The sequence below is a fragment of the Acinonyx jubatus genome, chromosome C2, assembly GCF_027475565.1.
Source record: "Acinonyx jubatus isolate Ajub_Pintada_27869175 chromosome C2, VMU_Ajub_asm_v1.0, whole genome shotgun sequence".
Lineage (NCBI taxonomy): Eukaryota > Metazoa > Chordata > Mammalia > Carnivora > Felidae > Acinonyx > Acinonyx jubatus.
The window spans coordinates 114,747,580-114,818,052 of NC_069384.1; the positions used below are offsets into that span (position 1 = coordinate 114,747,580).

The window sequence follows — 70,473 nt, forward strand, 5'->3', positions numbered from 1 at the left end:
AAGGGTTCTTTGGGCTTTGGCCTTTTGGGGAGGAACGCAGGAACCCACGCTGGGTTTGAGCTTTCTGCTCAGAGTGTGCCCGACACAGGTCTTCATCATTAGCATGGAGTCCGTGGAATCGCCCTCCCCATAACACGTTTAAACACAAAAGGACCCAAATCGCGAAGGGTTTCCCGAGAGGTGGCTCTTGTGGCAGGGTTTCAGTGGATCAAGGGATTTTGCACCCGGGACTAAACGTCGGACGCTCTGGCCTCCGGGGACCTCAGACAAGAGAACCCCTTGCTCCAGCCCGTTCCGCCAAGTCCCTGGGTGTGGGAGTGAGGGGCTTCTGCCAGGCTTCTGTGGATCCAGGTCCGTGAGGCTCTTCTCAAACCATCTTTGTATTATCGAACTCTGAGACCTAAAGGCTGGCAAAGAGAAAAGGCCTCGTCCTGGCAGGAACGTTTCCAAAACCCCTCTCGGCTGCACCCTTCAGCGGAAGACTTGGCGACTGGTGACTGTCAGATGGAATGATGCTACGGCCCCCCATCAGAACTGGTAGGGTGAAGCTGGCCCTCAGTAAGACTGCAGTGGCACAAGGCCTCTCCTGTTGGCAGTGGAGGAAGCAAGAGGGATGGGTGTCATGGAATGGGTCCACCCGTTCAGTTAAAAGTAAGATCCTGAAGATTAGAACCTGTGGCAGCCATTGTCTGATGCCATGGGACCTAGGATTTTGACCAACACACTCAAAGACAGGACTCTACAGGCGGCTGAGAATAGAATGATCCAAGGGCCTTCCACCACCCCTCCCCTTTGTTTAAAAGCGTTGGTCACTCCACCAGACAGGTTATTCACTCGCTCTGTAACTGTCAGCACATTGGCCACAAAATGTCATGCACCGTGCAGAACCCCAAGAATGTCACCAGCGCCTGAACTCCGGATGTCTCTCAGCAAACCCTACACTTGCCAGGTCTCTCAGCCAGGGCAGTTCCTCCACCAGTCATCACATAAGCACGTTTGAGGTTAACAGAACTACATCAGCTCCTAGACAAGCGAGCTGACGAGCATTATTTGGGAAGGGTCAAATGAAAACCTTAGAGCGAGCTGCTGCTAACCCCCTAAATGGGTAACTAGGGCTAGGGCACAGAAAGAGGAAGAGGGACCAGGAGAGAAAGGAAAGGGGGAGAGAGACAGACAGGGGGACATTCAGGCCTATATCTGGGCAAAGAAGTGGGCACTAGGAAACCCCTACTGCCTGCTCCCCCCTCCCACCATCTCAGGCTTGGGTTCTCTCTATGGGCAGAGGGGAGAGTGCCCCGTCTAGGAGCTAAGGGATGAGAAGAGCCAGGATGCCAGCTTCCGGTTTGGGCGGGGACGGGAGGTGGAGGAATCCTCAGCGGACTTGGCTCTCGTCTGGGACTCTCGCACCTCGCAGGCCCTCGGGGTAAGGGAGACTGCCTGGCCGGCTCAGCTTTCGGTTCTAAGTTCTGCGAGCTTAGGCTCGAGCCTACTCTGTCTGCCTGGCTTTGTGAACTCACTTAAACCAGCGCGGCTTGAAAACAAACACGTGCAGCTTCCTCGCCGCACTATTTTGGCAGCCCGGCCGGCGGCTTTCACAGGCCTGAGCCTCTGAGAGGTTCCCTCCGCAGCCCGCGTGGGCAAAGGCGCCTGCTGCATATTCATCAGCACGTGGAACCGCGGGCCGCGGGCCGCGCATGCGCACTGCGTTCCCAGACGCAGCCCCAGCCCGCGGCAGCGACTTGGAAAGCGCCCCGCTGGCCTGCAGGGTGGCGCAAAGGGCCCCTCAAAAGCTGACCGCCTGGCCTTTGGTGGTGGTGCTGTGGGGAAGTCTTGCTGTTCCGCACCCTCCACCCCCGACGCACACGTCCACCCCCAACCCCTGTGTTTATATATTTTCAGGAAATTCTCTAGGACAAAAATCTCCCTTGACACAGACTCACCCACGCCATTCTCTTGGTTTTACCTTCCTCCACAACTCAGTTTGCTTTGCGAGAAGCTAGGGTTTTTCCGAGTGGACAGATGATTTTTAAAAAGGAATCAAGATGTGAGCTTCTCTCACTGTCTTTACGTCCTTATGTTTTCTGTAGCTTAATGAAAATTGTTACACAAAGGATAGATTTGCTAAGATATCTCGCCTTCAAACGTCTGGAGGCTTTTTTTTTTTTTTTTAAAGATACGATTCCCATATGTTTATATCCACGCTTAAGAGTAGGCTGTAGGTGCTGTAGGTGAAAATATCACCGTGTAAGTTTCACAACCAGTGAATTTCCCTGCATTTACTAGAGATGCCCTGCAACCATTAGAAGCAGCCAAAATATTGTGGACAGTTGACAGTTTTAAGTCTCTAGCATCTTCGCTGCCAAACAATGTTATTTCCATACTGGATAGCTAACTCTTATTTCTCATTCTTGAGAAACCCACCTCCAATTTAACATCAGTTGGAAACTTTATACTGTTCTAGCTCCTCCTCTAAAGTGGAAATAAACGTTAGGAACTAATGCCAGAATTCAGCTTGCATGGTATAAATAGTCCCTGGTTTGGCCTGGTCTTGTTGCCTCTTGCTCAGGCAGAGACTCTGGAGCAACCAGTCTTGCATAGATTAATGGAGAATATTGCCCATTCTCTGTGTATATTACACCATTATATTTGCAATAAACTTTGAAGAAAAGGCTCAAATGTGACATGTCATAGGAAGTTGTTAACATTTTTTATTATTTCTATCCCCAAACTAGTAATTGTCACTTGAAAAATATATATATATAGGTATCCTTATAAAGTATTACTTTCTATATCCAACCAGTTTGGATGGATACATATTACTGATGGTGAATGAGGTGGTAAAAGCTGAAAGAGTACCATAGATAATGTCAACCTTTAGTGGCTTAACTGGCATAGATGGGATATATCTTTTCATTGCCCCTCTATTTTCAAAAATTCTAAAACCAGAGAGTGCTGTCAACTGTGACCATCTTTATGAAAGCAAGACTTTTTTTTTTTTTTTTTTTTTTTTTTTAGCCAATAATAACACAAGGTTCTAAGAACTACACTTGGTGCTAGGAGGAAGTGAGAACTCTATACCTAGAGAGGAGATAAATTTCTAATTAGTATTTCACATTAAAAAAAAAAGAAATGTGAATTGGGAATCTCTGAAATCTGATGGTTTCATATCTAGTTCACAAATAATCAAAAGCCCAAGCTCAGGGCTTTCCTTTTGAGTTTGCCAGACCATATATAGTTACTCCCCAACCCATCTTAAACTGATGCTGTTCTTTAGGGACCAGGGCCTTCTCCAAGCTTCTTCCTGGAAAGCAGTATGTTTAGGTACTAACTACACCAGCACTGATTCACAAGGGATCCAGCACACTGGTTACATCTTGGCCTCAAAAATGGGCTGTCTGGAAGGCTTCAGAGCTGGGGAGTACAGTTCTGTTGCCAGCCCTTAAAAGTTCTGAGAAAACTTCACAATCAACAAATAGAAACATCTAAATGCCAGGCCCATCACCAAAGAAGGTTAGTGCTATTTTCATTGTCAGCTACAGAAAAAAAAAAAAAAAAGAAAGAAAAAGAAAAAAAATGATAAGCATATGGGCCAATTGAAAGGTTACATCTTTCTTTTGGAGGTGGTTTGCTTCTTAAAGGTTAACTTGAATGCTTGACTTTAAAAAATCAAAATCATCAGCTGCAAATGCTTAAAGCAGTTGGGGGTAGCTTTTGAAGAAGAAAACAAAGGATCTGAAATGGTTGAAAATTACTTATCCCCCATATAAATGGTGCTTGTATATTTATATGCTTATTCTGTAAATGTACACACACACAAACCACAACTCATTTCTCTTCATTTCTCAAATATGATTGCTTGTACTTAGGCATTTTTTTGTTGACACAATATAACTTTTTAATAACTTGTCAGCTGTTCCAATCATTTGGTAGTATCCAGATTACAATGCAGTTGAAATATGAATCAGGATGGCTTTCTACCTAAACCAAAATCTACAGCTACACACAGAAACCAGCCATTTGCAGCATCCTGTGCTCCTGCTAAATAGGGTCTAACAATATATCTCGCTGTTCACATTCATGTATTTCAAAACCTAATAGCCCATGAAGAAAAGTATGAAGAATACATCTCAAGAAGCAGACATTAAAGGTACCAGCAAAATAATAGGCTACATTTAAGTTTGAAGCATTTTTTTTAAGCGACCTACATCATTAATGACTTTTTCTTTGTGGTGGGTGTTGGAGAAAAGAAAGCATAAGGGGCTTTGGCATAAATATTGGCTTCTGCTGTGAAAGTTCCTTTCCTGTGAGTGTTATTCACAGACACACACAGTATTCCTCAAATGTTTTTTTAGAGTAAATATTGACCCCTAAAATTTATATTTAAAATATCCTACTTAAATCATGTATCATAGTATAATTATTATACAATAATATTAAATAACCAGGAACATAACAAATAATGACACATTTATATTTCCAAATTTGAAGTCAACTGCTTTTATGAATGGTCAAAAGAAAAAATGCACTCATTTACTATCTTCTCAAATATACTAAAAAAGTTAAAAAGTATTGTTATGATTGTGATTGTGATCATTGTCATAAATACTCATGTCAGGCTCCCAGACATTCTGATTCCTAATGGGAAGAGAAAGGATTATTAATTGAGGTGTTTATCTGACTTTCCTAGAGAGATGGAGCTATCTTTATTCTTCTTTCCATGTTTAAAAAAATTATTGGGACTAATGTCTGGTGTCACTTCAAGTACTACACTGTTAATCAATCTGGAACCTCCAAAGCCAATTGGGGCCAGCTTTTGGTCTCACAAATCTTAGGGGTTAGAAGCAATGCTTATGTAGGTGTTCAACTTCCTTAAATATCGCCAAACCTTGCAAGGTGGCGCTCTTTTCATGGAAGGTTGATATTTACTCTTAGAATCACAATAGTATTTTTTAAAAAGTTAAACACCACCATCTCCAGTTTTCCATGTGCTAAATAAAGTGCAGCAATCCCTTCCACCAATAAAACTTTGTCGGCTAAAAGTGACAAATACAAATGGCAATAAATGAAAAGCCACGTCAACAAAGAATTTTTAAAGAGAATTTAACATTTTGATTTTGTAATTGGTCAATGGCATACTCTGAAAAATTAATGTCACTTTAAAAGAGATGTGAGTATCTGAAGGGGTTCTTACACTTTTGTAGGGTTTCCCCCTCTTACTTTGCTTCACTGAGTCAATATGGCCTGTGATTCCCTGAAACACAGAGTATATTAAAAAAGCAGGTCCAGGTTCGTCCTTGCCCACAGTGAGGTCAGTTTCTGCCTCCTGCTCTGACACATCCACACCCTTGCAGCTACAGCCAAGGCCCTGATTTGTGATCTCTCCTACGTTGTCTGCTTAATGGGGCGATCATGCAAGCTACAACCAGAGACAAAGAAGCTCGCGTTCCTACCAGCGCAGCTAACTTGGAAGGAGCAGCATAGCTTGCAAATCTATCAAACTAAACTGCAAGAAAGACAATCTGATTTAGAGAAAAGGCGTTCTGCTACAGTCATTAAGCACAAGTAATTTAGATTTTTTATATTGTCTCCTCATTTACAAATTTACTGTATCAACGCCAGCCAATGGAACGAATTTCTTAAGTAAATGAGAAATAAATAAAAGAGATAGAAAGATAATCAAATTACATAAAATAATTCTCTTCCCTAGATGTATTTTTGAAAGAACTAATAACAGTGGCAAAATTATAGGAATAATAACATATCATAGGAAGTAATTAATTTAAATTAGCATCACGTTTGAAGAAATATAAGTAAGACGCTTTATGGACGTTTACTTTTGTACAAAGAAGGAAGGTCTGTAAAAGCATGCATCAACATCCTGAAAATTAGTTATAGCCGTAAATGGTTTAATTGAAGACAGCAATTTAAAATATGATATTGTAAATCTGCAAGTCGGTTTCAGCCCGGGGAATTTAATTTGGGGGGCAGCGGAACCCTCTGCTTCAAGTTCATTTGCAACACTGCAGAGTGAGCCCCTGAGCTTCTGACAATTCACCTACATTAATATTGATGTCGCCTGTGCAATCCATTTCTGTTATTTTTATGGTTGTTATTCTACGTCTGCAAAGGTCATTTAAATTATACAGCGGCCGAAAATTTGTTTCATAAATTTTGATATAAATACTAATTACACCCTCTCGGAGAGCCAGCAGGGTAGCGTTCATTTATCACGTTTATACGACCTGCGATGACAGAAAAGAAAGGCGAGGGAGACTGGAAAGCTTTTCTCAAGACCCACTAAAGCTGGCCGAAGAGGCAGCAGGTTGCTGGGGGTGAAGAAGAAATTCCTACCACAATCACTGAGATTTAAGAATCTTTAATAATGTACGAAAGGTTACCAAACAGTTCTGGAAACTAAAGTGTACATACGAGTTTTTCTAGCCATAAATATTGAATAGCTGTAACATGAATAAACCGGCCCTTTACATGCGGATAAATATGGAAACTAGGAATTATATACATTATGTGGTTGTATCTTTTGCCAAAAGCAACGGACAGTTATAGTTTATATCTTTTTTAATATCACTTTACATAAACAAATGGAACAGTTTGACACGCAGATCCAGGCTCGTACTATACGAATTCTTGACAGGACGTGAAACAACATTTTACTGCACTAAAGTACTTAGACTTTGGGACGAAATGTTTGCACTTTATACAAAAAAAAAAAAAAAAAGCACATTAATACCAATAATATTCTGTTAGGTCGACGTGGAGACTGAAATCGTACAAAGTAATTCACATTTTGGTACACATTTACTAGAACATTCTTGCCATTCAGTACAAACAGTTGGCTTTCGGCCGCCCACCCTCCCTCCCCTCCCCCACCCACCCAGCCCCTCCCCCCTCCCCCAATGCAAAGACCACAACGCCACGAACCCACCCGCCCGCTCCAACCGAGATATAACTATTTACAGAATCCAACAGTACATTTTTTAAGCTAGTAATTCTGTATTTACAAGAATGCAAAGAAAAACAAAAACAAAAAAACAAACAAAAAACAAAAACGGAAGCCCATAGAGCCTGTTCGATTCCGACGAGAAACTGGCCCTCGGTCGGGGTTGGCGGCCCTTGGTCAGGCGGCCGCCTTCTCCTCGACCACCCTCCCGCCCCTCGGCTACCAAACCTTTGCCAAAAAAAAAAAAAAAAGGAAAAGAAAAAAAAAGGAAAAGAAAAAGAAAAAGAAAGATAAATCAAAGAAAAAGAAAGAAAGAAAAGGAAAAAGAAATAAAAGGTTTGGGGTATTCTTTCTCTTACTCGGTCCTGGGTCTTTTGGCAGGTTAAAAAAAAATAGGACTGCGGGGTCTGGGGCGAGGGGGTGGGGGGGCTGTGTTGATTCGCAGGGTTCATTCAGTAATATTTTGTGTACGTGTGTGTTCAGTCTCTTAAATAGGGTTTTGCTCGGTGTTTTGTTTCTGAGTTTAAACGTACCATTCATTAAAATTGGAGGAGAGCGCGCTGTGGCCGGCTGTGTGGTGGACTGCGGAGGAGGAGGGCGACAGGGAGCTGGTGGTCGGGTTGTCTGTGGAGGGAGACACGATGGTGGGCGGCGTGGAGGACTCGTAGCCAGAGCTGGCGGCGGGCGAAGGCTGCGAGCCCTGCGAGGAGGATTCGTGGACCTGCGGGAATAAAGTCGCGTTTTTACGGAGATACCGAGCGCGCGCGGCGGCCGCCCAGCAGGGGTGAAGGCCGCGGGCCGCCCTCCCCACGCCGCGGTGAATCCCGTGCAGCTCGCGGGAGGCCTGGCGGGCCGGAGGGAGGCTTGCCCGCCTCCGCCCTGCGAAGGCAGCGCTCCAGAGAGGCACAGCGCCCCCGGGACTCACAAAAGAAAAATAGAACTGGGAAGAGAGAGGCTGGACTGGAGGCCAGAGCCCGCGATGGTGCCTCCCGCAGCCGCTGGATTTTGCTTGCTCAGAGTTAGGTAAGCAAACGCTCAGGCCTGCGCGCAAGAGTCCAACTCTTCTGCCGACGCCGGCGGCTCCAATGGCGGCAGCTTCGGCAGAGCCAGCCCGCCGGTACAGCCCTAGCTCCCTACCTGGGCCAAACTGCCGCGGCTTCTGCTCCAGTGCACACTGCTTTTTACTTTTCTCATTCGGCGGTGAACTTAGAACGCCCTGGGGTGCCCCCATCCCCCCTTTCGAGCCCCTGCCCTCTCCGCCCGGCCCCACTCAGCAAAGTGGGACCGGTTCCTGTCTGCCTGCGCCCCCGCTCCTCCCGCCGGCGACCCTGACTCGCCGCCCAACCCTGGCCCAAGAGCAGGACAGGCCCCGGCTCGAAGGCGGGCAGCGAGAGCGCGGCGATTACCTTCATGTGTTTGCGCAGCGAGCTGGGGTGCGTGTAGGACTTGTCGCACATCTTGCAAAGATAGGGCTTGTCGCTCGTGTGCACGTGCATGTGCTTCTTGCGGTCGCTGCTATTGGCAAAGCGTCGGTCGCAGCCTTCGAACTCGCATTTGAAGGGCTTCTCCCCTGGTGCGAAAGGCAAGAAAGAAGTCTGATTAGAACAAATCCTGCAACTGTTTTTAAAAATATAAACCATGGAAGAAATAAAAACCAAAACAAAGCAGCCCAGTGTTAATACTTTGCAAGTTCAAAAACCTGGGTCTTCAATAAAGTCTTATATCTTAAGCGGAATTATTGGTATCTGAACCATTTTAACTCCTAATCCAATCAGATCCGGATTTAATTTTTTAGTATTATTATAAGTAGTGGTAGTTTTTCTAGATCCGAGAGCAGCAGCAGGTCTGACTGCTGGTTTTTCTGCCTGAGGCTATACAGACGATTTCCGGCGGCTTCTACCTAGCTCTTGGTTTCTAATTTTCAGGTCGCGAGCTGCTTCTCCTGCTGTTTTGCTCTTCTCTCCACCCCCTACCCCCTCCCCGATGCTCCGCACCCCCCTGGTCGCCTCCTCCACCCCACCCCACCCCCTACACACACTCACATTTTATAAGGTAATCGGGGCCGAGAGCTCGGCGCCGCAAATTCTTCCCTCACTCCGGCGTTAAACCCCAAGTTCCAAACGCGTTTCACAGAAATCACCCCGGCAAACCAGAATGGGAAGGCAGACAGGATTCCCGGCCTTGTTGGCGCTAGAGGCCTGGAATGGCCTGGGACTCAGACCACAGCCTTGAGCTCGCCGCGAACTTTTCTTTTAACTGTTCCCGACCGGTCTCTTTATTTTTAAAGGCCAATGCAGAATATTCGGTGTTTTGAAAACTACCTCATAGAATCTAATTGACAAAAAAAGACTTCGCCTTCCGCCGACTATCCCAACTCTTCAAGCCTACTCAAAATCAAGTCACTGCTAAAATTGGGCTCTTTATGCAGAAGTCTCCAAAAGCCTCCTCAGGCCCAACTTACTTGCTTTCAATCCTCCGCCCCCCCTTTCGGTTTTTGTTTCTTTCTCTGCGCCTTCGTCCTATCTCTCCCAATTTTCTCATTTCCTTCCTTTGACAAAGTCCTCACTAAGGTGCGTGGAGAGAGATGTTGGCTGGAAGCAAACGTTTAGATTTGTCTGCAGCTGGAGCGGCTGGCGCCTCCGCCGCCGAGAGCCTGCCACCTCTCTCGGCTTCGCGCGCACCAAGGTCTCCGCAAAGCTGGGCTTGTCTCTCTGCTCTCCCAGGCTTTTTAGTCCTCATTTTAAAATCTATATTCCTAGATACATCTTGTCCGATCCTTTCTATACCTCTTCATAATTTCAAGCCTCAAACTGAAAACAACAACAACAACAACAACAAAACCAGCACACACTTTTCACTGCCTGCCTACTGGAAAATGATGCCCAGACCCAATCGCGGCCGGGTTTGTGCGCCCCGGCCGCTGACTTTTGGATTTCAGGTCCCAGACCCGGGATGAGGGGTGAGGATTCAAGAACAGCGTTTTCGTACCTGTGTGCGTCCTTTTGTGGATCTTTAAGTTCTCAGAACGCGCGAAGACCTTGCCACAGCCAGGAAAGGGGCAGGGGAAGGGCTTCTCGCCCGTGTGCACGCGGATGTGGTTGACCAGTTTGTATTTGGCTTTGAAGGGCTTGCCCTCGCGCGGACACTCCTCCCAAAAGCAGATGTGGTTACTCTGCTCAGGTCCGCCGACGTGCTCCACGGTGACGTGCGTGACCAGCTCGTGCATGGTGCTGAAAGTTTTGTTGCACGACTTTTTCGGGTTGGCCAGCTGCTCTGGCTCGATCCACTTGCAGATGAGCTCCTGCTTGATGGGTTGGCGCATGTAACGGAAGAAGGCGCCGGCGCCGTGATGCGCGGCCATGTTCACGTTCATGGGCCCATAGCCGTGCAACTGCGGTGCTGCATAATGCTCCGAACGCGGGCTGGTCACCTGGCCGTACTGCTCGGGCCGTGGGTACATGTCCCCGGAGAAGCCAAGCCTCATCTGCCCGTTGACCACGTTGGGCGACGCGTGGCCCGCCGCCTGCTCGTGAAGGCCAGGGAAGAGGAGGTGGCCCGCGGCGTCCGTGTGGCCGTGTGGGCCACCGAAGCCTCCAGCTGAAGCAGCGAACAGACTGTGCTGAGCGCTGGCTGCCGCTGCCGCGTCGCCAAAGCCCCGGTTGCGGAACAGAAAGTCCCGCGTGGAGTTGAAGGCTGCGCTCGAATAGGAGCCGACGTGGCCCGGGTGGTGGTGATGGCCCAGGGCCGCGGCGGCCGCGTAGCCGGGCGCTTGAGACGTGAAGGCCGTCTGGCCGGCGGAGGCCAGCTCGTGCGAGCTGGGGTTGAGCTTGAAGGCGCCCATGCCGTCGGCGAACGGGTTGATGCCCAGGCCCACGTCGCGCTCGGCCACGTCGCCCGCCGAGTGGTGGCGGGACGCGCCAAAGGTGGTCACGCCGATCGCGGGGTACTGGGGGCCGGCGTCCAGGAGCATCGTGGCTGCTCGGGGCGAGCCCCGGCCTCCCCCGCCCCCCCCACCCTCGCCCGCCGAGGAGGGAAAATCAGGAGGAGGAGGAGGAGGAGGAGGAGGAGGAGGAGGAGGAGGAGGAGGAGGAGGAACGGGAGGCGGAGGAAGAGGAAGAAGAAGAAGAGGAGGGAGGAGGAGTCGACCCACCTCGCGAAGTCCTAGCCCGCAGGCAGCGGCGCGACGCGCCGGGACGCCCGCCTGACCAAGCTCGGGGAAGCCGGACGGCTCCGGGCCGCAAGCAAGGCGGGCTCCGGCTCCCGCCAAACAGACCTTGCCGGCCCGGCTCGCACTTTCTCGCCGCTCAGTCTCTGCCGAGAGGACCTTGCGTCAAGGCTGCCCAGGGAAAGGCATGGAGCATCTCAGCCCCCCAAAAAAAACTTCCTCCCGGATTTGTAGCATAGAGGAATGTGAGCGCCGGAGCCGCGACTGCTCGCCCTTTCTCCGCCTCGCGCCGTATGCCCCTCCTTACTTCTCCACTAGCCCCTCGCCCTTTCTTTTCTCTCTCTCTCTCTCTCTCTCCTTTCTCTCAGGCTCGCCTTCTCGCTCCTTCACTCTCCTTTTTCCCCCTCTGCTTTTTGCGAAAAAAAAAGGGGGGGGGGAGAAAAAAGAAAGAAAGAAAAAACCAAAGAAAAGGCGCAAATCATGCACAATATTGTCTTTTGCGGTTTATCTTCCTGGGGAGAAACTTTCACCTCCTCAGCCGGGCGGTGAGCGCGAGACTGATAGCAGCAATCATTCCTGCAGATAAATGAATTGAAAGGACGACACCGTCCCCCCCTTGATGAATGGGAGCAGGGGGAGGTGTCACGTGCTGCTGACGCGGGCGCCCATTGGTGTGCCCACACTCCCCCCTCCTGCAGCCGCCGCGCCAACGGAGGGCGCGCCGAGGCGCCGCGCGCCGTTCATTGGCCCGCCCGCCTCATCAATCCCAGGTATTGTAAAGCGCTTGACATCCCCTTTTGACAAACAGGGCTGCCAGGAGTAGCAACTTTTTTTTTTTTTTAGCCAAATTTTTCCCTCTTCTCATGGAAGAATTGTTTTGCCACGATTCCTTTTCCTTCTCGCAGTGATATACATTCCTTCTCTCTTCTGATGCTTCTCTGTCTCCCATTCCCTCTCCCTCTTCCACTCCCTCTCACTCTTATTTCTATCTCTATCATCTCTCTCTCTCTTTTTCTCTATCTAGTCCTTCTTCAGACCTGCTCTTAGCTGAGCGATTAGCTACTCCGGGCGTCTCCGAGAGTAGGAGGTGGGGATGGGGCTGGTAAACACAGCTAAGGCACTTCCAGAATGTCCCGATTCAGCAACTTTCTTTTCTTTCTTCTCCCCTCTACCCCCACCCCTTCAAGGGCAGCAAAGGAGGCTTTTGTTATTTGCTCCTTTTGAAGTTTGCTTCCCTCTTGCCTCGTCCCCCTCCTGTTCATAATTTAAGATCTCGGTAGCACACGGGCACTCCACTATGAATTTACAAGAAATGTGATTTCTGAGGGTAATCGGCTGCCTCGATTTTCTCACTTTTATCAAATAAACCAGGCTTCCTGCGCTTCCCTCCCCCCCCCCAATAAGCACAGGTGGATGAGCTCTCTTAACTTTCCAGATTGTTAAGGTGACATATTTTTGTGTGTGGCAAATTGGAAACATTGTTGCCGAGTTGGTTTTTTTTTCCCTTCTCCTGGGTTATTCTTCTTTTTTCTTCCTTTTCCTTAGTCTCCCTGGTTTGCCCCCGCTAACCCCCTCCCTCTGCACTCCTGTTCCCAACCGAGGCCCCTTTCATTCAGGTAAAACTGTAAATTTCCCAATGCGCCATTGTTCTTCAATACTGCCCAAAGCTCCCTAGAAATCCCCGAATACTTTTTTGGTATTTAAATCCCCGATAGATAGGACCAATGTAAATTTTGTGACATTCAAACCTTTTCTGGTTCACAAATCAGTCACCCTTGTCACAGTTATTGAAATTCCGCAACTCGCCACACCAGGACGGTGGAAAAAGCGGGCGCGGTCTTTGTTGCCGACCAGGCTTTTGATCGCCAGAGAAAATTTACTTACCTTCAGATGAGTGAGCAGAAAAAGAAATAACACTCCCTTTGATTTAGTTAGGAAAATGCAGACATTTGGATTCAGTGCAAACATACAACACTCGCTTGTTTTCGCGATGCGGCCCTCGATTAACCTGTCTTTGCCCAGCGCAAAGTCTATTCAACAACTGCGCGTAGTTGCTTTTTGTCCCGTCCACAAAGAGCCATTGACTATATATTAAAATGATTGTTGAAAGGTAGAGGAGTATGGCACTTAAAAGCAGGAAAAAAAAATCCCTGTGACTCAATCAATTAAGGCGAGCAACATTTATGCATTTCAAAAAATGCACGCAGATGCGGGGGGTTGGGGGATGAAGGTTGCATTTCTGGAAGCTCTGTTTAAAACCCAACAGCCCCGGCCGGCCGGCCGAGGGTTTAGCTGTAGCGTCTGCATATTCATTAGGTCTAATTATTTTCTAGTAAGGAAAACACAAAAAGCCAAGAGTCGGAATCCTTCAATTTGCCCTTTGTTTCTAACTTCATTTGGCTTCTTTGCAGCTGAATCAGAGCCCTAAACTCTTCTCAGACAAAGAAACCTCAACTCATCCTTTCACTGGCGGCCCCGTTAGGAAACTCACCAGTGCCCCGGCGAGAGGAAAAAATGAAAATGAATATTTTTTTGCCCAGTCGCCCGCGCGGGCCGCACCGGTGGGAGGAAGGCAGGGTCAGCGGCAGCCTCTCCTCGCCTTTCTAATTTTCTGGTCTTTTCATCGACTAGATTGTCGCTTGGTGTTGGCAAGATGAGTTGCCCTTTCCCTGGGCTCTCCCGGCTCAAAACTCCGCTTGTGTATCTGGGATGGTTTCCCGGTGTCTGAAGGGACCTGGCCAGCATTTGCGCTTATTGTGCTGGGAAATAGAAATTTGAGAAAGGAAAAAAAAAAATCATGTTCTGTCCCCAGCAACAAGTCAGTATAGCAGCCCAGTATTCCCCACCAACTTTGAGTGGAACCAGGTTGGGGAATGGAGGGAAAAGGGCTATGGCTTGAGGGGTGGTTTTTCAAAAACAAAACAAAACAATTAGACAGTTTGTTCAAAAGATGTATCAGAACTACTCAAGGGGAAGTTGGATCTTGCCTTCATTTCAGTTGTAAAAACCTTATTTGCAAGGAGAAGTTTTCTCTAGAGGCTGTAATAGTGTTCTCACTAGGGAGAACAAATATTGAACCCACCTCGCCTGCCGTTCAAAAAAAAAAAAAAAAAAAAACAAGGGAGGGGACCTGAGGGGGAATGGTAGCCGTTGGGAGGGGGAGAGGGAAAATAATTCTTCAAAAAAGAAAAGTCAGTCCTCTCTCTCCAGTCCGTGGAAAATCCAAGGGGGACGTTGACAAGAGGGTATTTTTAGGAAACGCTTCCAAATATACAGGGTAAGAGTGAATGTGAGGAAAAAAAAAAAAGTTGTGGGTTGTAGAAGTTATCAAGTGGGATTTGCGGCGCTCTCTGCAGGAAACGCAAGCGGCTCCAGTTCAAAGCCACATGCACCAACGTGACATATAAGCCATTAAAATATCATCCTGACGGCTCATTTCTGCTTCATCATACATTCCCTAACTGCTTCCCGAAAGCTGGAAAAGGAGAAATGAAGGATGACCGCCTCGCTGGAACCACAAAAGAGAGGCTTGGAGGGGTTTGTGGTTCCCCCTCGGCCACCCCAAAGTGATGTGCAGAAATGAGGCGATCCCGGCAACAGGTGGAGCGGGGTAAGTGTGTGAGTCCAGGGGGCAGATAGACGGGACCTGTACAGCCAGCTGCCGGGTAGCAAGCGCCCTTCGCGGGGCCACTGGCACCCAAACCCCACTGGGGAAAGAGGCCCAGCTAGACTTTCTCCCCATCCCCTCCCTCATTAGCCCCCCAACCGTGGGCATAGGCCCCACCCCATTGACATTGAGGGGAGGAGGGGGCCCTTCCGCCAAGGGCAGCATTGGGGATGAGTCCATCTTTTCTTCCCGGGGGGGGGGGGGGGCAAGGAGGACGAATGGGGTTCCCACTGGCACCGGGACCAAGACCAGCTTCTTACCCACCCGCCTTTTCTCCCCTCCTTGTAAACTGCCTGGGTGCCCCACCATAGGCACAAGGAGGGGAGTCGTGGCGGAGAGCTTTCTTTTCACCAAGTGAGCGGGACCCTCTCCAGGAGGAGGACCCCCCCCCCCCCCCCCCAGGCAGCTTCTCGCCCGTCCCTGCGAGGATGGCAGGGAGGGACCCGGCTTCCCCTTTCCAGGGTCAAAGGAGCTAAGTCAGCCTTGCTGGCAGCAAGATGATGGAACTTCTCCGCCCCAACCGGAGGGGAGATGCTGGCTGGGTCAGCCGCGGGGCCCGGATCCTCGCCCTCGCGTATCCTCGTCCTGCTTCAGGAAGTTGACCGCTGGGATCCGCTCTCTGCGCGTAGCGGGCCACGGGTTCGGGACTTGGCTTTCTTTCTCCCAGATTCGAACGAGGGCTACAACTAGTTCTCTGGGGAGCAGGCCGCAGCCGCCTAGAATTCTGATCAGTATCTTAGACATTTAGGGACACAGGAAATTTGGGGCAACTAAGGCGGGAACTGAGTCGAGATGTGAAAGAAAGCTAGGACTGCCTCAAAGGCTCGACCGGAAAGTTTTGGGTTGATGAATGAGGTTGGCGGTCCATGGGGACAGCTGGAAGCCAGCGAGGTCTTAGGAATGGAGAAGGGGTATTGAAGGGCTGTACCTTGGCCGGCACTGTCTGCAGGAGGCTCCCTATGGATTCCAAGGCCATATTTCTACCCACTTTCGAACAGCATTGGCCTCAGAGCGACCCAAGGCGAGGCACCAACTTCCTTTCCTCTATCTAGCTGCCGGCAGGTGGGGGTCGGGGGTGTTCAAAGAGACAGTTAAATGTCCCGGCTTGTCCTGCTGAAAACCCACTAATGCATACTCTTCTTTGAGCTCACGGAGGTCACCCAGCCTTCAGCCCGCAGCCGGGAAACCCCGGGACTCTTTCCTCAAGGGAGGAGAAAAAGGCGAGAAGGCCGTCACACAGTCCAGCCTTGTCTCTGTGCTAAAGGGCCTGATGGAGGGGAGTCGGGGAGATGTCGGTGCAGCTGGCAATAGCAGACTGCGGGTAGAAGCCAGGAGCTTTTTTTGGTTTTGGCTTCAGAGCTCCCTGGCAGGCTGAAGGGCCCCTGTTCTGCACCGTCCCAGCTGAGCCGTGGCCGAGAGGCCGGCATGCCTTTGCCTGAGTGCCTGCGGGTTAATCAGTGCAGAGCAGCGTTCATGGCTCCCGGACTAAAATCTCTGGCTTGGAGAGTAGGCTGTAGGTGACCTCTGACCTTGGGCAGGCTTGAGCAGTCCGGGGCGACCCTACAACGTTCAGCCTCGGTGTTCCCCCAAAGAAAAACAGTGTCTTTTGCGTGTACCCACCGGCCCACCTGCTTGGCTCTCCCCCAAACCAATTAATTACGGCAGCTGGCTGGCACCCTTTCCTCTTCTCAAAGTGTGAGGAGGAAGGTAAGTTCTGATGTCTCCAGGTTGTGCTCCTGACTCCTGATTAAGTAGCCATGGGAGTGTGCGGAGACAAACCAGGAGCAGTAATTTGAGGAGAACTTAGCCAAGCATTTTCTGAGCTTTTATATCCCTGGCTTAGTGGGGAACTCATGTCTAGGGGCCCAGGGATTGTCCCCATATTCTTTCACCCCTCCTTCAGTGAGATAACTGGCTTGCTAAGTGGGACCAGAGTTTGAACCAAAGGAGGAGATATTTACCCTGGTTCTCTACACCAGCCTGGTGATGGAGCTGCTACAGAGCAGCATAAGCTCTCAGCTGCCAGGCTGCCAGCCCAAAGCCCAGCCCCTGCAGCATTTGTTTGCATGCCTGTGGGTTTGTAATGCACAAAAGACTGCCAGGATCTAGGGGTAGAAGCGACCCAGGCCTCTTAAGCAGGGAGGGACTTGGGCAGCATTGTGGGTGGATGGGGCTCTCTAGGGTAACACACCCATTTTCCTCTGAAGCAAAAAGGTAAATTCTACTAATCCCAACCAACCAGGATGTTTCCAGTGCCAGATATCCTGCCATGAGGAAATTTAGAGCGAGGATGCCTCGCGTGCCAAACTTCTGTAGGATGCAACGTTGGCCCCCTCTCCCCCCCCCCCCCCCCGGTTCTTTCCTGATTTGTGCAGGGAAGAGCTTATTACTTTTGGGGATAGAAGCCTTTTGTTTAGAAAAAAAATTCAAAATAAATAAAACCCTCTGGGAAAAGGTGAGTCTACCCCCCCCCACACACACACCCCCCTCAGGCTTGGACCTAGAAAAGATAGAGGAAAGGGCAAAAACACACAAGCTAGTTCAAGCCCAGGTTGAGGGTTGAGGGAGAGAGAAAGAGATCTTTGAGCATAGAGAATTGGAAAGCCTTTGAGATAGCAGAGCCCCATTTGGATTTGGCCTGTGGTTCAACAAGTTAAACAATCGCTTGTTCTGTGGGCTGGAGTGTCAAGACAGGCAGACGTCCTCATTGACAGAGGGCGTGCTGTGTTTGTCCAGCCTGAGACCTTTTCAATGACTGTTTGTCTTTCTAGGCCAAATTGAGGGTTGGGGCTGGGTGGATCGTCTCTCTTTGGCTGTTCCACTGTCGTTAGTGTTGCCTGACAGATGCAAAGGTCCCCAGGATGGGTTTCAGACTTTAAGATGGCCAAAGGTTTGGTAGCATTATCCACAAAATGAATTTGATAAGGGATGCAAGTATTGCGGGAGGGGGGAGGGGTTGCAGTTCTGACATTCTTAACTAAGAACTGGAGCCAACCAGGACCAGATGATAGAAATGATACTTTTTTCCCCCCTATTGTGGTGGATTTTATACTAACTTTAAAAAATCAACCAATGATGATTTCCAAATGGGTTTGAGGGTGGAAGCCATGTAAGGATAAGGGATCCCACACCACTATGGGCAAGATCTACAAATCCACAAAGAAATTTCTCTCTTCTCAATTTCAATATGTGTACCTCAATTTTTAACCTGTCAACCTCCCAGAGGACACCTAGCCCTCCTCATTACATTTTACTAAACTCAGTAAACTTAAAGAAAGAAATGGGAACTTCTCATACATTAAATTCAAATTCAAGAAGTTAGAGGTATTTGAACACTGGCTGGTGCTTAAATCCTATTTACAATGGAAATCAACAGATGAGTTTCACAAAAAAATGTCTAGGAGGAAAATGGTTTTTAATATTTTGTATCATGAAGGATATATTGTTTTGCAACGGTAGTTCCCAGCAGAGTGCTTTCTCTCACTTTAAAATTTGAAAATGGTTTAAGAAAGACTGAAAGACTCTTCAGACCACACTGTTTTTCACTCATATATTAAGGCCACACAATCTTGCCATACAAACATGTATGAAATTGTTTAACCAGTGACCATCTCTCTTTTCTTCTCAAACAGGCTCAAAGTCAGAAAATGAGATACAAGACTTCCTTGGTGATGAGGAAAAGATTACGGCTTTACCGAAACTCCCTGAAAGAGTCTAGTAAGTTAAAATCCTCTTTCGAATATTGGTTTGCTGAAGTTATTCTTTTATAGTGGGAAGTTTTGTTTGGTCTTCTGGTGATGTTGAGTTGTGAGCTTGGAGATATTTCTTGAGTTCCAATGAAACTGAGAACAACACCTTGGCGTTTGATGCATTTGCACACAAATCAGTGACACAACATCCCACCAGCAGCCAGCTAATCCCCCTCAATGCCTACTCATCTGGACATTCTAGAATTAATATTTGACGACTCTCTCATTGAAACAACCACCCCTGACCTTCTGCAGTTCCACTGTCACATTATTCTATGACATATTCATCTTGAATTCATTTCCAGACGATTTGATTGGAATGAGGTTTGACATGTATTGGCTTCCATGAAAGGAGCAGACTTTGATCTTGGTGATGGGGTTTACATGATATGCATCATCTTTACCAGGGACACCAGCCTTCTGCAATGTGGCGGCAACTACGTTCCCACAATGTGGTGTCTGAACAGGGAGTGACTGACAGCCACTCTGTCAGGAATACCTTCATTGTGAAGAATTTAATTTAATATTCCATTTAGAATAAGCATATGATTTAGGGTTGGGTGTTTTCCCTTCCAGGCGCTTCTAGTTTTCCTCATTTCAACTATACCACCAACTGATGATGCTTGCTTGCCTCCAAGGTATTCCCTTGGTGGAAGGAAAATCAACCTTCTTAACAAAAGTTAAATGGACAACTCAGGAAATGCCTTTCTTCTATTATTTTGGGATAATTCGATGGTAGAATTCTCAAGAGAGATGTGCTTATTATGTAAATTCACTTGTTTTAATCCCTCAGTGCTGTTCTGGAAGGTCTTTGACCATGTTTCTTAATCTTTTGTCAAAAGATGTTTAGCAGAACCCTTGCTTGGAAATTAAATTTTATCCAAGTATATTTTCTTTCATACTCAGTTCCATTAATGATGATTAAAGCCCAAACTTCCATAGTAGAGGAGGGAAATCTCTTCCTTTATCTCCAAAATCCTAGATCTCATCTCCTTTGTACAATTTGGGCTGGGACATACAGTAGGCTCCTGGGGCTTAAGTTATTATTTTTTTTTCATAAGACTAGAGACAACCTCTCACTGCAGGAATCTAAAGTCTGTCTGTGAATAGCCTATAAAGAGATATGTTTCTTGTTTGGGGTGGTAACCTGGCTAGAAACAGGGAAGAAAGGATTGAACAAGTGACTGCAGATCTAGATGCAAATATTCAGACAAGAAGGCTTGTTCTCGTCTAGGCTCTGTGTGGTGGCCCTCAGCTCCTGAGACCCTGCTCTGGGCATAACCTGCAAAAGATAATCATCAGTTAGCATTGCTTAAAAGATCAAAGTGGAAAAATAGGCTAGCTATTGATCTGAAACCTCCCCCATTTCTTTCTTTTCCAAAGGAGAGAGGTCAGACATTCCCCTATTTGAACCAGTGATGTGAGGAGCTCTGGCAGATGGCAGGGCCACCAAATGTCATATTTCTATACAGCAGGGCTAAAAAATCACTTTAGTGTATGCTGTTGCTTTGGCCAGGCTGAGGTGAACAAAGGTTCTTAGGGCAGGATTCTGGGCACTGGATGGATGTTTGGCATCTGGTGGTGGAGCTTGCTCCACACAGACCCCTACAAAAGCCTCCAGTGCTTCTTTGAATTCTGCTGAAGATCTCTGGGCTGCAGAATGTGGTGGTTTTTCTCCTGCAAATCAAGTAGGAAAGTGAACTCAACAGGGCTGTAACTCCCAGCATGGTTAGAAATAGAATGCTCCAGCCAAGCATTTGGTATTGGGAGTCAGTGTGGTGAGATAACTTTCTGAAAGAAAAATTGTGAGCACCACTGAGGAACACCACTCCTCAGCCTGCCCTGTCAAGTCAATGAAGTCAGGACTCTTTGATACTTGGCACTGGAAGACTCAAAGAAACCACCCTGAAAACTAAAATATACTTCCCTGCCATCGGCGTTCCACCTGTCATCTGTGGTTACCTGGATACTGCTTTGGGTCTTATTTTGGAGATATGCCTTAAAGACCCTCATGTAATCACCTAGAGTTCCCTGTCTATATTAGTGGCTAAATGGATTTTTTTCCCCTCCCTGTCTCTGTCCCTGGGAAAATGTCCCTCTAGGAGAATTCCTTGTCCCATTTCTGTGTTTAGCGAACGTGTGAACCATGTGGCTCTAACGAACTTGCAAGGATCAGACAGCCTTACTGACCTGCAGGTCAAGTAATCCCTGGCTACTCAAGAAGCATCTACCCGGGATGGGTCCATATGTTTTCAGTACTTCAAGAGAATGCTGCATCTGGGAAGGAGCTCCATGGGGCCAGGTTACTATCGGTGAATTTGGCTGAATCAGACATATCTGCCCTTTCGCTGTTGGCACAAAAAGCCACGCACATGTTCAAAGTTTTTCAAGGGTAAAGTTAGTAAGAGTATATAGCGTACTAACAGTCTACAAGTATAAAACCTCTGCTTCTTATCCCTAGAGTCTACAGAGTCAGGGCTTAGAACTTAGGGGGTCCACAAACTTGAAAGGGAAAAATTGCATCTTTATTTTCACCACTTTCTAATGGAAAGTTACATGTTTCTTCTACTATATGTGTTAACAAAAACAAGACTATTAGAGTCCACTGGCTTCACAAAGCTTCCAAAAGGGTCCATAGACTAAAACAATTTTAATACCCCTGTTCTCTGCTGTTATTCAAAGCTTATGATGTAGGTGAGGTCACAGTTATATATTGAGGGATCCATTTTTGTGCAAATCAGAGATTTAATGGGAGCAAAAGTGGATGATGAGTTTGACAAACATCCTGAACAGTAGGTTGTAGATCATGTAGGTTCAGGTGGAAAAGAAGATATTTTTATTGCTGGACCACTGCAGAAGTATCCCTGCACTTAGGCCTGAAAGCTACAGGAGGAGTTGACTAAGCTCTATGTTCAGAGTTGGTTAGGAGAAACAGCTAGGCAAGGGGTCCCAGGGAGGAACACATTCATTTTGGGTTTGGGTTTTTTTGTGTGGGGGGGCTTTTTGTTTGTTTGTTTGTTTGTTTGTCTTCAGAAGCCCTTCATGGGTTTGGCCCACACTTGCCTAGACAACTGCACATTCAACAGACACCTGAGCAGTGAGGAGCCTTGAAACCACTAAGACTAGGCCTCGCCATCACAAGGGGGAAGGGAAAACAGAGTGAGAGACAGGAGAGGAGGCTTCTGTGGCAGAAGGGTAAATCCCAGAAAGAGAGAGTATGGGAGGAGGTAAAAGCCAGGAAGGAGACAAATCCTCAAAGTCTAGGCTCAACACTATGTACACATCCTTGGTTTCCAGAGCAGAAGGGATTCGACTGTCAAAAGCTCTCCTTCAACGTTTCTTTTCCTTTTCTTTTTCCTTTCCCTTTCCTTTCCTTTCCTTTCCTTTCCCTCTCTTCTCTTTTCTCTCTCCTCTTCTTTTTTTCTTTTTCCTTTCTTTCTTTCATTTCCTTTCTTTCTCTCTCTCTCTTTCTTTCTTTCTTTCTTTCTTTCTTTCTTTCTTTCTTTCTCTCTTTCTTTCTTTCTTTTTAATGCTAACGCAGCATCTATTGGTCGCATTGCTTAAGCTCTTCCCGCCGGCCAGAGGAGCAAAAGACCTGGACTTGTCAAAGCCGAGGGAAATTGTGTAAGTTAATCCCTCGCTAAAATGCGGCCCGAGCGGGGAACAATGTATTAAATGAAGAACGTCTCAAAGAATCTGCCAACCATTATAAGTAAGTTAATTATTTTTTTAAAAAATTTAAAAGAAACCCTTTTTACTGACCAGGAAATGTATAAGAATAGTTCTCCGTGCTGGGGGTGGGTGGGGCAGCTCAATCAACTCCAAGTCAGAGTTCCTTGCAATCTGTCCAAACTTCTCACCTCGGCTAGGGATATGGGATCTTTTACTCAATCCTTACAACTTCTCTTAAAAATCCAAGCTTTCCTCTGCTTTGGAGGCCCTTTCTATGGCCGCTAGGGAGGCCCAAGTACCTAAGTTGGCATTTTTGGCTTCAGAGAGCAGGGCAGGCGTTAGGGCGAGCAGCCCTTTAAATCGCCAAGCTGTGCAGCCAGCCCTAGCCGGTCGGTGGCGCAGACAAAGGACACTCCCCCCTGTTCAGGCGGTACTAGGCTAGGCCGAAACTGAAAGGTTTATTTCCTCCTGCCGACCCCCACCCCAAGACTGTGGAGCCTCAGCCTGGGAGGGCGTCCGGCAAAAGGAGGCCGTGGGCCCGCAGTCCCTTTCACAGCCTGGGCTGGGAAACTTGGTGTCCACTCTTCTCAGAGCCCTAAGGGCTAGCTAGCATAGACGCAGAGACTCCGGCCACTGGCAACAAGTGGAGGGAGCTGAAAGTGGAAGTGATCGCGGTCCCGTTTCCCAGAGGCTCTGTTTGGCGTCAGGGTACAGAGCTCAAGACTGCAAATTGACACGGGGAGACCCGGGGATGAGGACCTGTTTCTCCTTGCAGCGTGCCCCTCGCCTCTGTTTCTTTGGCCAGCCGGCCCGCGGGGAGAAGGGGTTTGTGGCGGAGAGGATTCTTAGCCCCTCTCGGGAGAGTGGCGTGGGTTCGAGGCCAGTCTCTCCCAGGTCATTCTGGGTCTGGTCAGGGCCGGACTCTTGGGTTTAGGGGTCTCCGAGCGCCACTTGAAAGGAAGGGCTGGCAAGGCTAGGTGGGAAGGATAGAGTGGGGAGAAGGGAAAGGGTCGGGGAGTCCAAGGAAATGAGAGAAAGAGACATGAGGGACACGAGAAATTTCGGCAAAAGCGAGAAAAAAAAAATAATAAAGCTCAAGGGCTGCTAGCCTGAGAGTTTCCTCCGCTCCCGGACGCGTAGTCTGCAGTCCCTGGGTACAGCAGCCCCCTCCCCCCCTCCCCCCCTCCCCCCGCCTCTGGCTCCGGGGACAAACCCACCAAGCAGGCCGCCATCCCCTCGCGCCCGGTGCTGCCCCGTCCGCAGGGCTGGACTGCCCGTCTAATAACCCGAGTACTTTACGTAAGGCGCAACACCCCCACCCCAAAGTCGTGGTGAAAGAAGGCATAACCCAACCCCTCTCACTTCCTGGAGCAGTGAGGCAGAGCAGATCTACTCAGCTTTCCAGAGAGGAGGGGGAGGGGGCTCAAGAGGAGAGAAAAGAATCCGTGCCCGGGTCAGAGCGCATGAGCAGTAGAAGCAAGATATGTTGGGGGTAGGGTGGGGTGGGGTGGAGAGGCGCTGGAGCAGGAGAGTGTGTGTGTGTGTGTGTGTGTGTGTGTGTGTATCTGCGTGTGGCGGGACCTGTCATTGCTGACGTCGGGCCCGGCTGCGGGCCAATAGGCGACCTAGGCGATTGTTCCTCTCCGCGGGCCCCGGCCATGGCCCCGAATCTCTATTCACTTCCTCACGCGCCCCGCTGCTACCTCTGTAGTGTACGGGATTTCAAGTAGGCATTAAAGACTGAGGGAGGGGGGAACACACCCCGAAACTTGAGGGGGAAAAAAAAAAACTTTGCATAAGTTTTTTGTGGTTGTTCTTTGCCCTCCCTGCTGTCAGGTGACTGGCCTGAGCGACCTGAGCTAGGGAGCTCTGGGGAGCCCCGGCCAGGATCCAGCAGGCCACCCTCTTTCATCAGAGCTGGGCACTGAAATTAAAAAAATGGCTGGGGCGCTTCCGCACCACCACCACCTAAAACATCACCGCTTCCCTCACTGCCATTTCCCCGCAGGGCTCCGAGACCCCTGAGTGCTCCAGGGGATTGGCTGCCAGAGCGCTCTGGGGGCGCAGGTCGGGCCCCTCTGGAGCACAGCCCGGGGTCCCCGAGCAACCCACAGACTCAGCACTGCGCACCCCACTGCCCTTTCCACCTGCCCTGCAGTCTCTCTCCCTCTCCCGCTCATGGAGCGGCAGGGGGCTCTACCGAACTGCTGCCCAGCCGGTCCGCAGTGGAGGTGCTTGGCCTCTCGCTGTCCACTCCGTTCGCTGCTGCCTCTGTCTGGCTCGCGGTCCCGGCGCTGACGGCAGAGGCCGTGGTGTGGCTGGGCTGGGCCTGCCCCCCGGGGCCCGGTGGAATGCTCGGCCCACGCCGCCCGTTCTCACGCGCGCTATTTGTCTCCACAACAGGTAGCAGCTCCGGACACCATGGCCCCCAGCTTGCTGCCGCCTCCAGCCCCTCGGTGTTCCCGGGCCTTCAAGAGCAGCCACCGCAGGCCTCCCCCAGCGGCACTTTGAACGGACTCCTGCGTCTGGGGCTCCCTGGAGACATGTACGCGCGGCCCGAACCGTTTACGCCGGGACCGGTGGCCCGCAGCGACGCCCTGGCAGCTGCCGCGGCCCTGCACGGCTACGGGGGCATGAACCTGACCGTGAACCTCACGGCGCCCCACGGTCCCGGTGCCTTCTTCCGCTACATGCGCCAGCCGATCAAACAGGAGCTCATCTGCAAGTGGCTGGCAGCCGATAGCCCCGCGCCCCCGCGCCTCTGCTCCAAAACTTTCAGCACCATGCACGAGCTGGTCACGCACGTCACCGTGGAACACGTCGGCGGCCCGGAGCAGGCCAACCACATCTGCTTCTGGGAGGAGTGTCCGCGCCAGGGCAAGCCCTTTAAAGCCAAATACAAACTTGTAAATCACATCCGCGTGCACACGGGCGAGAAGCCCTTCCCCTGTCCTTTCCCGGGGTGTGGGAAGGTGTTTGCTAGATCAGAAAATCTCAAAATACACAAAAGAACTCACACAGGTCAGTATTCGGCACTGTCTGTCTCGTGCGGACCCTCTGGGGGAGCAGGCGGCCTCTTCTGGGCCCTCCGGGCTGGATTTCCTCAAGTTCCATCTGGGTGGAGGGAGGCTATCTTGGTATTTCCATGACCCAAGTCCATAAAATACTAATTATGCCCTTCTATTAGAATCACAGAAGTTTCCTGAGCCTGTGTGTGGAGGAAAGCAAGTGATTTCTGCTCTGTGAGAGGGGGCGAGTGTGAACATACTTGGGTCTCTGTGTGTGCAAATGTGTGTTCGCTGATCGAGCTTGATTTGCAGGTTTTAAAACAGCACTATTCCCCAAAGTCATAAGACATAGTACCAATTTCATTTTCTTGGTCCTTTTGGAATCCTGAGGCAAGTGCTCTTCCCCTGGTGGACGTGACAACCTGACTACCACCTGAACTAAGGGATCATCGGGCCCTTGGTGTCTTCTTGAGGATTTGGGGGTCTCATGGGCTGACCTTGACCAGGTTTTGGAGCCTTGGTGACCTGACACTTGGGATGTTTGACAAACTCTTTTGCTTTAGCAGAGACCAAGGAGACTCATCTGCCTTATATGTCGTTTACTGAGCTGTTAAGTGAAATGGGGACATGTGTCAACCACATCTGTTAGTTCTAGTTAACAGAAAGAACAGGAACCTGCTGAAGAGCATGCAAAGTTGAACTCCTCTGGCCAGAAGCATCTCTAATTAATGCAATTGCAAGGAGAAAGTTTTCACACTTCCCAGAACAGCCTGTGAAGTTACATTAATTAGTTTAGCAGCCGATGTTTGTATTCTCTCTAGCTAGGGTTTTCTCACCCAAACACCCTAGAAGTTTAAGAAGGCAACATCTCCTCTCCTCTATTTTGGGGGCTGGAGAGGGGGACTGGTGGGGAGAGGAGAAGATAAAATAAGTTCCAGCTTGGTGCCCCCCACTTCTCTTACTCTCTTGGGGCTTTACCTTACTCACCTCTCTTCTTGGTGGAAATATCAGCAAGGATTGAAGTCAAAGGACTCCCCCAGGCTGATACTGCTGGGGAAAGAAACTTGCAAAGCCTGATTTCTCCCCCAAGCCCTGCAATCTTGGGGAAGGTCCTTGGCCAGGACGCTGGCACAGGTGGAGTCCAGACCAAAGTCCACTCTTAGTTTCCTTTATTTCCATAGTATATCTAGAAATGTACAATTCCCCCCCCCCCACTGTTTCCAGTATCTTTCCCACCCCCTCCGCAAGCAGTTGTTCCCCTTTAGCGCTCTCCGAGTTTCATCCCAGAGGAGGGGAGGAGAAGTGAGGCCCCATCACCTCCCACAGGCCCGCTGACTCCAGGAGTTGATGGCCCGTACTGCGAAGGTAGACGCGCAGTCCTGAGCCAGAGAAGGAACTCATTTTTAATGACGGGTTTGTTTTTGTTTTTGTTTTTTTTAACAAACAAACTTTTACTGCTCTTTGCCGGCCTACTGTTTGAAGTCCATGAAGCAGAAAATGGTTAAATTCTTAGTGCAATCGACCTACAGCAGAGAAGCAAGTTCAGTGCGCCCGGGCTGGCTCAGGTTTGCGTCCATTCAGGACAGAATTTTAAGTGCGTCCTTTCCACTGGCAGTCCTGACTCATTATCTCTGGAGTTGAAAGAAAGAAAGAAAGAAAGAGAAAGAAGGAAGGAAGGAAGGAAGGAAGGAAGGAAGGAAGGAAGGAAGGAAGGAAGGAAGGAAGGAAGGGAGAGAAAAAAGAAAAAAAAACCTACTGAGATTCTCCTGCTCCAGCGTTTCTCTCAAACCCCCCCTCCTAAGTAATGAAAAGACAGAGAGAGGGGGGGGAAAAAAAACAACAAAATGTTTCTCAAATGGCAATAGACCTCACTACAAATTATTCATGAAGACAGTTCTCGATTCAACAGGAAAATAATTGCCTTTTCAAATATTAATGGCGTTTCATTTCCTCGAGTCGCGGAAGCGGCGAACAGGAGCTGATTTCTCAGGAGTTGAGATTCTCCCGGATCTGAAGCCCGGGCGCGGCTTGGGAGGCAGCTGCCCCAAGCCCCATGCCGAAAGGTTTCACTTTGTGGCGGTCACAGCAATCCCGGAACAATGGTGCCGCCGCGAGGGAGATGCTGGGCAGCCGCCGAGCTCCGGCCCGACCCGGCCGCCTGTCCCCCAACCCCCCCTTCTCGGGACCCCTCAGCTGGGGGCTCGCCCCACCTTCCCCGCCAGTCGTTAGAGAGAGACAGGGCGGGGGGTCCCAGGTAGAGAAGTGACCGCGCCGCTACAGAGATGCTCGGTAACCTGGTCCAGCCACAAGTGCGAGAAAATGGCGCTAGCCGAACTGCCCCGCGGCTTCCGAACTTTGTCCGGCGGGCCTGGCGCAGGGCCGCGGAGGAGGCCGCTCCCGGGTGCTGGGCCTCTGGGAGGAGACTCCGGCCCCTCTTGACTTAAGCCCCAGGCCCCGGCCGCTCCGGACCGGCTGCAGGGTCCTGGCCCTACCCTGCCTCTGCACATCCACCCACCCACCCAGGGCGCAGCGCCCGGACACTGTGGGAAGGGAGGGGGCGGGAAGCAGTGTATGGGGGTGGGGGTGGGGGCGCAGTGTTAAGCATGAAGTCCAGGGGGCCTCCTGCAGCTGGGGAGAGGCCGGGAGGGCGCGAGTGGGCGCGGCCTCACCTGGCATCCCTGGGGCCTCAGAACTTCCAGACTGCTCGAAGTGCCATGCTTTTTCCCCTCTGCTCCTCGTCTGGGATGAAATCATTGTTTCTGTTTTACGTGAATGTCCAACGAGGTGCTGGCAAGATGGGATAAGGGGACTATTGGGGAAGGGGGGCGGTCAACCTCAAATTCTATTCCTCCTCTGTGTTCTCAGCAAATCTTGTTTTCTTTTGCAGGCCCTGAATTGCATGGTTCTTGTAAGTAATCTTAGAAAGAAAAGAAGGGAGGGAGGAAGAAAAGTTTTAGTTTTGCAAATGCCAACAGGGATCAGAGAGGAGAAAACAAGGGGCAAATAGGGACACTGATGTATTCTGCATCTTTCTCGTTTTTGTTTTTGTTTTTGTTTTAATAAAATGATACCAGTGTGCCGAGAAGTGGCAGATGCCAGCACCGCCCAGGGTTCCACTGTATTAAGCAGTACTCCTGCAGGGTCAGAACGCAACGACCCGGCCCTGCCAGAACCCTGGGCTCACTATCCGCAGCCGCACGGAGGCAAGGGTTGTGCGCAAACCTCTGACTCCGCCTGAGCTTCAGCCCGGCTCAGGAATAGGGGCTTTGTGTGTCCAAACCTGCCCCAAAGCACCCAGCCTTCCTGGAAGCGGCGGAGTAGCGACCACAAAGGCAGCAGTCCTCCAGCCATGCATCTCTTTCTTAGCCAGACGCTTGGTAGCCTTTCTCTCAACCCTGGGCGCCCCGTGGCATCCATTGTTTAAAGCGCCTAGACACTTCCTCTCCACCTTGCCACAGCATCTGCAGCTCCAGCAGGAACCTGGGCTTCCGGGTTCTTGGGGTCCTTTCCACCCCCACGTTCCAGCGAATCCAGCCGCCAGTGAGCTCCAGGACTGGGGCTCTGTCTTCGGCGAATATTTCCACCCTAACGCGCGCTCGCGCCTTCCCGCGGCTCTATAGGGCATCGCACCACGAATCCGAACCCCTCGCGGGTCTACCCCGGCTGCCCGCTTGTCCTGGCCTGGTCTGATCTCAGCAGCTGCGCTCATCCCGAAGCCGCCGAGCTCAAGGGTGCGATTACGCGAGAGGCCCCGGATCCCGCCTGGCGCGGGCAAACCCTGCAGCGCCCGCCTCTCAGCTCAGGCCTGCAAGGCCCGAGAGCCGGGCGTGGGTGGTCTGGGGAGGCTTTTCGACCTCTCAAGTCAGTTCGGACTGGGAGAGCAGGCTGCCAGCGGCAGCGTCTCCTGGAGGCTGCTGGAGCAGCGTAATAAAATATTATTGCCGGCGCGCGTATCTGGAGGGATCCCGGACGGTTTAGGCAAGATTTGAAGAATGCTGCTAAATGTTTGCCCTCAGGGGGTAGAAGGGAAGGGGGAGGAGGCTCCATTTCCCGTAAAAATCGCGTCTGAAGTGAATCATTGCTCAGAATACCTTTTCCTGCAGCACGAATCCACATTATGCACATATCGTGTGCCACGGCTGCGCATCTTTAAATTATTCCATCACCTTGGCGTTTGCACAAAATCTACTCTAGTAAATAATTTGGGCCATGGTAGGGTGCGTGCGGGGTTGACTACTGTGTGTGGGGGAGTGTGGGGGTGGTGGGAGGAACACAGACGTTTGGCTAGAACAGCAATTTTAAAGCAAACGGACGCTAGCTCCTCGGTCAACTCTATTCTCGGGCAAAGATACTTCTGGTTCCGAGTGGAGAAAATTTGGAGGAAAACAGCCAGAGTGGATCAGGATGGAAACTCGACAAAGATGGAGTCTTCATCGCTCCTCCTCCGTACCCTCCCCCGCCCCCCGCTCCGGCCCGGGCGGGAGAGGGGGAGGGGTGACGGCGTGCCGGAGGAAGCTCGGGGCGCGCTCTGAGCGGGCGAAGGGGGTGCTAGTCCTGAGAGGCCAAAAGGAAAGAAGGTTTATGAAAATCTTCTGTGGGTCTTTTTCTAAAAATGACAGAGAAATTGAGAAGGGTGGTGAGGCCAAACTGGGGCCACGACCCACGCGCACTAATGTCTCTGCGTTGCCTCCACCAGGGGAGAAGCCCTTCAGGTGCGAGTTCGAGGGCTGCGAGCGGCGCTTCGCCAACAGCAGCGACCGCAAGAAGCACTCGCACGTGCACACGAGCGACAAGCCATACACGTGCAAAGTGCGCGGCTGCGACAAGTGCTACACGCACCCCAGTTCTCTGCGTAAGCACATGAAGGTGCATGGGCGCTCGCCGCCGCCGCCTAGCTCTGGCTACGACTCAGCCACGCCGTCTGCCCTGGTGTCGCCCTCATCGGACTTCGGCCGCGACCCGCCGGTGGCCTCCTCGGCGGCGGTGGCGGCGCGTGGCGCCGACCTGAGTGAATGGTACGTGTGTCAGGGCGCGGGCCCCTCCGCAACCGCCCCCGCCGCACCCCCAAAGCCCCAGCCACCACCTGGTCCCGCCGCTGCCGCTGCCGCCACCGCCTCCGGTTTTAGCGCTGCTGCTCTGGTTGCCGCTTCCGGTACACTGACTGCTTGTCTAGGCGGGGTTACTGAGTCTTGAAGAGAGGGTGAGGAAGGAAGAAAGGATGGAAGGGAAGGAGGGAGAGAGGGAGGAAGGTAACCGCTAAAAGTTGTTAGAGCTCATTGAATATGCTAATATAATATCCATTATTTTAAAATATAAATATGGTTCCCATATTTATTCCGCAATCACACCCAGCACCCTGCACCCACCCCCATCGACGCCTTCACGACGGAGTAGCGTGACACCAGTGTTTGGGTGGAGAAAGTACAGAAAGAGACGAAAGAAAAAAAAAATACACATTAGGAGAGTTTATGTGCGAACTTGGCAGCTGCAGGCAGTGAAATTAAGACCACAAAGTCCTCTCGTGGTTCACAGAATGTGAAATGTTTTCCTCGAGGCCTGGGCGGCTGGGACTGCCACCGGGACTCCCTTCCCAGCTTCCATTGGGAGCCTCCTCGAAAGTTCCAATCGCAGAAGGTGGCAGAGGGAATCCCTGAGCCATTATCTTGCCTATTTCCTTCTACTTCTGCCTCCCTACATTCTCTCCTCCTTCAGCTATCCTCTCAAACAAAAATGCACAAGTCCCAGGCCCCCAAATTTCCAACTACTTATACAAAGGAGTTAAAAGGGAGAGAAGTTTAAGCACCTACCCCTGTGGATCACATGCCATTCTCCCAAGAGCTGGCCCAAGCACCCAGAAATATCTGCTCCCTATACTTCTACCTCTGGGATAAGGTGTGAGTCCTAACAACTGAAAATGCAGACAAAGGAGTGCTAGAGGGGCTTTAGGATTCAATGCTCTGAAGCCTCTGAAGCCTCCTGGGAACAATCACCCTCTCCCCACCCCCCCCCTACTCTTGTAGAAGAGCTGCCTTTGAAATCTTGTGGGTGCTTGGCATTGGGGGTGCAGAGTGGGCCAATGACATCACCGAGCCAAGGCCTCCACAGTGAAGGGATCTGGCCTAGGGAACAGTGCCTGGATGAATCTCATCAATTCTGGGATAATCTTTGTAAAAAATCATACAGTTGTTCGTCTTATTTTTTAAAAGGTGTGTGTGTGGGGGGGGGGAGGACAAGAGAGATTAACTTCAATCATAAATGTTTTAAAGGCAAATACCCAATGGGTCTAGATCGAATGAGTATTCGATATCCTGCAGACCAAGTCCCCAGATAAAGAACCAGATGTTGGGGGCAGAGGAGAGGAAAGTCTGCAATTGTTGCCAAGGAGGGGAGGAATCAAGGCCTGTTGCCCAGCCTCTCACCCTCTGCAGGGAGGATGGGGCTGCCCCCAAATCCTTGCTAACATGAGGGAGGGGGTTAGAAAGAAAAAAGAAGGGTGAAAAAGCTTTGGTAGACCTATCCCAACCCCCTAAGAATTGGAAGATGGGCCCTCTGTTAGTCCCACCTAGGGGGAGCCCGCTAGACGGCCCAACAAGTCCTGGCCCTGCTACTCTGCTGGGTTTTCTTCTACAGTCTCCCCTTCAGACACTATTAGACAATTCTCACTCCTGCCCTGCAGCCCCACACTTTCATCAGATAAACAATGTCCTAACTGGAATGGGAGTGTTTTCAGTACCTCTCAAAAAAACCCAGAATCTTCCAAACACACACTTAGTGAATCCATTCTTGTGGAAGTGGCCCCGCAATCCCCTCCCCCCACTCCTCTCACCCGTACAATGGAGTCCAGAGGCCGCCTGGCCAAGGGCCTGCGGCCTGCAGCAAACGACTCGTTCCCATCGGGGAAACACCCGCCCCACCGCCAAGGTGGAGAGGGCATCTGCAGAACTTGCTTCTTCTGACGTTTAAAAATTCTTCCCTCTACAAATCGGACTCATTCCTTTCTCTTCTGTTTCTAGGCCCCTGTTTGCCTTCCACTCCCATCCAAAATAGTGAAATAAAATAAAAATGCTTGGTCGGCCCCTAATAGCCTTTAATTTTTCATTTGCTTGTTACAGATGTCCACCGCGTTGCTCGCAAGGTAATCTCGCCCAACGCAGCTGAGCGCCCGCATCTAGCGCCTGCGACATCAAAGGGTCCGCGCACAAAGCAATGTTTCTTCGCCACGGTGCATCTTCATGGTAAGTTAGGATTTCTATGGCAATGGGCAAGTTGCACTGAAATCCTGAAAGGCCGAGCCTGGAGCCCGTCCAGGCTTTTCATTAAGGACATAATATTTACGTCTAACAGGCCTTTTTTCTTGTGTATACAAGTATATATTTTTGTTTGACGCGGACTAAATCATTTTCATTTAATTTCCGGTAAACAAAACCCACGCGAATGGGCACTTGTTCCCGATCATAATAAAAATGGATAATAATGTGAGGGAAGAAAAGGGCCGCTTGAATCGCCGCTCAGCCCCCTTTGTTTCTGCTTTCTGCGGTGATCAGAGGGCGCATTTGGGTTTGATGGCGAGTTTCTAAAGGCGAGGAAATGGTTTGTAAGAGGGGAAAGAAAAGGAGAAAGGTCTAATCAAGCTCGGGTTGTTCAAAGAGTCGGGTTTTGGGGTTGAAAGTGTGAGTTTGACGGTGCATCAGCATGCCGCGTTAGGCTCGCCATGGAAATGCGCGCGGGGAGCGGCCGCTTCAAAGGCGGCACACTTCACTGCAGACACTCTATTAAGATACATTTGCGCTGACCTTTGCTTTCACGCCATTTAATACTGTCACTACGTTCTCCAGTATATACTTCCTCTTTGGAACCAGCGTCGCCCGCGTTTAGGGGTTCACCCTACACTCCTGTGGGGAGGGGGCGTTTTGATGCCAGGGACGCATTCAGGAAAGGAGGAGCCGGACTCCGTGCACCTTGACTGCGCCCCCAAAGAAGCTCCAGGGTCAAGAGTAAATAACTTTAGGGCAACCTCAGAAGCTTAACAAATGAGCATCCCCAGCTCGATTTTGTGCAAAACGCCTCTCTGCCACTTGAGCAGGGTAGAGGCCTGAATTTGAAAGGGACTTGTGGAGGGGACACACTGGATGAATCTAAGGAGTTCAGACTGTGCCTTTGGGACATTACCACTCTGGTCCCCAGATCAACCCATTCTGCCCCCTCTATCCCAGAGGTCTCTTGCAGGCCCCCATATTGTTTCTCCCTAGTGTGGGGCATAGGATACCCATCAGGCCTAGGCTGGCCCTGGGCATGAACTCAAGAGCCCAAGGCCAAGGGGATAGGGAAGATGGCAGGAAAGTTAGAAGTCCATGTTCCCTTAATTGTCTTGTTGTTTATTTTATCCAAGTACCCCAGTGAATAGGGGAAAAATAAACACGGTGGAAAAAAAAATCAAACAGTAGAGTCTTCTTTAGTGCCAGTCCTTGTGGTTGAATAAAAAGGATGGTCCGCTTTCTATTGAGCTGAGAAATCTTTGAAGTGGGAGTTATTATCTGAGACATTCCTGCTTGTCGTCCTAACAACGCTGATGAAACGTAAAAGGTTCTTTGTCAGCGATTTGTTCTCCTCTCTGTCAAACTCCCTCTGCCCCGTTAGTTTCAAACCGTTTCTAAAGAGATAAAATCAAACTTCTTAAAAAAAAAAAAATACATGCACAGTACACTAACTGATAACTTTAGGACTCAGTCCTGCTAAGGAAAAACAAAAGCAACCCAGAGACATCAGGCCCAAGGTCTGTGGAGGCGCACAGATGTTGAGGGGCCTTTTGCACAGGCTCTGGGACATGGGGGAAAGAATGCAGAGGAGGTGTAGGCAGAGGGTACATACCCCAAGCACAAACTGTGTGTCCGCTTCTCTCTGCACTGGCCTGCACTCATCAGTCCCAGTCAGGTCACTTGGATGAACCTCCTTTGGGGACCCCTCAAACTCCCAATATTCTTGCCAAGGATGCTTGGAACCTTTGACTGCAGCCAAGCAATTGTTAATATTTTCTGCTCCTTCAAAGACAATCTCTTCTAAAAATAGACCCATTGTGTGTTTCTTCCCACTAGCAGCAATCAGCAAGCCCTTTTTGCCATTAATAGAAAGTAGAGTGGCTTGAAGGAGAGACATTTTTATCATTTCCTGTTTTCTTCAGAGTCTTGGCAATTGGAGTTCAGAAAGTTCAGTTTACAGGATAGTGTCCCCAAAGTGCATGCAAATACCCTCCTCCCATCCACATATGCAGTTATTCATTTAATATTGTGCCCAGGAAAGAAAATTTCACCCTGTCCAGCTTTCCCCAAACCTCCCGATGTGGTTTTAAAGGTGGTTTACACACATAAGGATGTACTGGCCTCCCTACTCTGTGTGTGCTGAATAAATGATTTGTAAAGAAGTTTCCCCAAGCTGTAACCCATGCTGTTATTATAGTTGCTGCAAAATGTTGTCTCTTATATTGATTTTTATTTGTTTACTGGAAGTCCCCATATGTTTGTTTATATCACTAATTTATGGGAAATGTAATGATTGCAATGAATGTGAATTATACAGACAGGCAAATGTTTTTAATCATAAATTCACACACACACACACACACACACACACGCACGCACACACACACACACACACACACACAAGAAGCCTGACTGAAACCTTATACTATTTGGTACATCTCTACCCACACTGTTTGTGATTTATCATCTCTCCCCCTTAGATCCTTAAATTATGAACTAACCTGAAAGAAAAATAAAAGTTGTTATGTATTTGATTGAAAGTGATTGTTGAATGAAAAAACATAGTCGAAAGCTGTGGCTTCATCTTGCTGTAAATATGTAAAAATGGATTAAAATCTGTGATTCTCTTTCCCTCCAAAGAGCGTTGTGTACATGGAGCTCCATTTTGCTACTTTCTTTGGTAATAAATGTTGTGACGTTTCCCTTCCTCTTTTGAATTCGAGTGTCCTGTTATTACTTCATCATCCAGGGAAAGAATTGGGGCCCTCCTGAAGCCTCCAGTCCTTTTCCCTGCCTCTCCTTCAGGGCTTTACAGAAACACCTCGGAAGCCTAGTGGTTCAGGACAGCAAAACGGAGGGCCCCACCAAAGCGGCCTTTGTGAAGGAGGCCTTCTCCGTCCCCAATTTCATCCCACTGACACTGGCACTCATCAACCAATTTCCGTCACAGAAGACGGAAAGGTAAAACGATGCTCTCAATGGCTTCCTGGAAAGGTAGCCTCCCCACCGCTGGGACAAGTCGCACCCTTTCACAAACCACTTCTCACTTCCCAGACAAGAGCCCGGTAGTCATCGGGAATAAACACAGGCAAAGAACAAGCGAGAGTGAGCAGGCTTCAAGCCCTGCCTACGTCGTGATGGGTACCTCGGGCACAGTTGCCCGCAGGAGTCTTCCTAGCTGGATCCCACTCCCTCCCGGAGTGGCGGGAGCTCAGACCTCACGACTCCCTTCCGAGAGCTGCTAAAGGCCAAGCCGTTAGACTGGCTACACAGCCCACAGCGACTCTTTCCTGGGTCCTGACCGGGATCTTCAGTGGGCTGTAGCTTCGAGTGCGGAAGCCCTATTTGGTCCTGCCACTAGAGATTTCAGATGTGTCAGAACCCCCTGAATCGTCAGAGCCTCGCTCCCACCTTCACCGCGCTCACAGAGCCTGGAGGGCTCCTGCGACCCCCTCGCCCTGCCCCCCTACTGCGCAGGCGCCGCGTCCGCACACGCTCCGCCTGGCCTCTTTCACCTGGTTCCTGTGGGTCTGGCGGGGATCGGGGGCTGCGCTCCGTGGAAGGGTCACAGCTGTTGGGGTTGGGGTGCTAGGGCTCCATCGGGAACACCTTAGAGAAGCAGCTCTTGGGGCAAAGGCTGCAGTACCGAAGAGAAGGTTGGGGGAAGGGCCCCGGGTCGCAAAGGCGATAGGGGCACGCCCGCGTGGGAAAAGAGCGGCCACAAGGGGAAGGCCCCTGGGGCCGCCAAGACCCGTCCGAGTCGCTGGGAACCGCGAGGGAGGAGGGCCATAGGATGTTAGTACTGGGATTAGCGCCCCCTCCCGTCCCTCTCGAGGAAAGGTCCCCCTCCTCTGGCTCAGGGACAGGTTAGAGGGGCCTGCCTCCACTGCCGCTTCCGTCTCCCCGACCCGGCCTCCTAGAGAGAGCGCTAGTTAAAGCCGTTTCACCGACAGAATCGCTGCGCTGGGGAGCATGGGGGTTGGGAAGGACTCTCGGGCTCAGCGCTTCGCTCGGTGCGCTCCTGGAGAGAGCCCAGAGCCAGGCCTTTCCCCTCCCCTCTGTATCCGTCTCCGGACAGCAATGTGCCTGCCGCGAGGGCCCCGCGGGGCGGGGGTGGGGGGGGGGGGTGGGGGGTGGGGGTTAGGGCTCGAGCCATTCCTGGGAATGGAGGGAGAAGAGAGTGTGAGGAGGGATGGCTGGGCTGCCCTTGGCAACTCGTGCTGGTCGTGCTGCGAAACACCTCAGCGGTCCCTGACGCCAGGAGAGCTCAGACTTCCTTCCGGAAACCACTATTTTTTGGCAGAAAGTTGAATGGGTAGCCTCTGGGGGAGGTTGCATTCACCGGTGCCCTAGTGCCCTTGGCTAGCCTCACCCTAGGAGACGAACTCGCGTGTCCTCTGGGGGTTACCCACCTCCCACCGCGCAATGGCGGCGCCAAGGGCAGTTTGGGGGTATCTTAGCCTGCTAGTGGTTTCCACTGAGCTTTTCCTCCACTGTCCTGTGCTTCAGTTTCCTCATCTGGTAGAATAGAGTTTGAAAGACTCTCCTTCACTTTGTTGGTTTTTTTGTTTTGTTTTGTTTTGAGCGTTAAATAAGATAATCCTTGAAACATTTAACATTGACATGTTGTTAAGTGCTTGTTAATGTTACTATCGTTACTTTATATGACTCCGACTGCGACTTTCAGACATGTCCCCTAGTTCCTCCCAGAATCAGATGTCCAGACCTGACCGGAAAATGTACCGCCAGGGGCCTCAAGCTCCATAGCAGGGTGTACCTCTCCAGACAGCCCCGAGGCTAGAGGAGGGTTCTGAAACCAGGTGAGTAACGTTCTCTGAGAGTTCCAGAGCCTGGTGCAGCAGGGCGCTAAGGCAGAGACATTTATTTTTTAAAAGGTCCAAGAAAAATTAAAGGGAATCGAGTTTATTTCGGTGCGAGATGAAGCTGGAGAAACCCAATCGTCTTAATGTCACCCCCATGACTTGTTAAGACACTGGCACTGCAGTGAACTCTACGGCCTGCCCGGCCCAGAGGTTGATTTATTTTTGTCTTAGGTCGGTTGGGTTTTTCAAGATCCGGGTGAGAAGAGAGGGAATATGCGATTGGGGGGTTGGGGGGGAGTGCCAGGGTAGGCAACGGAGGACAGAGCGTTTGAGCAAAAGTCACAGAAAAGTATATTTTTCCCAGGAAGGCATCAGAACTTTTGTTTTTAAGATTTTTTATTTTTAAGTAATCTCAACACTCAACCTGGGGCTCAGACTCAACCCCAAGATCAACAGTCGCATGTTCTACTGACTGAGTCTCCCCTAGCGCGCCAAAGCCTTTTTCTATAATTATAGTTTCCTCATACTGATGTTTATTGTGGGGAAATTAATCATGTCTTGATATCATTAAGTGACCAAAGATCCCATGATAGCATGTTCACTTTGTCACCAACTTCCTGTTTGGGCATCAGGACAGCACCACTTTTTTGCTCAAATATCTTCAGTGAGGAAAATGCTTGAGAGTTTTCTAAGAATCTTATCAAGTTCAGATCCCAAAATCATTCAGGAAAAGGAAACTCATTAGACAATTAGGAGTGGTCTTGGGGGCTGCTTCTGAATCTTCCAGTAGTCTTGCAAACATATACAACAGCTGCATAGAAAAAAAGAAAGAAAAAAAAATCATCTTAGGATGCAAGTTAATCAAATGTAAATATGAGGAGGGAGATGGATTTGAAACTTGTCTTGCATTTTTGGCTTCTTTAGATCCAGTGAGACTCTGTATGAGCCAACATGCAGGGCAAGAATATTGATCAGTTCAAAACAAGTCAGGCAGGGCTGTGCATGGTTCTGAACCTCATAATGAATGGGCAGACTTGGGAAATGTTTGCAGAGGGAAGAAAGCAAAATTGGGTAAACCTCTATGGGTTTGGCTGTACCATGCAGTTGTAGGATAATGGCAAAAAGAAGGGTTAAAAAAAACACTAGTAATATTATTGGATGATTTATATAGAATATCAGAAGGATGACCCAGTTTTTCCTTGTTTGTGGCTGACGGCTGGCCCAAGCAAGATCAGGTTAGCCAGATGAAGATAGTGTTTCTTGCCAGAACAGGGGACAAAATGCAGACAGCTCAAACTCCTTGGCTTAAGCCACTGCAAGGTCTTGCTCTGGGGGAGGGCAGGGTTAATGGAGGTCTCTAGCTTTTGCACTCACCAATGTATTCAGTAAGTGTTTAAAAATGCACCCAGCATATTCTCAAAAATGTTCTGCCTGAAATGTGCATATTTCTAAGTCATGAATAATAGGTATCTGCCCCTGAAAGATTTGCTTATTTATTTCCTCTGAGGGAAACAAGGAAAGTTGCCTAATGCATGATGCACAGAAACAATTCTCAATCACACTGCAGCCACTTTCACCTGAGAACGTTTAAGTGTTTCAAATGCTCTGTAAAAATTTCCCCTACATTTTCTGCTGGTGCATTTAGTAAGCAAGGAATCCATAGTCAAATGCTTTCTATCATTCAAAAAAAAAAAAACAAAACCCTGCCAATTAAAAAAAAAAAACTGTTGTAGAAAAACAGAGCTTTCTTTAAGTGTGAAATATCATTTCATTGTAAAAAGTTAAAAAAAGGAGCGGTAATCCAACTTCCGGATACTGTTCTGAATTATTTCACCAGACCCTTTTAAAAGGGGATTAGCAGGGCTTTGGGAGCAAAATCCTTCTGTTTTATTCAATCTCTGATTTTATGTTATAATTACTGGTTGTAAAGACTCTGGAATTAGTATGCAGGCACCGTCAGGACACGATGCAGGTGCTATTCTAATGGTTCAGCTTTTTTAATTAAGAAAAGAGGTAAGAAAATTGAATCATAAAAACACTTTTGTGAGAGCTGAGAACATTGAAACGACTGCATGAATAAAGCCTTTATACCTTCCCCTGACAGGTCAGCTACCAAGGCACTGACTTACGACCTTTTCAGGGCCAGACAATAGTTAATAGCTTTCTCACCTTGTCCCCACCAAACCTTTTCTTTTAGGACAGACCTTATGGAAACCGCTTTAAGTTGCTTGACTTCCACACACACACACACACACACACACACACACGCACACACACACACACACACACACACATATATTGCAGTTAGAATAGATACATATCCATATTGAAATGCCTGTTCCTAGGTTCTAACTACAGATGTCTTATTCTCTGGATCTTTTCTCATGAGTGGAGGAAGAGGGGTGTATGGGAGACAGAGATAGTGTATGGGGGAATGGAATCTTCCCTGAAATACCCATATAGGGTATAGGGAGAAGCAGGACCAAGGCCAAGGTAGATGCCCCTCTCAGTTAGTGGGAAGACAAAACTAGAAAGATTGGCAGGGGCTGCCCGCTGTTCTGCACTTCTCTGAAATGGGCTCTTCTTGGAGGATTTAGCTTGAAAGCAAAGCTCTTCTTGAAGACAGCCTGTCAGTGGATGTGTCTTAGTCCTTTGTAAGTTCCTCCAGCTCTCCAGTCACCCCTAGATGATCATCATCTTTGAGTAAAGTTGTTCTTGCCCGTGATACTTCAACACATGTCCCCAGCTCGCCCCCAAAGTAATGTTGGAGGCCCAGCAAACTTGCCACAAGACCATGGACCATGGGCCTATTCTTGGGCCGGGGGACTCCCATGACTCTCCTATCCCAGATCTGAACTCTCAGGGAAGCCCTCACTCTGTTCTCCTTAGGCTCCTGTAAAACTCCACCCATCGCTTTTTCTTTTCTTTTCTTTTCTTTCTGAATCCGAACAGGGTATGTGACTGGGGACCTGGTCCACGACAAGCAACCCAGGCCTTGCCCTTTCTGAGGAGGCCTGTCTCGCCAGGGCCCAGCCTAGGACAATGCGAGTATTAGGATATCAGCCGCCCTCGCAATGATCACGCGTTCAACGATTTTGTTTTCACGGCTGAGGGGGCTTTTTTCCAATGTAAATCAAGCGCTTTAGTTATTAAGGCCGAACACTAATCTCCAACAACCTTGACATAATGTGGCCGGGCGCGCCGGCCCACTTCGCACCTGCAGTCTGAATAGGGCGCCTTGTCAATGGGGGACACGCTTGTTGCCCCGGCTTGCAAAGGAGGGGAGTGAATAAGTCAAGCTTTGTGAATGCCCATGCGCGCTCTCCCTCCCGCCTTTGATCACGGAAAATGTCTTCTAATTTGTCCCTTTTTCATTGTAACAACGTTTTCAAGGCCCTTTCTATTTTTTCCGATCCACATTTTTATAAAGAACATAAATCGCCCCCCAAAACAAAAGGGGCGCGCCCTGGCCAACTGGCGCCATCACGCTTCAGTGTTTTGTAGCCCTGGAAAGTTTGTTGCTTCTTGAAGCTGCCCTCATGGCAAACCCTGGCTGGAAGGCCCCCATAGTCTAGAGCTCCAGATCCCGGTTTCTGGGAGGAGAGTGATAACTGGCTGAGGGAGGGGAATGTAGAGAAGACTTTATTGGGGGGGGAGGGGAGAAGGATGAGGCCTAGGGTAGGCGTCAGAAGGGCCTTGGAGCTAAGATTCATGTGATCAAGACCCAGAAGCAGATGTGTCCCTAGGGGAGGTTATGCCACTTCCTGGCCTCTCCTGAACTCAGCAGGCAGTTCCCCGACTCCGTGGAAGTGGAAATGAGTTATCCACCTTTTATTACGCGAGGCACACGTAGGTGCTCACAGCACTCTAAGCACAGCATTTCTCAACAGCTTCTCCGCTCTCATCCTGTTACTCCTGCAATTGGCAGTGGTTCTGAATCCTCCACAGAACCTGGGAACTGGGGAGTATCTGGGGAGGCTACCTGCCTGCAGACACTCCCCTAGGTCTAGTGTGGGAAGCCAGAGCATTTTAGATACACTCTCTCCCCATAAAAATCCTACAAGAAAACAGAATCGGTGCCATTTTATCCAGGGCCATGAAGCAAGTTCTTTGCGGAATGTGGATTTTATTTGCAATTGACTCAAAAGTCTCTATCTGTGAACCCACAGGCATTAATGAAGCTGATGTCTCATTTGGCGGGATATTAATTATCAAGTTGCAAATCAATGGGAAACCTCTGCTTATCCTCCCCCAACCCTACTCCCAACATTAAGTTTGGATTTCCAAATGTTTTGCGGAAGCTTTTGCCAGGAATACTTTTATCCTAGAGTTTTAACTGTATCCCTTTCTCCCAGATTAAATAATTTTTCTTAGAGGCAGGCAAACTGCCCCCCCCCTTTTCTCCCTGTTAGTCATTATTTTAGCGCAGACTCAGGGTAAGAAAACTAACATAACCCACTAATACAGTTTAAAACACTTTGATGTCTTGCCAAGAGACACAGTTCCTTCAAGAGAGAAGTCAACATTTGTTTTTCACATTAAATGGCGTTTAGTTGCCATTGGAAGAAAAAATAATTCTAAGGACCACTTTTTAATTCGATGGATAACAACCGCAGGGGTCTAAAAGAAAATAACGACGATAGCTATAGACACAAATAACTAAATTACCAAAACGTTAGTATATCTCCCGGCTTCATTAATATGTAACAGACTCCCCAGTTAATCTCCAAAAGCTAGTGTTCCCCCTGTAAAATAGCACTCTGGGACGAATTGTACATGAGATCAATCACTGCTAATGCAGGAAGGTTTACTGCAGGAAAGAAAAAAAAAGCTATTTACACCTTCAAATAGAAGCTTTTCAGATTTAAGTGTAAGAGCCATACATCACCAAGAATAAATGATTATGAATTGGTAAATGCGCCCTCCAGCGATTAGCTATGCGATGCTATTTATCATTTCTTGGGTGGTGATGGTGGTGGAGGTTTTTTCTTCTTCTCCTTTGCCTTCTTTTTAAAATCATCTGACTGTTTGGAAAGAAAAGCTTGACAAGCAGAGGAGAAGGGTGGGGGGGGCGACACTGCGGGGAAAGTTTGTTTTTGCATACACTCTAAGTCATCAAAACATGGCCATGCAGATATAAACAGGGTCATATATATAGAGAGAGAGTAATAGAAAACAGTGTAGCCCTTTCATTGTTTCATTTGTTATTAGGAAATTATTTGCCCACTGAAGTTGACACAACAGCAGGTTTTTTTCTCTCCTCCCCTCTCTTTATTGATCCCCTTGTTCATTATATTTCTCCCTTCATCTAGTCCACGCATTCAGGTAGCTCACCATCAGCATGTTTGTTTGTTGTTTGTTTGTTTGTTTAGGAACTTTTCTTTGTGTGTGTGTGTGTGTGTGTGCGCGCGCGCGCGCGCGCGCGCGGGGCGCTGCAAGTCTGCGCTGGCGCTGGTGTGCGTGGCAGTGTGCCTGCGCTAGACTACCGCCCGGAGCCCGCCCAGCCACAGTTGTCCGGGGAAACCGTGCTCCTGCCAAGGCACGGGGTCAGGGACTCCTGGGGACCCCGCTTGCTGTTTGCAACACAAAAGCATATGCAGCCCCTAAACATTCCAAGAGAGACAAAGGCTGGAGCTGAGGACTGACTTCACCCTGGCTAAAACTAACCCACAGCCCACCTCCTTGGTCCAGTGCAGATCTGGAGGCAAGGGAGAGGGGGCTGAGACTCTGCTAGGGCCAGGGGCTATCAGATTTAGGCACCGGCCTTGGCTAGGGTAGGGATCGGTGTTTGCGGTGAGGGGCGCGAATCCCAGTATTAGAGTCAGAATCTGTTCTAAAGCAGGGTTCAAGGGCGACCCACGCTACCAAAATGGTGGTGTGGCGGTCGGGGATCAGTCCCGAAAACTTAGGACCCCTGGGCTGCGGAACTGTCCCCCCAGCAATACGGACCTGAGGGATCTTTGGTGGGACGGCGGCAGCACTAGCTTCACCTGAAGGTGGTAGAAACGTTAACTGTCAGTTCTGAAGCCAAATGTCTAGCAGGAGGCTGGGTAGAGCAAAAGTTTGTAGGCGGGGACTCACCTGCCTACTGCTGTCGAGGCGATGAGGACACGTTAGGCCATGCCCACCTCTAACAGCTGGAAGGGTCTCTATAGGCACTCTTGAAGGGCCGCAGCCCCTCTGCATCCATTTGTGGGGTGTTGGGCGTTTGAGCTGGGAAGGAAGGGGGAGCTTTGGGAGCCAGTTACTGTGGGCTGCTGGGACTCCCTAACTGAAAGAGAAGACCAGGGCACAATTGTTACATGCACCCAGTGACCCACAAATTCGGCTTTGAGTGGTGTCAAGGTCCTTTTTCTTTAGGTTGGAGAGATTTTAATAAGGCTGGGAGGGGAGTGATGGCTGTAAGCCTGTCATAGCAGGTAACATTCCCCAAGGGATCTTTCAAGCAAACATACAGCAGGCCTTGCAGATAGTCTCAAGATTGTGGAATAAACCCAGGGCATGCCCTCCATAGGCAGGAGAAGGGCCCATTTCAGATTTAGTTTATGGTTCACTTTTAAAGCTAATGCATTTACAAAGTGTTGTACGTGCACATACAGGAGGAAGGATGATTCCTGCCCCAACCCCTCCACCAACAAAGAAAAGTTGATAAGAATAGTTAAGAGGCTGAATCTAAAGTATCTAACCATGCATTCCCAATTTTAAAATATATTATGGAGTTATTACAAAATAAATTAATGTCTAGGGAGTTGGGAGAGAAATGAAACGTCCCCCATTTTTATTTCATGCTCTATTACATAAACTTTTCTTCCCTTTCCCCCCATGGATTCTTCTCCCATTTTGATAGCTTATGACAGGCTGGTGTAGAATGTCTGCTTGAAGGATCAGTTCAGACATATTGACCTTCAGGGAATGGATTTCTCTTTTACTTTTCAAAGCTGGTACAATTCTGTGCTTTGGGAAAGAGAAATGGAGAGAAGGAAAGAGCTCAGAAGTTTGAAAGAGGGAGCATGCATTTCTCTTGTACCTCCCTCCCCAGAAACCTTTAACAATTTGCACCTAATATTGACTCCAGGAAGGAAAAAAATGTATTGATAATAAGCCCTGTGAAGTAAGCAAATTGTCATCATGAAGATTTAATTCTACAGCTCCAGCAAAGCATATTATTCATTTACTTTCTATTGTTCTTCAAGATTTTATTCTTAATTTTAAATTTTAATGCCATTATTTTCTTCTGTACAATGCATTTTTGAAATAAAAGATTCCCTTTATGATATGTTTTCAATAGTGAGTCTCTAAAGATCTATAATATTATTATTTATCTGAATTTTGTAGCTCTGAGGGCTGTATACACGATGTAATTGCTTTAACATGTTTTCATAAATTACATTCAGAAATGTGTCATAGTAAATTACCTTTGTAATAAAATGTAAAAAATGCAAATGGCTGTTGTCTTTATTACGTTTTAAACCATTGGTTTATCTGCACTATTTCACTTGTCACTTGCACAATATGTTGGCTAAAGGGGCGGCACAGTTTGATAACAGAGAGCTGGGTCCTGTGTGTAATCTTGCAGGCACGTACAGTTTGGGTCATTTCCTCATCTCCCGCAGAAAAGACATTATCCCGCTCATATTTACATACTTTTCAATATTTGTCAAACAATCATAAATTATAAATTAATGAAATGTTCGACAGTCTTCAGAGATCAGACTAATGAAGACATTTACCTTTTTGGTGATTTTGAGTCTCATCTTTGTAAGTTTAATGACATTTTGACGCTCACGCTTTATTAGGCTTTATTAGATTTGTCCTTCACTCCCGCTGTCATTCAGATGTCTCTGCAGAAACATCACCTGCTTCAGGTACAAGAACAAATCAACTTCGACCGGGAAACCTTCAAAACAGGGGCTCTGCAACCTTAGCTTTAAGAATAAATATTGACGTCAGTTTCAAAGACCACTAGACATTTTTACAGTGAAATTTTTTTGGAGACTGCTGTTACATTTATTTCACTAGCAAGCAATAACATGGAAACTCAGATGCAAGTGTGGCTGAGATATATATACTATGATTTCAAAGTGATTTACAGTAGCAGTATCAGGAATGAGGAAAAACAGCTCTGATCTTGGTTTTCATCTTTTGGAATTTTATGAAACTTCCTTCATATTGAGGGAGGGTGCACCGTTTGTAAACCTTCCCTTGAATTCACAGGGAGGAACTACATTTACAACCTGGCCTAAAGCAGCCGGTGGGCACCATCTCACCCAGCTTTGGTTCCTCCCAAATGCCATGCCCATTGAGGGCTTCACTGACCCTTTATGCTCAGAGGGAACAGCAGGTGTGTGCCTGCTCAGCCTAGGACAGGAAAGGGATGGTATAAGCGCCATGTGTCCGTGAAGTTGACACATTTTCCTGGAAAATGTGGACTCCCCATGCTCTCATTATGATTGATGGCCACAGGGCTTTTTAATAAAATTATAGGTGATGAATTTAATTCAATTCAGAGAGGTCAAACGATCAGCCTTGACTTAAGATTCAAATAGTAAAGCACAGAGAACAAATGCACATCATCACCACCCATCCCAGCCTCGGTGGAAGTGAGCTGGGGCTTTGGCGCCATCTTACTCTAAACAAAGGGCAAGGAGCCCAGGAAGTCAGAATGTCAATGTCTCTGTCATCAGGTTGGGTAATTTTATTAGCTCTCTTGCAAATTTTATCAACCCGTGTTAGTACACACTACCCCGCGGCGCCACCAGACGCCCTACTTCCCTTAGCCTTGCCCATGAGGGGCATGCATCCTTTGGGACACAGTGTCATTTGTGAGTGAGAAGGGGGTGCTAGAATGAGGTAGGACTCACAATCTCCCAGGGTTATGTTTAAGTAGAAAGAGGTGTGTGTGTGTGTGTGTGTGTGTGTGTGTGTGTGTGTGTGTGAAAGAGGAGAGAGAGAGAGGGACGTGAGAGCGAGCGCGCGCGGTGCCAAAGAGACAAGTTTAGCAATGTTAGAGGTGGCTGCCCCCCTGGAAGCCTTTGTACAAGTCCATTACGTCCTCTTCTGCCACCTCGGCTTTGAGCATACACGCGAGGCATTCGCTGTGGAAAGCAGGAGGCGGACTCCAGTTCCCTCTCAGAGCACGGACTTGTAGTTTAGCCTTTGCCCCTTTATAAAATATATATCAGGAATAAAACGGCGGCCTATTAAAGGCCACGATCAGAACCTATAAAAATGTTGGGAGCGACTTCGAAATATTTCCAAACACTACTATTTTAATACACAACGGAGAGTTATTTAGCGGCTTCTTGGTGAAGCGAGCATGACTTCCGCAATCATCAAAAATTGATATGTACCGCTAGTAAAGTAATTATGCGCCATCCTGAGGATAAGGGAGCGGGCAATTGTTAATCCACTTGCACACCCGTTGACTTGCAGCATCAAGCTGCAAATAGCTTAATTAAGTCATACACGTGGACTATAACCATATTGCTCCGTTGCTTTATGCACACTATATCTCAATTTATTGGGACAATTAATGCGAAGCTCCACCTCGGGCGGGTACGCCATCCACCCTGTGCCCAAGTTCCTTTCGATTGATACTTGTGCAGAAAGCCAGAACCCATCCAGAAAGCCAAGGACAAGTGAGAATTAAGAGAGAAAGAGAAAGATGTCGGATGGGGGTGGGGTGGGATTTGTGAGCAAACTTTGGCCCACTGGAGCTGTTGGAATGGGGGGCGTCATAAAAGCAGAGGCAAAAACGAGGGCTTTGGACACACCATGATTCATCATGTCTGAGCTGGTCACTATAAGCAGGGGGAGTCCCCAATAGTTTTATTATAATTGTAAAGTACAAAGCAAAGCCTATTAGTCTTAAGAAATCTTCAGCCCAGAGGGGAAGGGGTCTGTTAGAACAGTTACTTAAGTCCACCTGACCCCACAAACATCAATTGGCTACAAGCAGTTTGTTTGAGTTCCGACTACAGAAACCTTCGGGTTAAACCAAAGCACCATACCACTATGTACAAATGACCAAGACCCAAACTTCCGACAGGAAATTCCTCTTTCCCATTTCCTTTTTGGGAGGTGTAAAAATATTCAAGGTGAAGAGCCGCTGGAAATGCTGTCACGGGCTCTGGAAGGAGCCTTGGCGACAGCAAGGAGTGGACAGAGAGGGGGAGGCAACTTGACAGAGGGTCCAGCTGCCTCCAAAGGTGCGAAACTCTGAGAGCCCCGGTCGGAGGCGGACTTTGGTACCCACCCATTGAAGTCGTGGGGAACCTGAACTCCTTATACTAGGATACCAGGCAGTGCCCTAATTTGAATCTGAGGAGTGAGATACCCAAAGGAGACAAACATTGACAGGAAGTCTAGTCCTCATGGGCCCCTCAGACCCGGTGGAGATCAGAAATTGACCTTTCCACACTTAAAACGTCACAAATAAATGGGGGACTCCAAAGCGGCCGTCAAAGGGCTTCTCATAGATTTGCCACTAAACGCTGGTTGAAGCAGGCTAGCCCCACATCTTGTGGGGTTTTAGCACGGTTGCCCCCAAAGATGGGGCCATTGACTTTGATAGCAGATTTCAGAGGTGTTATCTTGAATTCCCAGCTACTGCTATGCCTCCTTCCTCCAGGGTCCGGGAGCAACGGGGGCTGCGACTTGCATTCAGGGACCGCGCCCCATTCCCCCGGCCCCCAAACCTTTGCAGGTCAGCTTTTAAGAAGGAAGATGTCTTCTCCCGGCATCCTCTGCGAAAAATAAAAATACGTGAGCGGGAAAACCGAGGTGTGAACTTGGGGTGTGCTGGGCTGACCCTCTCAGTCTCCCTGGCATCTTTCTCCCGTTCTTTCCCTGGGTTGTTTTTCCTTCACTTCCAAAAGGTAGAAAAGCAGCGTCTCGTCTTTTCCAGAAGGGCTTCTCCAACTCAGCTTTGGAGGCTTGTTTTCAGGGTCAATGCGCCTTTAAGGGACCAGGGTTGAGGATACTTCATGTCTTCCCCGAGATACCTGGGGTTCTGCAACCTGCCCAGGAAAAGGAAAGGAGCGGCCAGGCACTCAGTGGAAGTGGGCTGGCACGAACGGGGAGAGCTGGTCCCATTCCTGAATAGTCCAGATCTCTGCCAGCTCCAAGGATCCCAGACTGGACGCATCTGGATCTTCAGAGCCAAGACAGTGAGGACGTGGGTCTGGAGAATCACTTATTGTGAGCTTATGCTATGAGGTACCCTCAAGGGCAAAGCCTATGTCAGCATTTACAGCAAAAGACAAGAGCAGTAGTAACAACAACGCATCAGCTTAAGTATTTATCGAGCACTTTTTATGCCCGTTTTGTACTCACAGTCCTATTTCAAGCAAACGAACAAAAAACAAACAAAAACCGCCACCATTTGAAACAGGTTCTATTTCTGTGCCCATTTTAGAGATGAGGAAACAGAGTTGTAGTTTGAAAGACAGTGTTCAGGGTCCCTCAGCCGGGAAATGACAGAGCCGGTATTTGGAGCAGATTGCCGTCAAAGGGTCCACTGTTCTTCCCTGGTTTGCCTCTGCCCCTTTGAGAAAGCTGGGGTAGTCAAGGTACTGTCTGCCCTTTCTTGGCGCGGCAGGCTCCCCGAAGTCGATACAACTCTAGTGTTAATCTTTGCTCCCCAGGATCCGGCCCTTTTCCCCACACAGGTCCCCCAATCCCCTGCAATCGGGGGTGGGGGTGGTATCTTCCAGGTTTGGACGTGCGTTGGCGGGATCCAAATCTTCAATCCGTCTGAAAACCCGCCCCTTCACCGCACCCAGTTCTCCGGCCAGTAGTGCGTCAGTCAGGCTAGGGTGGAGACCATCCGGAGGACTTCCCCGAGGTGGTGGCCAAACTCGTTGACCCGACTAAATCTTTTCAGGGCCGATGTTAAGGAGTAGTAGCCTCAGTAGCTTCGGGCCCTTCCTTCTATCTGGAAAGGAAGAGCTCCAGGTGCTGTAATCGTTTATTACTCCTCCACCTCCCCACCCCCCACGCCCTATTTGTTTAACAAACATCTGACTCCAAGAATGCAGCTCAAGAAGGATGCACATTAATTTCACAGTTCCCACGGAGCCTCTGTGGCCACACCAATCTGTGGCTCTCTGACCCCGAAGAATGTTACAGGGAACCCCTAAGAAATTTACCGAGAATACATTGCTCTGTGGGTTGGGAATGCAAGGGAGGGATCTACAAGGGTACAAGGCGGAGTAGTGAGCCAAACTCTTCTGATTTTCCGCGGTGGCAGCGAGGTAGGGGTGGGGAGTGAGGTGGGGTGGGATGAACATATTTGCACTTCTATTCCAAAGCTTTAGTTGTCCCGAGACGTCAAAGGCCGGTGGCATTTGAACCAAGAACCTGACGAAGGCCCGCAATGAGCGGGGCCTACCGCCTTCACAGTTTGCTTTGCTCCGCGCTCAAAAGTTTAACTCTTTTATCAAAGGGGAAATTGAAAAGTGACTTCTGGAAATCCCAAGATGGGGTCTCACCAACAACTTCTGGGGTGGGGAGAAATGTGGGGGACCAAAAGGGAGGTGAAAAAAAGAGCGGGGAAATCAATTGGGGAAAGAAAAAAAAAAAAGATACACGCGGGATTAAATAAACTAAGAAGCTCAGCCGGCGAATTCTAGATCTGGGTTTTGAAACCAAGAGGGTCCCTCTACCTTTGGCCATCTGGCTGTTTTAAGCTCTGCCCCATGCTGTATGATTTTAGCTGAAAATCTCTTCCGTTGCAGCTTCTCTTTTATTGAATTCATCAAAAGCAAACTTTCCCTGAGTTTTTTTTTTTTTTTTTAAGACGGCTAAAATAATACGCCGACCACTGTGACATTCTCCGCGCCCAGGCCATTTTTCATAACGCCGCGGATCCGCTTTTGTGCCTCTGAGGCGACTAAACAGATGAATAACGAGCAAAGTCTCCCGAAAGTAAGCTAGCAGCTTTTCTCAGCTCTAAAAAAGTTAACTGAAATGAGAGGTGCATGTAAAAACCCACACCCAAAGATGGGGCCACACTTTTATTACTCTGAATGACAACGACGTCTTTTTAAAAGCAACTAACTCCCACACTCACACACGCGCGCGCGCGCGCGCGCGCGCTCACACACACACACCAGCACACTTGCTCACACAAACTACACAAACTTTAAGCCTTGTGAAGCGTGTTTTGGAAATTTTGGTAAAGAAAGAAGGAAGGAAGATGTATTTGAGGCAGATTTCTAGCTGGCAAGAGGTGAGAAGGGTAAAACCGGATTTATTTAGTTTTAGATTTTTTTTGTTTTGGTATTTTTTGTTTGTTTTTTGTTTTGTTTTTGTTTTGTTTTGTTTTGTTTTTTGTTTTTTGTTTTTTTTAGCCGCAGCTAGTTTGAAAGTTGGTTTCTGGCAAGAGGCAAGAAAAGGCTGCAGCACTAAAGGAAGAATCAAAGTGTTAAAGGACGCTCAAAATGTAGTATTGTGGCAGGTCGGGGTAAGTTCCTTTTTTTTATCCCCCCCTGTTTTCTCTTTGGTTTTGGAACACAGTAAAAATGCACTTCGAGTCGAGTTTTCCTGTTGTTTGTAGGAGAGAGAAAGTGTGGCCGCCTCCAGCGACTTTGCTCTGGTTTTGCGAGTGTTTTACAGCGAGGTGCTTTCTTCCCGAGCCCTGTCGTCACAGTCCCAGAGGCCCGCTGAGCCCTGAGTGCTGGGGTTTGGAGAGCCACGCTGCAGCCACAGAGGCAACAAGTCACGGACTCTGGCTCCGGGCAAGCGCCGCGCCGCTCCGCAGCTGGGCCAGTGGCTCGCCAGAATCTCAGGAATGAATATCGCACGTGTAAAAACTACTGGCTTGTGGACGCGCACAGCTGCGACCCTCGGGTTTATCAGGGGAAAAAACTCTTCCCTTAAATGGACGGTTTGGAAAAACCCAGCCATTGGTTCTCGCCAGATGATTATCGATGCAAAGTAAACCCTAGGGCTGGAGCGCGCGCGCGTTTGTTTAACCCTAAAAGTATTCCACTTCGGAGTTGCTCAAGTTGACATCCACTTGAAATCGTTTTGTATTTTTTCCTTCCAGGGGCTAGGAAAAGAACTAGGAGTGATCTGTGGGAGATGATGTAGACATATTAGTGTGGGAAGCCTATTTCCCCGGAAAGCAATGCCCTGTGTTCGCTGAACTGCAGGAAAGTGGCCCCAAAGAAACTCGAAAGGCGGTTCCGTGCGCGCGCATACGTTTCCACAGACGTGTGTTACGAACGCGTAGTTATATACACTTCCCTGTCACTAACCTGAGGCTCTTGGATTCGGTTCAGTGGTATGAATACTGTTGATGGTGCGCTGTGTATTTCATGGCATGGATATATGGGCGCCTGCGCCGAGTGGTCGTTCATTTAAGCGGCAAACAGCGACCTGCAAACGTCCGCCGTGAGCCAGATTTTATTTATTATTAGTTCTTCCCTACTCAGGAACGTGGAATAAATACGTGCTGCGCCAAAGATTGGGCAGAGCCGATCCAGATGTTGGCAAATGCGACCTTGCCAGTTGTTTCTGAGAGAGCCGAGAAAGAGAAATTGACAAGGGAGTTGATGGTGGATCGGAGGGGATTTTGTTCATTAGCAGGCGCGACTTCTGCGCCTGGGTCTGGCGGGGCGAGCATATAAAATGCAACTTTTGCCCCATTGGTTCGCTAGGTGAATTAGCGCATACTGGGACTGAACAGTCCTTGACCTTTGCCTTTATGTTTGCGCAAATGTTTGCCTAAAACACAATCGGCCTTGACAAGGGAGCATGCTACCGTGTGACACCGCCTATTCACCAGATAGATGTTCCCTGCCACACACGACCCAGAGCAGCCTTTTAAATAGCTTAGGTATTTGTACAAACCGTATAAATTAATGTCGGATGATTGCTAGTTGCTAGTTAAATAGAAGACAATTTAGACGTGGGATACACATCCCTCTTTAGTCTTTTTCTTTTTTCTTTTTTCCTTTCTTTCCAAAAAAGTCGGTAAGATGACCAGGAAACACAGCTGGTACTGGAGGAAAGTTTATGTTTAGGGGGGAGGCAACAGATTCTTGCCGATAAAATGGGCACAAGAATGCAGTTCCCTTACGAATGACTTTTCCACAAAGATGGGGAGTGAATGAAACAAGAGAGAGGAGCAGTGGGGAAAACTGAGGGGCTGGTGCTCAGGACAATTAGTAATGGGGAGTTTTGGAAAATGAACCTGAAGATCCTGGAGGATGTATTGTTCCTGGAGGGGCCATGAGAGTCAAGAGGCTCTCAGGGCTCCGGGAACCCCGTGGGACGGGGCAAGGTTTCCCCATTCCTCAGCTTTATGGTTCTGAATATTTCCCCCAATAATAAAACTAAACACTTTAGCAGGAGGAGAAAACATCTTGTTAAAAAAATAAAATTGGTTTAAACCTTATTTTTAACCTGCACATTGTAGGTTTGAAATGATTTAGAGACCTTAGCTGCCTTTCCCTGAACTTTGACATCGGAAAAAAAATGAATTTCCCTTAGCTGTGGTTTCTAGCTGGGTTCAGAATTTTCCACATTCCTTTCATTACCAGCAAGATGGCAAAACCTCACTGGTTTCCAGGGCTTAATTTCTGGGGCAGATAAGATTGCAGAGACAGGGAGGACAAATTAAGAAAAACAGGGACATTTGCAGTATTCCTTTAGGGAGTGTCATTCCTTTGGGAGAGAGGAGTATTTACTTCCTTCGTTCCAAGAGGAAGCAGTGGACCAGGACAGCACCAACTCAAGCCACAGATTTGAACGTCTGAAAGCCATAGTGGTTTCTCCAAACATTGGCCAGGTTCTTTCAGGCTTCCTTTAACCATCTGCAGGTGGTGGGTCACCAGCTCTCCCTTGGAAGCCCTTTCTCTTGTTCTCTGGGCAGAATTTGCCTCCCTTCTGGTGGGCTACGGGTCAGAGCAGGGAGAAGTTTGTTAACAAAAAACAAAACAAAAACTCTGAATTTTGATGTTGCACAAAAGTAGCAGAAAGGCATAAACAACAGCACCAGAATGCAAAAGCGAAAGATAAAACTTAAGAACAAGCACCTTGCAGAGAACTGTCATTTGGAGAGACTTGCAACAAGAGTAAACATAAGTGATCTAGAAAATAATTAAGGAGACTTCCTCTGTTTTTCAATAATTCCCTCCTAAGAATTTCTTAATTAACAGATCAGATTTGTTAGTTTACCCTCATTATTTAATTAATAATGTGTCAGATAGGAACCATTTCAAAAACAGTTCTGCAAGCTTGGCAGACAATGTGGATGGTAACCTATGTAGTTTGGCTTTAAGTTTAGAAATGCAGGCAACTGGATGTGCACAGAAATCATATTTCAGTTCTCAGAGGATATTTGCTCATTTTCTCAGACTTGTTATCATCTTAACTATTTTTAAAGGATTGTTTCATTTAAAGATGAAATGACTCTGGGTGGTCGCTTCTCTCTCTCTCTCTGCCCTTCTCATCCAATCTTTTTAAAGTATTTAGAAGTTAAAGATGTACAAATGCACACTTTAGAGTTCTCTTCTCTGAGATCCTCTACAGTGACATGGAGAAAGCAAGGCAGTAATAGATTTCTAGCCTTTAGCAATATGTTCCTAGCTATCTTGTAGGTGTGCTTGTGGTAGATGACGTTTATTCAGGCTTATGGGTGAGTTGGGACCTCGAATTTTTAATCCATGATGATAGATATAAGCATCACAGGTTCAAACTAGTTGTAAAAATCAATTTGGGAGCTCAAGAAATTTCCAAATTTGTGTGGTTTGAAATGGATGTATATTTAATAAAACACATCAAGCTAGAAAAAAATCAACATCTTAGATAAAATATATTTCACATGTATCCTAGATGTCAACTATTCAGGTATTTAGTTCACATACTCATTTAGTTATTCAATTATAATGAATCAAATAGAAGATAAGAGATGATCAGTTTGATTAATTTATGATAGACATCTAGAAATTGTGCATATTTTGGGCCAGAGCTGATATACCATTAAATATTTATATTGTGAAATCTGTAGGTGGTTTTATCTAGTTGTGCTCAAGAGGACATATAGTAATTAATTGATGCCAATAAAGACGTAGCATATTGCCAAAACTATTCTTATTCAAGTGAGTATCACAACTTTTAATGGAGAAGAAAGGAGGAAATTTCTTTTATTATTGTTGGAAATAAGCTTTTACAGCAACGTTATTTCTCTTAGAGCAAAAAGAAATTTAATAGTAGTAAAGGTGTAAAAAAACCTTAGTTTATAAGTGTATTTGAAAAATTAAGGTAACTGATTTATTCTTATGAGTATTTGCGAAAAATCTCGGCTGAAAATCATTTGCATGTGAAATTAACATTCATTAAAGGTAAAATGTGTTACCTGACACAGAAACTGTAAATTCTTTTAGATGACTCTGTAGTATATGTTAACCTATATGTTAATAATTTTCTTACTGGCTTGATTATGAAATGCCATCTGCCAGGATCGGTGAAACTTTATATTTTACTCTGCCTTGAAATTAAGGTGAAGAAGTAAATTCAGGTTTCAGGTGCTGGAGAGAGCACCCCAGACCTCCCCCACCCATTCTCTCTCCTGAAAGGTAATTCTTTCCCCCTAATTTATGTAGACACAGCTTATATTGTTTAAAAAATCCTCAACAGTTGTTTGCTATTAAATTCCATTCTCCTCTGCCTATGAAAAGTTACAGATGGCTTGTAGGCATGTGAATTTAACTATTAATTACCAAACTTGAGTTGAAATAGCTCAAATTTGTTCATATGAATGGCTAGGCCTTGCTAGAGTTGAGGTTCAAAGACCAGACATTCCCTAGTTGATGAGAAGTCGAGGCTTTCTTGGCATAGAGAAAGAAAGGGTCCTTCTTACCTCCATTTTGATTCACAATCTCTGATCAGATAAATTGTGCTCAGATTTCCAATGCCTATTGCCTCTGACATTAGGCCCTAATTACCTACTCCTGGCACAGACAATGGCGATTGTAGGGGATACTGAGCAGGGCTTGGGTTCCAGAGGGCTTTTGGAAGGGGCCAAGCCAAGCTTGACTCAGGAAGTGAGATTTAAGACCTATTCCTATGGGCAGAGAAATTGTTCCTATAGATAGTCAGGTAAAAATTCTGGACTTTGAGAAGGGGTCCCCATCCTCTTGTTGTAAAAGTTGTGAATTCAGAATTAAAGGAGGAGGGAGCTGTGAAGACATTAGAGGGGAGTGCAGGGCCCCTGGCAAGTGCCCGCACCTGAAAGGTGTGGCAACCACGTTCTCACCAGACTTCCAGGAGTCCCTTAATGTGATAACATGGGGAGCCAAGCGCCAGTGTTAATCAGTCACTCGGAGATGCCGATTCCCATAGGGAGCGCCGGCGTGGCAGGTACTCAGAACGTTGGGAAGGCTGGGGTCTCATTCTCTGACTTATTTGAAAGCAGTCTGGTGTGGTAGCAAGGGGTCAGGAGTAAGGTTTCTTCGGCTCCTAACTCTGTCTCTTACACTGATCTGGTCACTAATTTGTATTCCCTGCCTTCCCATAGCGGCTTGCGAGACGGTCTGAGCAGGGTGCACCTTACCCACTCCACTCTCCGCATTCACCTTCTCCCACCTCCCCTGGTGCCTGACACCCTCTCACACGCCTTCAGCACTTTCCAAACCTTCTCCTCACACTTCCTCACGGTCCCGCCTAGCCCTTCCCCCCCTCTCCCCTCCTTCCACTCCCACACAAATCCACAAGCCCTCAGATCTCCTCAACCCTCCTTAGTTCTCTCACTCTGCTCAGACCCCTTACCACCTCAGTCCTCTTCAGCCCACGCTCCCTTGTATCCCGTGCACCCTCTCACAGCCCTGTGACATCTCTGTCCCCACCCACATCCTTTCACATCAGCCACTCTCTCCTCATCCTCCATACTCTGCACTTGCCCATGGCATCCCCCCACTTTTTATGCCCACCATATTCACATCTCCCACAGCCCTCACACTCAGACTCCTGCTTTCACCCATGCACACAAGTCACCCCTTCAAACTGCTTTTTTTTTTTTTTTTTTGTCCAGTGGTATTTGAGCTCCTCTCTCTGTTTTGGAGAACCTAACCTCCAGCCTCTTCCCTTCAGACCCCTCCTCCCTTCACTGCTTCCTTCTATACCTGAGGGTCAGCATCTCTATATCCCCCATCTGGACTTCTCTCTGAGGGAGGGATCATGGATGGCTACCCCCGCCTTCACCTTTTTCACCCCTAAGGGCTCAGCCACCTGGGGCTGGCAACTGGAGGAGTTGCTCCCCAGGGCCCTGAGCTGGGTCTGCAGGGGATCAGAACCAGAACCTCTGATCTGACGTCTCTGTTCTCAGTCCTCAGCTTCAGACAGCTTTTCCTTGACTCTCCTTCCACTTTGTCTCCAGACTTCAGGAACACAAACTCATAAGTGTAAAATTTCCATCAGCGGGGTGGGTGGTAGGTTCTTTAACCTGGCAGTTTTTCAACTTGATCAAGCCTCAGAATCACCTAGAGTCTGTTAGTAAAACAAAACAAAACAACCGTAGATTGCAGATTGCGGGGGGGGGGGGGGGGGCCCACCCCCAGAGTTTCTGATTCAGTAGGCTTGAGGTAAGACCAGAGCATTTGCATTTCTAACAAGTTTCTAGGTGATGCTGAGGCTGCTGCTCTGGGACCATATTTTGAGGGAATGTAAATGACATCTCAGCAGAATGAAGTGATCTTATTGTATAGTTTTAAGACAGAGGGAGGTCCAAAGAACATAGAAGTTCAAGAGGGGAGTGATGCTGGCTGGATGGGAATGGTGCAGCCCAAATTTTCCAAGCCAGAAGACACTGTGGAAGTGTGGACTTATTCTGATGAATGTTTAGTTTCTCAGAAAATGACCAAATTATCTTCATGGTTAGGGTTCCTTCCATGAGCAGAAGGGAAAAAAAAAGAAGTTGTGTCCAGGACATGTCTTTTCCGAAGACCTCACTGGCCATTTTCAAGGAAGCTACTAGTGATTAGAATTGGGAGTAATTGAGTCTTGGGTCACTGAAAGTGCTAGTCTCTCTGGGGTAGATTTATTGTTTATGAATTATGTGTGTGAATATGTGTGTGTCTGTGTTAGAGGGTTTGCTGACTACCTTTGTGGTCAGGCTTCCTTCTAAATGGACAAGAAGAGGGCTCAGGACTTACAAAAACACCTTTTCTACCTGGGTAGGGGTTCCCCTGGTTACTTCCTTTTCCCCTCTCCCATCTGCTTGTAAAGCCTTCACAGATTCCTCCCTTCAGTCCTTCTTGAGGGCTGGAAAGTGGTCCAGAAACTTTTGGCCAATTCATATTCTGCCTTTTCTATTATCTAGGAAATGGTTTTCTTAATTAATTTGGAACTGCAAAGATATGTGTATAAAGGAGGAAAAACATAAACAAGAAAAAAATCTAAATCCTTTAAATGTATCTTGTGTATTTCTATGTGATATGCTTAACCAGTTAGAGAACACATACCGTAATCAGTCATGATACTGAACAGCAGTTTATTTTGTATTTGAGTTTACATAACAGTATAAATCCTAAATCCTAGTCACTTGGGCCAAGAATGTCTATACATTTGTCTCCCAGCTGGTTTTGCCAACAGTTTTCAATCCCATTTTCTCTAGGTTTAATGACCAAGGCAGAAATTTCTAGTCTGATTTCTAAGAACTGGATCTAGGGATTAGAGCTTTGCGATCTTAGCCAGAGTGTGCACAATACTTTCACGTTTACGAATTCTTAGCAACAGTCCAATACCCCAACTTTCCCTCTCTTCTCTCCTCACATTACAAATAATTATGCTGTTCTAATATGCATTAGAAAAAACATAACTGCATTAGCATGTTTCTCTTATTATCTTGCTATTAAAAATAGACTTAAAAAGCCAAAATTTTGTTAATTCATAGCTTTTCTCCTGGTTTAAAATTTTTTTAATTTTGTCAAGTGTCCATTTGATAGTACGTTTTCTGTTTTTTTCCTAGCCAAAAAATTACAGACATTGCTAAAATGTTCCAAGAGATCATCAGCATACTAGCTGCTTGAGAAGTGTTAGGACAGACATCACACTGACCAAACAATCCAGTTGTCAGATTTTAACGCTTTCAAGTTGGTCCCAATTTCCTTTCTCCCACTTTATGATCTCTAGATTATTCTCTTCTTCAAGTTGGAGTTTTACCCAATTTTATTTCAAATAGGAGCTTTATAATATGGGAAAGCCAGAGGTTGCCAAAGGAATTGGATGTTGAATCTAAACTGAGTATATTTTTGAAGTATATAAAATCCACATATTAACTTGAAATTGAGATAATGTAGTGTGAGTCTCTTTATGTTTTCTGCTATCAAAATAGAAGCTTCAGTGGGACAAAACCAATCTATAAACCTGTTGTCTGCATGTTAGACCCTGATGTAACCAGTTCAATTAATATTGCTACTATATTTAAGTTGCGAGTGATGAATATATTATCTAAGTAAATGCTCCAAGTATCTCAAGGTTGATGATTTTACAATGGTCTTGGTTTTGGGAAAATGGTCCACATACGTTTTGTCTCATAGATGGTCTTACCGGAAATAATGGTGGCAAATGACATCTAACCATAATGATAATATTAATGTTACTCTCACTCTGGAAAAAAACAACAACCCTGAATTTCGTCTGTTTACAGGTGGTTTGGCATTTCCCCCAACCATCTAATCATCCTTTATGGAAAAATATGGTATTGGGTCTTTTTTTTTTTATTGGGGCATAATTGACACATATTAGTTTCAGAGGTACAACACAATGATTTGATATTTGTATATGCTGTGAGATGATCACTGCAATAAGTCTAGTTACCATCTGTCACCATACAAAGATACACAAATGTTTTTTTCTTGTAATGAGAACTTTTAAGATTTACTCTTAGCGAATCACAAATATGGAATGCAATATTGTTGGTTGTTTCTTGGTTGGTGTGGTCTCACCACTCCCTCCCTTCGGGTAAACCCCCACTCCTGCCTCCTAGTGGAGGGTTTGGCAGTGCACCAGCAGCTAGGACAACCAGCAATTATTTATTGATCACCTGCTGCGTGCCAAGCACTGTGGAGGAAGCCGAAGCGTGTCCAGATTTGGGCACAGTCCAATGCTACAAAGGGCTTTGTAAGATGATTTAAGACTGAACAGATATTGTAGCCTCAAGTCCTTGTGGGCTCCTTACCTGGGGGCCCCTTCAGAACCCTGACCTCACTCATGTTGCACTTGGAGCCTGACTGGAGGCATCTCTGGCCACCAGAAGCTCCTACAGCCAATTTTGGATGGAGAAGCTGGCTACTCCTTGGCAGGCCTGGTTATAATTTGCGTCCTCTTGTATAGAGCTGTCCAGTTTGACCTGTAGTTGCAACCAGTCTTGGATCAGCATTGTCAGACCTGGGTCCCACCACATTCTGTTTGAAGAGTCCCATTTTGTGCAGTGGCAGCCACAACAAAACCCAACTTTCCTCTGTGACTTTGTTCTTTTGATTTTTAATAGATCAAAGACATGGAGGGAGGAAGGAAAAGCAGGGGAGGGGGGAAAGGGGGTAGGGATTGTTGTCGTGTCAAGATACAGCGCCCATTTGAGGCCACTAGCCCCATTAGAAGGGAAAAGTGCACGGAAAAGGGCGAGAAACCTGCACTTGGCGCGGCATTGTTTGGGGGATTCGAGCTGCGGCCGCCCCAGCCTCCGCCATACAGTACAGTCTCCATGGCAACGCAACCTGCTGCTGCCACCGCCAAAGTTGAAGGCGCTTGAAAGGGCTTGAAGAGACCAGAATCACAACCCTATTTCGGTTCCCCGAGAACAACGGGGAGAAAATGAAGCAGAGAAAGAAAAGAGGAAGAAAGGAAGGAGAGGAGGAGAAGGGAGGGAGAGGGAGGCGATGGGAGGGAGAGGGGGAGGGAGGAGAGAGAGAGAGAGAGAGACGCAGAGGGAAAGGAGGAGAATGAGAATGAATATGAATGAATATGAATGAATGAGAGAGGGAGGGAAAGAGAAGAGAGAATATAGAGGGAGGGAGGGCGTGAGGGGGAAGGCCTAGAAAAACCCCACCCCAGGCCCATGAATGCTGGCATTGTCCCCTCTTTTCTGAATCTGATTTACCATATCATAACCCCCAGGAAGAAGAAAACATCAATATCCCGAAGGAATGGAGATGTTTCTATGGAAAACCTAGGAATTTTAGTCCATAACAGATCTGGTATAAAAAAAATCAAAGAGATCAAAGGCAGAGCTCCCCGGAGTATAGATGCGTCTCTGAATTAAAGATGGACGATGCAGACTACAAAGTACTTTTTCTTCTTTATTCAGTCCTCTGTTTCCATTTCAAGGGGAGGCGCTGGCTTCGTCATATCTGAACTAGACCATCATTTTGAACAATGTTATAAAGGGAAATAAAAAGATGAGTTGGGGGCACTAGGAGCCCTGCCCCAGCCGGGTTTCCAGGTATCTTCTCCAGCAAGTATCCCAGTAGGCGTTAGCTCAGCCCTCCTCAGAGAAGGAGCTCCTGGAAAAACCCACCCCACCCTCAATCCTACAGGGGCACTTAGGAAAACAGAAGTCTGCTGAAATCAGGGGAAGTCTGTTGAAATCAGTGGTATTAGGCTGGCTCAAGAAATTAAGCTCAGGACATTATCAAAGGAAAAGCGTGGCAGTTTTGGTATAGGGAGGAGACAGCAATGTCTTTAGGGCTAGATATAGACTGGGGTGGGATATAGGGCACCCTGGATTGGCAGATCTTGGGGCAGCCCCCGCAGCTGTCTTTGCAGATGTGGGTTCCTGGAAGTTCTTCCAAGAGAGTGGCCCCCAAAGGGGAAGACATTGGGAGGGGAGGCCAGTTAAGTGAGGCATTCTCTTGCCTACTGGCCTCTCAATTTTCACACCTAAGAAGCAAATTCTAAATGCTTTTTAGGTTCTTCTGGCAAGAAAGACCAGCTGACTGCCACTTTTCTTTTTAAACCTAAGGCAAGTTGAGAAGTCAGGGATCGTGATTGCTGGGTGTATGTATCAGTAGAAGATCATGGAAAGGAGTAGGCCAGCAGCAGTCCTAGATGAATGTCTTCTCCATGTGCACAAAGAGAATTCTCTGCCTTGGCAGGCAATGTGTTGTATGTGTCCATGTTGGTGTGGGCAGGCTTTGGGAAGGGCTGTTCCCATCTGCAGAGTGGCTACTTCTGGACATCGAGGCTGGAAAACTAAACCAGTAAATTTTTAAAAGCCAGAGACTCTCTGCTTTCCCCGGAAAGAAGCCAAGAGATTTAGGAGGTCTGGACATGTGTGGGGAGCCAACCCTCCAGAGGCCTCAGCCCTTTGCCCCAGGAGTCTCTCCTTCAGTTTCTCCAAAGCTAAAGCCAGCACATGAACATTAGAGAAGTCAATTAAGTTGTTTGCAAACACAAGCGGGCCAGCGCGGACCACGGAGGGGTGAAAGCCGGTTCCCAGGGTGGGATCGGCATCTGTACGGGCCTCCAGCGGACCTGGGGTCAGGCCCGACACTAAGTAAACAGCGCCTCGGCTGAGGGTCTCCTTTGTGACAGCCGCAAATGTCCAGCTGCCCATTGTCTGGCCAGGGCTGGAGACTCCATTGCTGCCCGTGCGCCAACCCTGTGCACATAGACCAGGGCAGGCTGCACACATCCCGACCAGGGCCCCAGGCCACCAGGCTTTTTCCTCTATCTTCCCTTCAGCAGCCTGGCCTCTGCAGGCATTTTGTTTTTTTTCCTCCTTAACAGCAGAGATGCAAAAAAGCCCAGAATCTGGGGAAGGGTGGGAAGGATGGGGATGGGAAGAACATCATCACAGAACAAAAGAATAGGAGGTTGGGAATCACAAAATTGAAATTAAGAGTGATCTTGTTAAACAGGAATTCTTTGTCTATCCCAAGTCATCTATCTTGGAGAAATTGGTGTGTCTGATAGAGAAGATGGATAACCGGGGACCCAGGGCAGTAAAAATTCCTGAGCTGGGGTGGGGGGGTCTGTAGGGGGTGGTCTTGAGTCGTGATGGCTCACTCAGGGGCCCTGACAGAAATGCCCCAAGGGTTCAGCCACCTGGGTGGCTCCTTGTGACTGAGTTTCTCCTAAGGATGAAACTCTAAATTCCAACACCCTCCCTCTCCCTCAGCGCCACCCCTCACCCCAGCACTAGGGAGATGTAATGGGGGACGAGGGGTCACTGAGTTTTTTAGACTAGTTTTGTTGGACTCAGTCTCTCTGAGACGTACCCTGTGACTTCACCCCTGCAGCCCCAAAGCTGCATGACGTGTACAGGCCGAGGGGAAATTCGCCAAGCAACTAGCAGATGAAGAAGTAACTGGAGTGACCCCTGAGATGAGGCCTCCTGAGGCTTCCAGACCCATCCCCACCCAAACAAACTTTTCAGAGCAATGTGAGGGACACATTTCCCTGAATTATGGCCTGAGCAGTCAAGTCCAAGACTTGTGCAGCCGCTTCCAGTCTGCCTTTCAGGCCTTCACTGAGTCCAATGTCAACAGAGTGGTTCAGATCCTCAGAGAGCCAAGCTTGAGCAGCCTCAAAGCAGAGCCCTGCCCAAGTTCAGAGCTGTGGCTAATGGTACTTGCCAAACAGCCACTTGCCTCCTAGTACTGGGAAAGAAAAAAAAAAAAAGTTGTTCTGCTCTTGGTGCTAATTCCCTCATTATCCTCATTCTCTAGTAGAGAAAAAAAAATCTTAAATTCCATTTTGATTAACAACTGCCTGCCAGACATTGGAGAAAAGACCTTTTATCTGGTTTAACTGGCTTGTCTCTTATTCCCTTGACTTCTTGAAATCCTAAATTTAGAAAGTTGGAGGTAAAACTCCTAACAAAATTTTAAAATGCAGTTAGGATGTTGCTGCTGAAAAAAATCCTAGAGCCTGACTGAATGAAAAGCCTTTGACTCAGACTCCAGGGTTTCAGAGGACTCTGGTTTCTGCCACCTCTCCATCAATGGTTAAGAAGTTGGATTGTTAATTTTTTTTTTTTTTAATGGCCGAGAGAATAGCTGAAGGTTAATTAAATGACCGCCGAAGTCCTGAGTAGCAGAAGCTCCGAAATTCCTGATGTACAAATGGGAGAGAAATCGTTGAGGTCCTAGCTCATCTAAGGTTAATTGTCAAAATTGAATGAACAGGAAGAATGGAGGAGTTTGAAGCATTCTGACCTAGGCTCTGGTCCTGTGCTTGTGTGTGTCATTTGCTGTGGGGTGCGGTGGTGGGGACCTCAAACCAACCATCAGATTCCAGGAAGTCTGTCTCCTGGTTTCCCTCACCAGAAACACTGAAGGAATTCAAAGGAAACTTTTGAATGAGCTTCTGGTTCTGGCCCCCTGGGAATGGGATGTGACAAGCGAGCTTTTTTTTTTTTTTCTTTTATGTTTGTTTGTTTTGTTTTTTGTTTTTGTTAGTGCAGATTCCCGCGGGCAGATTACATGGGGACCACGAGCCTGCCAATACGGTCAGGAGTGTAGAAGTCTTTTCAGCCGCTATTTTTCTAGAACATTTATCTGCAGATTGCGGGGGCTTGTTTTTGTTTTGTTTTTATTTGGTGAGACATTTGCCGAGGACAAATCCGATGGCAAATCGTTCCTCAGGCGGTTGTCCAAATGCCTCAAATAGCTGGCGCTCGGGGGCGCGCGTGGCAGAAGAAACTGGAAGCCGCGCCAAGCGGCTCAGCCTCAACTTTGCAAACGCTGCGCTTTTCCTCCGGGTTGGACGCGAGCCTGCCCTGCTCCTGGGGGCTCCCCTAGGAGTCGGAGAGCACGTGGGAAAATATTGGGTACATTTGCCACATCCCCAACGAATAAACAGGGTAATTAAAATGACGCAGATGCTGGTGTTGGATTTCTCGGTTTCTATGATCATTAAAGGCAGCGACTTAAAAAAAAAAACTTAATTAAGACTAATGATGGAGCTTTTCTTCTCGTGAATAGATGGCGGGTTAAACCAATTAGACACATTCATCAAATTCTTTCCACGAAGTTTTTATAGACATTTATGTTATGTTCTCAGCACAGCGCAGAAAGTCGCATACTCACCGTCGCCCAGCGCAGGTCAGATGTGGGAGGCTCCCGGACCCGAGTTAAGGAAAAGCACTCCCTCCATCGCATCGCGGAAGGCTGATTGCGTGGTGACATGAGAGTTCACGCTTGGAGTTTTCTAGTGTGGCACCCGCCCAACTTCTTTCCCAAACAGTCGCTCAAAATTAACGCATTTTCCGTTAAGTCCCTCCCAGTGGCCAAGATCTCTGGGTGTGGGCGCGTTTGGCAAAATATAACTCTTCCTGGCATGAGATAGCACCTAAAAAAGGCCAGAAGTAAGAACCCTGAGAATGGAAATCGAATAATAGAAAAATAATATTAGTTCTCCTTTTTGCACTTTTCCCAGAATCTCCTGCGGAGGCCCGGAGAGACGTGTTTCCAAGGGGCCCAGATCTGCACGGGGTGGGCGGGGGAGGGGAGAGAGGCGCAGAGAGAGGGAAGTGTGGAGGACTCCCCCAATAACCTAACTCCAACAGTTCTGCCCGCCTTGGTGCCACATGATCGTCCTGAGCACATGCAAGACTTAAATTTCCTTGATTTCCTGGGAGCTCGGGACTCTCTCCGGAGAGCTGTTGAAGTTCAACTTCTACGGAGTTTTCGGTAGCCTGAGCTGCTGTGGCCTCCTCGGAATAGGAGTTCCGTCTGTTGGCTGGGACCCTGCACGTCTGCTGTTTGAACAAGGACTTCTTTCCATTACCTTGGGAGTTGATAGGTAGTGCTTGAGCCCTTGGGGAAGAAAGAGAAACGATTTTGGGTGCTAGGTTCCTGCTTACGGCAGCCACAGGCTTTTCAACCACAGGTAAAAGGGAGTGGAATGCGGCTCAAAGCAGATTCTAGTATCCAGTGTGCTTCGTTCAACACATGTCCATAGGTGTAACGTAACTACACACGCGCAAACACACACACACACACACACTCGCATTATACATAGATATATCTGTATTTCTCCCACCTAGTATGTACCACTGTATTTGACGAATACGGACGTATGCTTTCATTTTATTTTCATACATCACAGGACTAATTGATACGCATAGTTGTATTAGGTGGTATATGTTTTATATTAGGATATATATGTAGATATGGTGACAAATATGTTAGATGTGTATTGACATTTTGGAATTGCATATTAAGGGACGACAGTAAAATAGCGTTTAAGGACCAATATTATCTAAACGGAAGCATATTATTATATATTAGGTTGTATATACGAGGCTGGAGATATGTATGTTATTTATTTTAGATTGCGTATTTACAATTTTGGGCAATGCAGAGTGGAATCTTTCGAGCTCTAGCAGGAACCAACGCTGGCTGGCCGAGAAAAAAAATAAGCGCCTTCTTTTTACTAGCGCCGTTTCTAACCTCTGTTCTTGATCAGTACTTCTGTGTCCTATCCTTTATCTTGATGTAAATAAGGAAATAATAATATGTAAACAAAACACTCCAGCCTTCTCCCTGCCTGGCCAAGTGTGCCCCATTCGCCTCAAAGCTAGTTTCTTTGGGCGAGGGGGTTGAGTTTGGTTCATCGTGGGGAACTTTCCCCACGCGTGGCGACCTTCCAGGGTCAAACTGAGTCAGCGGAGGTTCTGAGACCCAGGGCAAGGAGATCGAGAAAAAGGCACGACTCAGCCCTAGTTGAATGGGAAGAACAAATTTCAGCGTGAGAGCCAGCCTTTGGAGTGTTAGGCATGTGAGCACAGTTCCTAGGTGGAGTTTTTTAGAGCCAGCTGTTGTTGAATGCGAGACTGTGACACCAGGTTGCGGGTGAGGAGGGGAGCAGGGGAGAGGAAAGTTTGAAAAGCTTCAATTTGCAAGAGGACAAACTTTTTGAACTCTCCATGCAGATGGTGCAAATCCTCCTGTAATCATTTTTCAGCCCATCCGGAAGCTGCTCTCTAAGCGAAGCCCCAAAGTAAATAAACACCCCCCTCCCTTCTCAAAGTCATGTCTTTAAAGCTACCACCGTCGGCTTAATTACGCTTGAATTATGCAAGGAGCTCCGCAGAGGATGGAACTTTAGACAAATAATTGCGCCATTGTGCGCGGCGGCCGCCCCGCGCGGTCTCTCTCCAGTTTTCATCACTCCGCGCTCGAAAGGCGGCGGGGCTCGCAGCCCCCTGAATCCGCAGCCGGGGGCCAAGCCAGAGACTCTGGCCTAATTAACCTACTTCTCCACCCGGTAGATGTCAAGATTTTAGAAAAAAGGTTGGGGTAGGGAAAAAGAGGGGCAACCAGGGTTTCCCCCTCCCCCCACCTCCCTGGAGACGAAGCAAAGTTACTTGGCCAAGTTTTGTTGATTCCTTGAAAGCCTTTGCGCTTAAGGCAAAAGACTTGAGATGTCCAGGGAATTAATTGAAAAAAAGCTTTTGGGACTATTGGGGGAGCCGTGAAGAGATGGAAGCTTTTGGAAAATGAACGCCTTCTGTGTTTCAGTAGTGATTCAGTAAATCACTGCCCTCAGAAAAGGCTCTCACAATTGGAGAATAAATGGGGAAAATGTGAACATCCCCATACTCGCTAGATGAATACTTAATTTTCTAAATGAGCATTCAATTAATCTGTGATATAATTTCCCAAGTAGCAAAAAATTAGGGATTTTAACTCAGAAAGAGTATACTCTCCTAAAAGCTCGGTGAGGATTACTCGGCTGAGCAGGAAGCTTCAGTTATGATATTCTACTTATCAATTTCCCATTAACTCTAATTTGGCTAGAACTGCAATTGTATTTTCAGGATGAAGAGTCTCCTATGTGGATCATGTTCTCAAAAAAAGAAATCTGTCTGTGTTGACCTCCAGACCTCATGAGTTCATATGGAAACTCTACTAAGTTGATTGAATAACACATTATTTAGCTTATCAAGTCTTCTTAAATACTTAGTGACATTCACAATATACTAGATTTCTATGAAGGTAATTTTGGAAGAAGGTATACAGACTTTGAAATTTACAGAAGCTGAGGGCTGAATAAGCATTAGAACAGAAAACTAAGAGTCATTGTAGATTGTTAGAAAGATTCTCTTTTAATAAATATAGATGCTTTGCTATTCAATTAGTCCATCCCCTCCAGCTTTAGAAACTCCGCAGGACTCTAGCGAAAGGTGTATGCAAACATTTTCCCAAAGGGCTTATGTATATTTATTTATTCATGGAGCCCAAGGCAACTGGAGTTTTATAAGCAGGGAAGCGATAGGCTGGAGGAGGTAAAATGCTTCTGAAGTGAGTTCCTGAGAAGCAAGTTCCTGAATGGTGTTCTTTCTTTAGGAAAGTTATTTATCAGCACATAAATGTTTCAGCGAAAATTGAGAAGATGCCTTTAGTTGATGGGTTATGAATCCCACAATTAACTGTACTCTGCCTTTTTCAGGAACCATGTTACTATACACAAACACAGATACATGCCTGTGTATGCACAGACATAAACACAAACAAAAAAAAATACCCAGAAAGATGAGTCATAAATACAGACATCAGAACAGAAGGTGGTGGGGGCAAAGGGGGCAAAATAGAATTAGAGGAGATACGGGCTGTGTAGATTATCAGCTGAGTCTGTGACTTTAGAAAGTGCTAATTTGTGAAATTCCACCTGGCCAAAGGCACAGACATCCTTGGGTGGGCCCCTCCCCCGGCCCCCACAAGGTACCCAGGAAGTGAGCACAAGACTTTATAATTAATATGAGCTTTCTCTCTAGAGTAAGAACATGGTTCTCATCTCACATTTCATGAACACTTAGGACTTTAGAAGACTTGGCAGGAGCTGTTTATTTTGAGTGTATAGAATTAAATATTTGCATTGAGTGGCCATTACTCTTCCTCAACTTCTCTGTATACAGTTTCCTGTTTGCCTCAAACTCCTTTAAATTTTTATGAGAAATCTCTGATAAGCTACATAAACCCTGAAGCTTTTATAGCCCACTTCTTGATCATCACTTAAGAACTAAGATATGTTCATCTCAAATAAATGATCTAATTCCTAGAATTATACAATGATTTAAATATTTTTTTCTATTGCCGTTAGTTGAATACCTCTGAATTTCCCTTTCCACAACTCTGGTTTAATATAAGCTAATTTTTAGTTACTTATAAATATATTTGTAGAATAGTTCTTTGACTAGAAGTTATTATTATTCTCAATGTTAGTTGTGAAGCTGTTTTCTGAACACTATAAATATCTGTAGCCCCTAAAATTTCACAAAGTTCTGGCCCACAATTACAGTCAGAGACTCAGGGTCATATTGTTCTTGTCATATATTCAAGCAAGTGAGTAAAACCATTATTTGGTTGTTAATAGAGATGATATCCAATAATTAAAATATCCATTAGATCTATTTTTTCCTATCTCTTGAAAAATATTTTGCTTGAAATGACCCAATATACCTTTTCTTCTAGCTTAGATATCTTCTCTCTCCTATGAAGATTTCAAGGCAAAATCATAGCATAGCCATTGGAGTGGAAGATGATAGGGAAAATAAAGTTTCCTAAATATGCATGGAGTTTCATCTGTGATTGGTCAGATTGTAAGAACGTGCACATAATCATTTAAGCTTATTGGTGGACCAAGAAAATATTTCAGTTAAGTTTTAGTATCTGGTATGCTTGGGAGTAAGGATGGGAATTAATTGTAATTTCTTTCCCAACAGAAAATTTTCTCTGTAATATTTGTGTTTTTCAATATCAACAAACCTTATATTGAAAACATGGTTACGTGACCTTAATTGACTAAGGTGCAAGAATATAGATTATATCATGAAGTATAATGTGAATTAAATTAAGATAATTATTCAACTAGTCAATATATATTTTAAAATATTAGCTTTATATATGTATCTGTATATTTATACACACACATATGTATACACCCACATATACAGATTGATACAAATTTGTAAAAGTTTAAGATGCTTTAAAAATATTGTTCATTTATACAAGAATAAAGATACCTATAATTAGATATTCTTTAAAAACTTGTTTTTAGCCAAAGTAACAAATGATAAAATCAACTGTTTTCTAAAGAGTAAGATTGATGTAATATGCCATCTTCTCTAATGATCATGTTCTACTTCAAATTTTAGATATTCTGCCATCTTATTAAATAAGCTTCTGCAAGAGAGCTTTAGTTTAGATATTGGTTGAGTCACACGTTTAATATGTTGGCATTTATTAAAAAACATAATATTACATAGCAGCTGCCTAAGAATAGTTTTTATATGCATATGTGTTTGTAAGTGTGGAAAACATTCACAATTACATCTTTATAGCAAGTTCTTAAATCAACTCATTATATCTTTAAAACAGCATGATTTTTGGTATAACACAACTATGAAATAAAAAATAGAAAAGTAGTTTATTCATATTGGCTGCAGTGGTATTTACTTCACATTGGACACATTATATTTTGGAGTTGGAGCTGATATCCCAGAAGGTTGTGCCAACCTGCATGGAAATGCTCTGCTGAAAAACCAAGGGTGTAGCCCGCCTGACTGCATTCCTGGTAGCAGGGAGACTTTCATTAGCTGCCCGTTTTATTTTTTATTTTTTTAATATGAAATTTATTGTCAAATTGGTTTCCATACAACATCCAGTGCTCATCCCAACAGGTGCCCTCCTCAATGCCCATCACCCATCCTCCCCTCTCTCCCACCCCCCCCCCCCCACCATCAACCCTCAGTTTATTCTGTTTGCCCGTTTGTTTTTAAAGTGGAGATCTGACTTGGTCATATGAACTTGATGGGCTGTACGTGCTTTGTATGTAGTCTCTGAAAGAACACTCGGGCCCTTTTAGTTCTAAAAGAGCAAATATATTCCTAATTTTCTATAATGTTGAGAGGTAAAAAACAGAACAAAACAAAAACAAAACATGGTGATTTCATATATGGAATTCTTTTTTTTCCTTTATTTTTAAAAATTTATTTCTTTATTTTTAAAGATTCAGGTGAACAATATGATTCAACAATTGTATACATTACTCCGTGCTCATCACAAGTGTACTCTTAATCCCCGTCACCTGTTTCACCCGTCCCCTCCAGCTCCCCTTCGGCAATCACAAGTTTGTTCTTTATATTTAAGAGTCTATTTTTTGGGTTGTCTCTTTTTTTCTTCATTTGTTTTGTTTGTTAAATTCCACACCAAACATGGAA

At 47.3% G+C, this 70,473-nt stretch overlaps 2 protein-coding genes across 3 annotated transcripts; one reads left to right on the top strand and one right to left on the bottom strand.

The window, feature by feature from the left end:
* Window positions 1–6,953: 6,953 nt before the first annotated feature.
* Window positions 6,954–11,805, bottom strand: ZIC1 (Zic family member 1). Its single transcript, XM_027061636.2, has 3 exons — window positions 9,947–11,805; window positions 8,365–8,528; window positions 6,954–7,679 (listed from the first exon to the last, which is right to left on the bottom strand). The coding sequence occupies exons 1-3, from the start codon at window positions 10,926–10,928 to the stop codon at window positions 7,482–7,484; spliced, it is 1,344 nt and encodes a 447-aa protein (XP_026917437.1). The 5' UTR covers window positions 10,929–11,805; the 3' UTR covers window positions 6,954–7,481.
* Window positions 11,042–35,173, top strand: ZIC4 (Zic family member 4). Of its 2 annotated transcripts, XM_027061643.2 has the most exons (4): window positions 18,423–18,507; window positions 24,615–25,232; window positions 29,916–30,234; window positions 32,332–35,173. In XM_027061643.2, coding segments are annotated over exons 1-4 (1,008 nt in total). In that variant the 5' UTR covers window positions 18,423–18,437; the 3' UTR covers window positions 32,333–35,173. The 2 variants fall into 2 exon arrangements, with proteins under 2 accessions (XP_053077300.1, XP_026917444.1); XM_053221325.1 differs by lacking the exons at window positions 29,916–30,234; window positions 32,332–35,173 and adding an exon at window positions 11,042–14,733 and having other exon boundaries at window positions 24,615–26,811.
* The last annotated feature ends 35,300 nt before the right edge of the window (window positions 35,174–70,473 follow it).

Excerpts from the sequence above, each read along its gene's own strand:
- ZIC1 (XM_027061636.2), bottom strand. The coding sequence starts at position 10,928 with ATGCTCCTGGACGCCGGCCCCCAGTACCCCGCGATCGGCGTGACCACC. Across the intron at positions 8,529-9,946 it reads CCACAAAAGGACGCACACAG|GGGAGAAGCCCTTCAAATGC; the intron begins GTACGAAAACGC and ends CTTTCGCACCAG. Across the intron at positions 7,680-8,364 it reads CGCTGCGCAAACACATGAAG|GTCCACGAATCCTCCTCGCA; the intron begins GTAATCGCCGCG and ends TTATTCCCGCAG.
- ZIC4 (XM_027061643.2), top strand. The coding sequence starts at position 18,438 with ATGAGATACAAGACTTCCTTGGTGATGAGGAAAAGATTACGGCTTTAC. Across the intron at positions 18,508-24,614 it reads AAACTCCCTGAAAGAGTCTA|GTAGCAGCTCCGGACACCAT; the intron begins GTAAGTTAAAAT and ends TCTCCACAACAG. Across the intron at positions 25,233-29,915 it reads ACACAAAAGAACTCACACAG|GGGAGAAGCCCTTCAGGTGC; the intron begins GTCAGTATTCGG and ends TGCCTCCACCAG.